The sequence below is a fragment of the Hydra vulgaris genome, chromosome 14 (assembly GCF_038396675.1).
Source record: "Hydra vulgaris chromosome 14, alternate assembly HydraT2T_AEP".
Classification (NCBI taxonomy): domain Eukaryota; kingdom Metazoa; phylum Cnidaria; class Hydrozoa; order Anthoathecata; family Hydridae; genus Hydra; species Hydra vulgaris.
Genome location: NC_088933.1, coordinates 9,325,206 through 9,397,294, shown reverse-complemented (window position 1 = coordinate 9,397,294; position 72,089 = coordinate 9,325,206). Strand labels below are relative to the sequence as shown.

At 30.3% G+C, this 72,089-nt stretch overlaps 4 protein-coding genes across 4 annotated transcripts; all 4 read left to right on the top strand.

Moving 5' to 3' along the window:
- Positions 1-569: 569 nt before the first annotated feature.
- Positions 570-2,054, top strand: LOC136090899 (zinc finger MYM-type protein 1-like). The gene has a single exon (XM_065817875.1). It carries the CDS (start codon positions 570-572, stop codon positions 2,052-2,054), a length of 1,485 nt encoding a protein of 494 aa, XP_065673947.1.
- An 11,476-nt stretch (positions 2,055-13,530) lies between these two features.
- LOC136090898 (uncharacterized) lies at positions 13,531-19,297 on the top strand. Its single transcript, XM_065817874.1, has 5 exons — positions 13,531-14,215; positions 14,300-14,629; positions 14,756-14,911; positions 15,053-15,245; positions 19,053-19,297. Exons 2-5 carry the CDS (start codon positions 14,402-14,404, stop codon positions 19,295-19,297), a joined length of 822 nt encoding a protein of 273 aa, XP_065673946.1. The 5' UTR covers positions 13,531-14,215; positions 14,300-14,401.
- Positions 19,298-35,778: 16,481 nt separating this feature from the next.
- On the top strand, positions 35,779-36,390 carry LOC136090897 (piggyBac transposable element-derived protein 2-like). Its single transcript, XM_065817872.1, has one exon. The coding sequence runs from the start codon at positions 35,779-35,781 to the stop codon at positions 36,388-36,390; it is 612 nt and encodes a 203-aa protein (XP_065673944.1).
- A 16,179-nt stretch (positions 36,391-52,569) lies between these two features.
- On the top strand, positions 52,570-53,943 carry LOC136090895 (piggyBac transposable element-derived protein 4-like). The gene is made up of 3 exons (XM_065817871.1): positions 52,570-52,739; positions 52,815-53,585; positions 53,691-53,943. Exons 1-3 carry the CDS (start codon positions 52,570-52,572, stop codon positions 53,941-53,943), a joined length of 1,194 nt encoding a protein of 397 aa, XP_065673943.1.
- The last annotated feature ends 18,146 nt before the right edge of the window (positions 53,944-72,089 follow it).

Here is a 72,089-nt window from a genome sequence, read left to right as displayed (position 1 = left end):
TCAAGGGGGGTGGGGGGGGGCTAGGAGGCTATAGCCTCGGGCCCCACAATTTTAGGGGTCCCAATTCAAAGTAAATAATTTTTTATTAACTCTGAAAATTAAATCTTTTATTAACTTAAAAGAGCCAAAGTTAAATTTACTAAATTGTCGGAAAACAAAAGCACAAAAATAAAATAACTGTCAACAAAAACGCTGCATTATATATTTTTTCCGGTCTTTGACAACGAAGGAGCGCAACTACTTCTACAAAAAAAAAATTACTAAATTGGTAGCAGCGCCTTATAGCAATAATTGAATGTAACATTTGTACAAATTGCTACAAAAACAATTCCCTTTGGAAAATTATTAATGACTTGAATAATTATATTGTTATTGAAAATGCATTAACGATTGCAATTCTACAACTCTTTTGTACTTCCGCACAAAAGAGTTTTTGTGTGAATGCATTTAATAGGTGAAGCGCTAAATTCGTGAAAGAGAAAGGTTTTCAAGTTATACAGTTATAATTAAAATGCTAAGAAAATATGAAAGTGGAGCTTCTAAAAAAAGGTTGAAGGAAGAGAGAGAAAATGGTAGCTAAACTTCCGAAAACGACAACTTTTTTTTCATCAAACCAAAATATGCAATCTCCACAAACTGTAGATAATAATAAAAACAATGAAAGAAAAGATGAAAACAATAACACGGAAAATGAGGTAGCCTGCAAAGGTCCTTTAAATGAAATTCAAGAAGTTGAAAGTCTTGAATCTGCAATGCATAATAATGAGCTTGACTCTAATTTCGAATCTTCGAAGCGGATGTTCCAAAACCAGTACAGATATTATTCGGTTAAATATTTTCAAAAAGTGATGAATAATGGCGAAAAGTGTGACCGAAAATGGTTAATGTTTTCCACTGGATGTGTATTTTGTTACGTTTGCAAGTTGTTTTCAACCGATTACGACAACGTATTTGTCAAAAGTGGCTTTTACAAATGGAAAAAAGCTAAACAAACTATTTTCGGCCACGAAAACAGTAAGGAACATATTCAATGTATGATTAAGGGGATAGAATTTATAAAACAAAATACTCATGTCGATGAATATATGGTAAGCCAGATAAAAAGAGAATTTAATTATTGGTCTGCAATCTTAAATAGAATAGTAGCGGTTATTCATTTTTTAGCCGAAAGAGGTTTAGCATTTCGAGGCCATAATGAAGTTATAGGATCGTCAAATAACGGAAATTACTTAGGCATGTTAGAACTGTTGACTCAATTTGATCCAGTTTTAAAGCAACACATTGACACTTTTGCAAATAAAGGCAAAGGTAATGTAAATTGTTTGTCTAAAACTATTTGTGAAGAGCTAATTGAAATTATGTCTCAAAAGGTTTTAACGCACATTATTACGGAAATAAAAAAAGCAAAATACTGGGGAATTATCGTAGATTCGACTCCTTATATTTCTCACATGGCTCAACTTTCTGTATTATTTCGTTATTATCTAAATGGCCACGTGTATGAACGATTTTTTTGTTTTCTACAAATTAAAAGCCACGACAGTAAATCTTTGATTACTGACATTTTAGATCTACTGGAAAGATATAATATTGATATAACCAATTGTCGGGGACAGGCATACGATAATGTAAGCAATATGTCTGGTAAATACTCTGGATTACAAGCACGTTTAAAAGAGCGGAGTCAATTAGCTTTTTATATCCCCTGCGCTGGACATTCTTTAAGTTTAGTAGGGCAGTGCAGTGTCACTAAGTGCATCAATTCTATCAACTATTTTGGCGTTCTCCAGAGTTTGTATTCATTTTTTATAGCTTCAACAAATAGATGGGATTTATTGAAAGGAAATCATGCTACACTCAAGCGCCTATCAGATACACGATGGTCATCTAGGTCAGATGCTTTCATAAGTTTAGTAGAAAATTTTGATGGGGTTCATGCAGCGCTATGTCATATAGCTAAAGATACAGAAGAGAAATCTGATATTCGTCATGAAGTTTTGTGTTTATTAAATAAGATCACTAAGCTAGAGTTTGCATTCATGGCTCTACTTTGACATCACATACTTAAGAGGTTTAATGCAGTTAGCAAATTTCTTCAAAAAGTTGAATTAGATTTGCATACAGCAAGCAGTATGTTACTTTCACTAACTGACTTAAAAAACTTACGAAACGACTTAACGAGATTTGAGAATCTCGTAAAGTCGTTTTTCAAAAAAGACTATTCGGTTAAGAACAAAAGAAAGGTAATTAAAAAATTGAGCAACGAAGAAAACCAAGTTGATTCTTTAAGCGTATCCGACAAGTTTCGAGTGAATACATTTTTTGTCATTATTGACAAACTTGTGACACAATTAACTATAAGAAGTGATGGTTACAACCACCTAAATAAGTTATTTGGATTTCTATCGAAGCTTTTAACTATTAGTAACATGGAATTGCAAGTTAGCGCGAAAAAAATTGTAGAAGTGTACTCAAATGATTTAGAAGCTAGTCTCATATTTGAAATAGAACAATTTGTAACATTATTAAAGTTGCAGCCTCCGGGTTTTTTTTCGCATAAAAAAGATAAACCTAAGACTGAAAACACATTGATTCCACTGCATGTTTTAAATTGGATTGTTGAAACCGATATTATTGATGTATTTCCAAATGTTTATATAGCATATCGCTTGTTTCTAACTATTCCCATAACAAATTGCGAGGCTGAGAGATCATTCCCTACTTTTAAAAAAGTTAAGAACATGCACCGATCAACAATGGTCCATAGGGGCCATCCATAAAGGACGTCATGCAAATAGGAGAGGGAGGGGGTCCAGATTAAAAGGACAAAAAAGGACAAAGGGGAGGGGGGTTATCAGAAAAGGACGTCACTTTATATAATTTTTTTTATATAAACATGTGTTTTGATGGAGTTAACGTAAGGGAATGTTATACTTTTATCTATCGTAATATAGGAAAGAAATTAGTGTTGATATTTATTTAAATTTTATTTTTGTATTAAAAATATATTGAATATATTACAATTATTTATATATTGCTCAACCCTTGGTAGTTTCTCGTATCATACGTATCATTAGTTGATCGCTACGGGTTTTCGTGTTAATTCTTTTTGCGTAATTCGTACTCAAGGACTTAGTGTTAATATCATATATGATTTTAAATAGAGTTTTACAAATATTTGTCCAAGGGGTATTGCTTGCGTAGCAATTAATAATGATTGTCTAAAGCGAATGTTACAAATGATTGTCCAAAAGGAATTTGACGGGAAAAAACACATCTTTACTTTTTACAGTATTTGTGTTAATAAGACAGAATTTAAAAGATTCAGAAATTCATTCAAAGTCAGTGCAGAGACTTCCGGAATGGCGGATGCTTTTTTGTAACGAATTTTATAAATAAATTTAAAATAAAGGAAGATAATAAAAAGATAATAAAATAAAATAAAACTTAAGAGAATGGAGAAAAGAAAAAGAAAGAAATAAAGAAGCAAAAACTAAAAAAAATTAAAAACCAATAAAAACAAATTAACAAAAGAAAAAATTGAGATAAGAAAAAGGAAAGACAAAAAACCAAAGTTAAAGGAAAATAAACATTCGAGAATGGAAAGTAATTAAAAAGAATTAAAATAAAATATAAAAATTGCTCCGTTTTTGAAGAAAGAAAAAAGAATATTTTTTAAATTTTATTATTTTTGAAGGATTATATGTGTTTGCTTGACATGATTTACTTTCTTATTTTAATATTGTAATTTATTATGAAAACTCTATACTTTTTGTGACTAAATGTTTGTGTGTGTGTGTGTGGGTGACACGTTTTTATTTGTGAATATTATTGAAAATTTTTTGTTTGTTTTTTGTTATTTTTTAATTTTGTAAAAGATCATTGTTGTCTGTATATTAAAAGATGGATAAAAATATTCTTCTAAATTCGCTTATAAAATTTTACAATAATGCTCATCCATTCGAGAAAAAAGCCGATAGTCAAAAAAAAAACCATAAAATATGGAATGAGATCAAGGAAAAGCAAGACTTGGAGGTTTAAGTAAAGACTTTGATCGAAAATATACCTCAATGGTCTTGAAACAAAAAGGTTCTTTAATGTCATTTTGGGCCCATCAAACAACCAAGCAATCTGTTCCTTCCCATGCCAGTTCTTCCTCCTTAGAGTTTTTCAGACCAATTTAATGAGCCAATAGATGTCGTTGATACCACGTCAGATGCCTCTCGACACGACATCCTGAGCACTGTACAAATTTAGACGAAGAAGGCCAAGACTCATGTTCAAGACAAAATCAAAGCAGAGATTATTGTTTTGAATCAAGAAATAGTTGCTATGAAGAGCAGAAAAAGAAGTGGTTTATGGACCGATGCTGAAGAAGAAACCATTATAAAGAAGAAGGCCACTGTCCAGGAAGCTTACGAGTAATCTAAACAGGTTGATTGGCAATATGAAGTCGAAACAAAGATCAAGGGTTGAAAAGAAAACTGTCACGAATCAGGCAATTTTTATCGCATCATACAATAATAAGTTACAATAATAATATTGTAGAAAACTAACTTATTTGTATAGTTCTTTCAGTACTGTAGGTGTTCGCTAACCACCCGGAAGTGAAAAAAGCTCTTAAAGTACGTGACGGAATCGGTCGCCCTACTATTGAGGTAGAACAATCTGAGATGTTGCGTGTCATCATTCAACTTGCTGAACATGGATCTGCTGCCCACGAGAAAAGACAACCTGAAGTGTATAGGGTGAGAGTACAACTTTAGATAATAAATAATTCTAATGTACTATATTAGGTCTCAATATAACTTTTCAACCTTTGAACTTATTCACTGATTATTCTTTAATTACTTTTAAAGAGCCTCAAATCTTTGGATGAGCTTGGTGCCGAGCTCGAAAAGTGAGGCTACAATCTTAGCAGAAGTGCTTTAGAAATATAAGAAGAAATATACTTGTTTGCGGCCAAAACGGAGCGATTCGCTTGAAGGAAAGAGACACGTCCACACGGTCCCAGTTAAGTTGATGCGGGCTCAAACTGACCTCCATTCAAGTCACGTGGATGGTCCATTTTGTACAGCAACTATAAAGAATGTGGAAGAAGTTTACTCTTTTTTTGGCCCCAAGGATGTGTGCTTTTTAAGTCAAGACGATAAAGCTCGGATCCCTATTGGAATCACCGCTGCCAACAAACAAGCTCCTATATTGATGCATATGGAATATCGAGTTTCTCTTCCTGATCATGATTGGGTTATCGCTGCAAAGCACAAACTCATTCCGTCTACGCAGGTATTGCAATCAAACCAGACGGGCTTGGAAAGTTTCCTATTTCGGTCCTACTTATGTTGCTATTCGATCTGGAAAGCATTCATCATCGATAGCGTATGCTCACGGATTGGACTTTGAACGAATTTTAACTCTGCCAGAGTTTGATTCTATCACAAAAGATCCTTTGACCAAATTGGTCAAGGCAGTGGTTGTTTTCAGTGTTGATGGTGGACCAGATGAAAATCCACGATACGCTAAAGTCATCGAAACTGGTATAGCTTTCTTTTCAAATTTTTTATTGCAATCCATCAATACAGTTATGATCCTTACCTCACGATCATTATGGACCTCATCTAGACTCTAAAGGTATTCAAATTCATTTTTAATATTAACTGTTTATCAAAATACAATATAGATACAAGGCTTAAGGAGTTAATTATATGCATTGCGACTTATATTTAAGGTAGGACAGTGGATCTTCTTTTGGAGAAAAAAAACTTTGAATTTGCTGGAAAGAACTGTGCCTCGGTCTTTTCAGGTCTGATGATTGACCAGTTTCCAACGGTGGCCGAGTATATCGATCCAGACAAAAAGACGGAGCTCGACGTCCATCATCTCTTATTAAAGGATCAAGACTGGTTTGCCTCTCATGTGCGCACCAGTCAATATTTCACGCAAATTGTGAAATGTGAAGATCCCAGATGTTGCGCTTTGAAAAGAAGCTCTTACTTACATGTTATTCCTGGTCGATTTCTGCCTCCACCTATTCCAATCAGCCAGTCAGAAGATGGTTTGAAAGCTGTATCCATTTCAGACATCGCCAGCAAGAATCGTTTTCTGTCAGTATTTTTTCTTATCACTTCCAATATTCAGGGCACCATTCCTCGATCATTGAAATCATTCAAACCTCCTCCTTACGACCTGTTTTGTCCCTCTGTGCAATTAAGTTTGTCTCAGAAAATCTGCAAGCACTGTAACTTGTATTTTGCCTCCCAAGTCATGCTCAAAAAGCATGTTAACTTTACTCTTCCAATGTTATTAGCCGAATTAATATTACTGTTTTGCAAGTCAGGCCTGTTCGCATTGCCGCCAAGCGCAAAAGAGAGTTAATGGCCGTAGTTGCAGTAGAAAAGAACGTGACCTTTTCAGAATGGTTCGATGAGGACAAAATCGAAACGGAGGGTCTTCATATTCCGAGTGATTCAACTGTTTCAGACGAACCGGACTGCTCTTTTCCAATCATATCAATTGACGATCACTTAAAAAATCCTTGGATAGATGATGAGTGAGGCAAGTTGATACACTGATACACTTTGATTAAATTTAATATGTCGGATAAGACTAAAGTAATATTAAATAATTTTTTTTTTCAGAAAGGCAAAAGAACAAAAACATGCGTGGAAATACCTAATCAGATTCTGAATGATATTTATAGGGGTTGTGGGGTGGGGGTGCTCAATTTTATGACGTCCTTTTTAAGGGGGTGGGTATAGGAAAAAAGGACAATCAGTGACAAAGGAGGGGGGGGAGGGGGTCAACAAATGCCTTATAAATGGTGACGTCCTTTATGGACGGCCCCATAGTCGTTTAAGTAATAGAGCAAGATTAACTATTGAGTCAAAATTATTAGAAACTTTGGATTTCAGCGATGTGATTGCAGAGTTTGCGGGGAAGAAAAGCAGAAAAAAATCACTCAACTTAATTAAATAAAATAAATATAAAATTTGTATATAAATAAATATCAGTGATAGGGTTTTCAAGAAAGTCTTTGTTTTACTCATTTTTGTCGTTGTTAGTGGAACGGGGCCTCCTAATTTTAAATAGCCCCGGGCCCCGAAAAGTCTTAATCCGCCACTGCCTAAAAGGATATCACTTGGTAAATTAAAAAGCAAATGTAACATATAGCTGCTTTACGTAACACAACTGCTGATTCTGTTTATAGATTCTATTTATTTAGAAAGTTTTTATAGATTCTATTTATTTATAAAGTGGTATTTAGGAAATGTTTTATTTATATCTTGTGCAAAATTGTTTTTAATGGCAAAGAAAAAAGTTAATCACAGACAAAAAAAAATCTTGTTCTCAAAATCAACATACAAAAGCTGGTTTTAAAAAAAAAGGAATATTGTCCAGTGATGTGCCATTACCAAATACAATTAAATTTGATACAAATGTAGCATATAAAAGTTGTGAAAGACATTATGATTTGTTAGATTTCGATGTTTTGGAAAGCATAATTGATTTAGCTTTAATAAAGTGAATATCAAGAACATTATTTCTGAAAAAAAAAGGATGGGCAAATAAAAATTCTATGAGTTGTCAGACCTGTGAATGGTGTCAATTTATTTTCACATCCAAAGAAGTAGATGCTTCTGGAGAATCTGGATAAAAAGGATATGATGAGAGAACTAGAGATCTAAAAAGGTATTTTGAGAAACCAGTCTGGGTCATGAAGCAATGAAAAAGTTTTCAATGATGAACTTGACTGAATCGATTAATGATTATGCATATAATAAAATAAACAAAAAACTAATGGAAGCTTATTCGAAAGTAACTGCTGACAGTATGCTAAAACCAGCAGATTTATATGATGACAAAAATAAATTACCAACTTACTGTACAGTAACTGTTGATGGTACTTGGCGAAAACGCGGTCATGATTTACTTAACGGTGTCGTTACTGCCATTGCAAGAGGACTTGAAAACGATAAATGTACTGATTTTAATATTATAGCTAAAAAGTGTAAAGCATGTGAATTTTGGAAGAAGTATCGAGGTAAAAAAGAATATGATACTTGGTTTTCTGATCATGATTATGATATAAATCATACAAAATCTGCTGGTGTGATGGAATCTGAAGGTGCATTTTATTTGTTCAACCGTTCTATATCAAAATTTAACTTAAGGTAGAACAATTACATTGATGATGGTGATTCTAGTTCATTTAAATGTGTAGTTAAATCAAAACCATATGGAGGTGCATTCAAAATTAATAAATTAGAATGTGTTGGACATTCTCAAAAAAGGCTTGGTTCACGATTACGCAAACTGAAGCAAAAATACAAAGTGCCATTATTGTCAGATAGAAAAAAAATGTTTGGGAAAGAACGCTTAACAGAAAAAGCCGTCAATTTATTACAAAACTATTTTGGAATGACTTTGCGTCAAAATACTGCAGTTTATCCAATGAAAAAAGCAATTGGTGCTGTTTTATTTCATTGTTTTGAAAAGATGCACTGGAAGAGCAGTGGCACATGTTTTGTCCAAAAGTAGTTGACGGATGGTGTAAATGGCAATCGACAAGCCTACTGGGAATAAAGCATACAAGTCAAAATTTTCTTTACCTATGGTTATAAGAGATGAAGTTAAGCCTATTTTTCAGGAATTATGTCAAGACTCATTGCTAGAAAAATTCCTCCATGGCCAAACACAAAATGTTAATTAGTGCTTAAAGGGAATGATTTAGGCACGCTGTCCCAAATCGACTTATTGCAGCAGAAAAGCACTTACCATTGGTGTATGCTCTGCCATCATAAGTTTCAATAATGGTATAAATGGTCTTGGGAATGTCTTTGATTGTTTGAATATTCCTCGTGTAAGTTTTTTTTGAAAAAATGCATTAAAGATTGACAATCATTGAGCTTTAATTCACTAGATACAATGATCTGACACGGCAGTTTCAAATTGATAATTTTTGGAACTTTATTCTGAGCATGCGCAGTCAACAACTGCTAAACATGAAAAAATATCTTGTTTTTTCTATTATTTTTTTCTGAAGCTCGACTATTCTAATTTGGATTTTTATAAATTTGATATTTAAAATTTCTTCTAAACCGTAGCGATTTGTTTCAGAGTTGACAGATACAACCTTGTATTTTAAGTTTTATTGTTACAATTAAAATTTTCAACAAAAGCTTTCGAATCAAACGGTAATGTATTTTTCTTGAGATAATCAGTTTTTTCATCAGCTATATTATAATGAAACAAATTTTTTGTTGCTGAAAGTAAGATTTTTTTTTTCTTCGTTTTATTCTCCTTTTTTTAAAGTTAATTCTAAAGACCGGTTGTTTTTTTTTTGCACTTTTTTTATTCATCTTACATAACTGCTATATTTAGATATTTTGTAAACATGGACCATTCAATCAAGTTAAATCTTATTTGTCGAATATGTGGAGAAGATATAATGAAAGAATCAGTTGATGTGGATAAATATTTTGAAAGAATTGAGAATTCATTTCATGTAAACACCAGCATTGACAATAAAAAAGTTCACCCACAAAAAATGTGTAGAAGATGCAATAGCATTATGAGGAACATTGAAAAAGGTTCAAGCATCAGCAATCTGTTGGCCATTACCATGCACATGCAAATGTTTTGGTTTCCCCAAAATTTCTGGGAGAAAAGTTGAAAAATTAAAACCTGGTCGACCATGTATCATGGAACAAAATCGAAAGAGATGGACAAAGCCAATCATAAATAGCTTAATTGATAACATACCAAAACCAACGTTGCGTTTAAATGTAATGGATATTGATCCTGTATCAAATCCACATTTAAAGTGATGCATATGCAAGTTATGCAACAACATTATGTTCAAGTCACTAATACTAAAAGAGTGTCAACATTCGTTTTGCTCAGTGTGTTTGTTTAAAGAGATTGAAGGAAAGTTGGAAACAGAAGCAAAATGCTTTTTTTGTGAACAACATATTCCCTTAAATATAACTTTAAATTCTGTTAATGTAATACAAATGATAGAGCACATTCTTTTAGGTTGCAATAAGGGATGCAAATGAAGATATACAGTTAAAGAAAATGAGCTTAAAAAATTACACGAAAAAAGTTGTACTGGTGATATGTTATTGCAGAGTCAGATTTGCAAAAAAACTACCAATGGACTTGATACAACTCTTGCTGATGTATTTTTATTAAAAGAAAATGATGATATACCACGGATTGTAGAAGATGCTGCATTGCATGTTATAAAGCAAAAGCTAGCTAACTCTGAATCAAACGCTTTTGTCTTTCCATCCGGAGGACCAAGGGTAGGTGCAATTTAAGGATGATGGCAGAAAAAAAAAGTATGTTGTTTTGTTGTAATTGTTAAAATAGAATTTGATTTCAATTCTTACTTTCTAGCTTTTGCACTTTACTTCCAACTCGAAGGCATATAAATACAGCTCTGATGTTAGTAAGAGGACAATTAAGAAAAGACATTCAGCTGTTATAAATTCTTTAAATGTGACATCTAGTTTGCCCAGCACATCACAACCTCAAGTAACTTCTGCTATTTTGAATTCGTTTGGAGAAAAAGATCAAATTAAAATGTTGAAAATATCAGACATTGCCTTATCAGTTATAAGTGCAGAAGAAATGATTAGTATGAAAACTCATATGAGAATCACATATTCTAAGATGAAGATACTTGCAAGGTAAAATAATTTAAATTCAAACTTTAAATTGAACCAAATGAAATTGTGAATGTATAAAGGTTTTTAAAAGCAAAATGTTTTAAACAATGTTTTAGATGGCTCAAATCAAAAGATATAATAAGTGCATCAAACAAAAAGCAGAGAAAAGTAGCTAAATCCTGGTCTGGAGATGATTGGGTGGTTTGTAATGCACCATTTAACTTTCTTTTAAAAGATTCCATTCATTCATTTGAAATAAAAAATGCTCCTTGGGGATACATTGAAGATCTTCCATCAAATATTATAAACAATTTAAACCTACTAAAAAAGTAAACCTAATATTATATATATATATATACATATATATATATATATATATATATATATATATATATATATATATATATATATATATATATATATATATATATATATATATAAATATATATACATGTTTATATATATATATATATACAGTATTGGACAAAACATTTGCAACCAACATCGAACAATCCTAAAAAAAGTTCCTAATTTTACATGTCTTAAAAACGAAACGAACTATTCTACCACACCAAACAGTTCAGGAGTCTGAAGTCATAGCATGCCATGACATGAGCAATCAGCTGACAGCACACAGGCAGAATTTCGTTGACAAGTGCCATTTTGCAGCGGAAAAAACACACACAAGTTTTTTGGTTGTTTCATTTTCTCAAGTCTGGTCCGTGTCAACGCCACGGAAGTTTTTTAATAATTAAAGGAAGTATCCAGAAGTTTCAAGAAGTTTCCAGATGCATGCAGAAGCTTCCAGAAGTTTCCAGAAGAAGCATCTGGAAGCATCCAGAAATATTCAGAAACATTCAGAAGCATCCAGACGCATTCAGAAGCATCGAAAAGAAGCATCTAGAATCTTCCAGAACAGGTTCACACAGGTTCATTTTACTATATAAGAGACATGTAGATCGACATGTAATTCAGTCAGTATATGGAGGTCAATCAGTCAGTATTATCAAGACATGTTATCAAAGTGAGTTTTATCAAAGTGTTTTATCGAAGAACATCAATACAGGAAGTGAAATACAACAAGTGTTTCATTACATCAATACAGTCCACATCCAACCAAGACGTCGTGTTCCACAGAGCATTAATGTATCATCACAAGGTAAATGTAACACGGTAAGTCTTGAGAAGCATGATTATTTATTTTTATTATTTTTATGACTCCAAGTGCAAAAATGGCTCCCGACAGTCTTGAATTGGAACTAAGAAAGAATATAATTAGCGATTACGTAAGTGGAATGTCATAAAAAAGTTTTTGTGATAAATATCGCGTGAAAAAATGGACCGTATCAAGGCTATGTTCCAAATATCGTTCTTCGGGGAAGTTGGCAGCAGATAACAAAGGTGGAAGACCGCGTTCCACCACTTCTAGAGATGTTTCTATGATCGTCAGATCCGTCAAGAAGGATCCGTGGATATCATCAGTCGAGATACAAAAGCAATTAGAGCTGCCTGTATCGGACAGAACAATCAGACGACGTGCTGTTGAAGCCGGATTGTTTTCTCGACGCCCTGCAAAGAAACCGCTGATTTTATTAAAAAACCAGAAGAAAAGACTCCAGTTTGCTACATCTCATATTGACTGGAATATGCAGAAATGGCAAACTGTCCTGTTCAGTGATGAATCGAAGTTCAACATCATTGGGAGCGATGGCATTTGACGTGTATGTCGACCGGCCGGAAAACGCCTCGATTTAAGTTACTGCCATAAGACCGTGAAGCATGGTGGAGGCAATGTAATGGTCTGGGGGTGTTTTTCTGCTAACGGTCTAGGTCCAATACATCGAAATGATGTAATAAAAACCGTTTTATGTATAAAAATATCCTGAAAGATGTTATGTTACCTCATGCTAAATGGAGTATGCCAATAAAATGGGTTTTTCAGCAAGACAACGATCCGAAACACACTGCAAAAGTAGTCAAGCAGTGGTTTCGAGACAAGCACCTATCGGTGATAGATTGGCCTCCTTAATCTCCGGATGTCAACCCTATCGAGAACCTGTGGGAGGTTGTTAACCGTAGAATTAATCATGAAGTTGTTCGTAATAAGGATTGATTGTTTGAACAAATCCAAAGGCCTGGGCAGCGATTTCACAAAGTTTCATTGATCACCTGATCGAATCTATGCCTCGAAGATGCAAAGCCGTGATCGACAACAAAGGATTCGCCACGAAATATTGATAGCGAAATACAGCTTGGTCAACATTTTGTCGAGTTGCACTTGTTTTGTCAAGAAGGAAATAAATTTTTTTTAATACTTTTGATTAATTTATTAATTTTCGTCTATAAATAATGAACTTTGTGATGAATAAAACTTGAAGAACTTTGTCGCTAAACAGTTACATAGTTATTTCTCTAAGTTGAAAAAATGCAGCACTTTTATATAAAGAAACTAAATTAGCATTATTTGGCTGCACTCGTTTTGTCCAATACTGTATATATATATATATATATATGTATATATATATATATATATATATATATATATATATATATATATATACATATATATATATATATGTATATATATATATATATGTATATATATATATATATATATATATATATATATATATATATATATATATATATATATATATATATATATGTATATATATATATATATATATATATGTATATATATATATATATGAATGTTATCATAATTAATGTTGTTACTTAACTAGATTTATTTACTTTCTAAAATTCATTTGAAATTAAATAGAGAAAGTTTGCTACAGCATTCCAATATAAAAAATAATGAAGTACACATTAAAATTGGTGGTGATTATAGTGGTGAATCATTTAAAACGTGCTATCAAGTTGTGAATGTTGATCAGCCGAACGCCAAGACAGACACAAATGTTTTTAGTATTTTCGGAGCAAAAGTCTACAAACCAAACTTTATTGCGGGTCTCTCTAGGTTCACACAACAAGTTAATTTATTGCAGTCACTCTGTTGCAGGTAGGTTGATTTTAATCATAAAGTTTCTGTGATACCAAATGACAGAAAACTCTGTTTTGAAATGTATTATTTTTAGTGAAAAAAAATACTAGTTTTTCTCTCTGGTGACTACGAATTTTTTTGTTCAGCATATGGAATCACCGGTGCAATTTGTATGAAATCAATTAAATTATAAAGTTGTGCAACAAAAAATACGGAATTTTTAAATTAGTGTAGTTTTATTGTAATTATATAGTTTTATTTATGACTTTTTTATACTAATTATTTTATACTAGTTATTTTTATACTAATTATAAAATTATATTGTCATTCTAGGTCGACATTCTTGCTTATTTTGTCATATCACTCACGCAGAAATGAAAATGCCCATATTTTAACAAAAACACAATTGTTCTAATCGTACACTGGAAACACTTGATGCAGATTTTTAAAAATTTGTTCAAAAAGGTCAAATCCAAAATTGGCAAAGTATTGTAACAATGTCATTGACTCACCACTTTTCAATATTCTTTTGACTTAAGTATTACATTTTTCTCCTATATTGCATTTTTATTTATTTAAATCATTTGTTTATATATTTTTTATAATTTTTTATTGAATTTAGGTGTGCATTCCATCCTTGCATATTTCATTGGGAATTTATCTTAACTCTTTTAATATACTGGAAGGTGGCTGTCATCTCATAGATGTAATAATTGCAGGAAAAATGTCTGAAAAAAATCAAACTGCAAACAACAGAAATTTTAATGAATATATTGCACATCAGTTAAAAATTTATGAAGGAGAAAAGGTTATTGCTGAATATTGTGATAAAACAACACTAATTTATGAAGCAATGGCAATACAAGTTCTGCGTTCTCCTGAAAATAAAGAAAAGTTCTATGAAATTTTTCAGCTCAGAGTAATTCATTTTATGGAGAAGAAAAATGCTAAGGTATAATGAATTAATATTGTCAATAATCTAATAAAATATTTCATGCTTCTATGTGTATGTAGCATTATTCAATATAAGAGCATATTTGTTGTGTGTGTATATGTATGTATATATTTTTTTTTACAGCTGATTGTATTAAAAGAACTAAGATCCAAAACATTTGAAAAATCTCATGGGCTACTTGTGAATAAACTTGACCAGGTTCTATGTGGTCTTAATGTTCAAAGACAAGCTTATCATGGAAAATGTTTTATTGGGAACCATGTTCATAAAATGTTGCAAGTTTTTTCATCCATATTTCTTCTGCATACTTTTAAACATGAATTGTATAAATATTTTCTCAAATGCATAAGTTCATAAATACCTAATGGTTTTTAAACATTAAATTTGTAAGTGTGCCCTTAAATTATCTTTATTCATTAGATAAACAGCGTCCTAGATCTTTGCAATTCAATACCTAAGATAGTAAGCGATCTTGGATTTATTGATACAGATGATTATAATGAGGCAATGGTCTTGAGTGAAAAATTTGTCGTTTTTTCCTGCAAATATGCAAAATGCTACAACTTAATGAATTCAAGTGAAATCATTAATGAGAATCCATTATCAGAATTAGGTGAAATTACCTTTTTTAAAATTATATTATCTTGCATTACAGTACTCTTATTTAAATTACTCTTGTAAGGGTTAGCGTAGTTATGGTTTTCTTTGTTTTCTAGTTCTTTTATTTATTTACTTTTTTTGAATTAGAAAGAGCCATTGAAGAATTAATGAGTTACTTTTGTAAAACATGGCCAAACGAGTCCATTACGCCAAAAATGCATTTATGGGAGAGTCATTGTGTTGATTTTATAAGAAATTGGGTTTGGGTCTCAATAATTATGGAGAGCAAGGTATAGAAAGCATGCATGCTGAGTTTAATAGTATGAACAGCACCTTTTGCCATATAAAAGGAGTGCAGCGACTAAAAAGTATTCTGTCTGAACATTACATCAAAAACTCCCCAGAAGCATTGAAAATCAAACCAACCATTAAAAAAAGAAAAGCTTAGTAAAGTTTTTCAGATGAATTGTGTAAACAAATTATAACATAACAACTTAATTTCAATTTTTTTTTTGTAAGAATTTTTTATAATATATATTTTATAATTATATATTGTATATTTCCAAATAAAATAAACAAAAATAGTTTCTATTTTAAATTTCAATGGTTGGTATTTGAACAGCAACGAATACTTTATTTTACTTATTCATTATATTTCAGTTTTTATTCTTTACGTTTTACTTAACACCTTGTTCAGTACCTATAACAAAATGGAAATTTTAGGGAAAAAGCGTTTTTTTTTTTTTACGAAAAAAATTCTAAAAATATACAAAAAAAATAACCGGTTCTTCAAAATTTGATAAACTCTTTAAATACCTTAACTCTTTATCTTAAACACTTCAGATTTTCTCAAAAAATTTATTAAAGTGCTTCTTTATTAAGAATTACTGACTTCCTTGAACTTCATACCAAAAAAATAGGCAAAGTTCTAGATTTTGTAAAAGTTTGACAAATTCCTTTGTTTAATATTTTTCTCTCTTGAAAGCTAGTAATAATAAACACTTAGTAAAAAAAAAACAATTTTAATATGTCATTGTTATAAAAAAAAAAATTAAATTAAGTTATTAGAGGCTTTACAAAGTTTTTTGGCGTTTTGCACGCTTTATTAAAAATCAAACCGAAAAAATATTTGTTAACGCGCATGCCCACAATAAAGTTCCATTACGAAACTGCCGTGCTGATGCCTTAAAAAGAATTTGAAAAGTAAAAAGGGGCCTAAGGTAAAGATATATAGACAAAAACAAAGACATTGAAGGAGCTCAATCTTATGATTCTGGATCCCATTCAATTATTCCTACTTTATTTTATGTTGATAAATATTATATGAATTTTCAAAACTGTTTATTTACAGTACAGAATTTGGATGTTTTGGTTATACAGTTTACGTAATATCTTCAATAATACTTTATAAAACTCCTTGAAATTTTTATGAAAAATTATGAAAATTTATGAAAATGGCTATAACTTCAAAAGTTGTGATGTTTTGAATATGAAAGTGGCACAGATTGCAGTTTACATTGTTATGAAACAACTGTGCAAGTTTCAGTTTTTAATGGTTACTCTGTGTTAAATAAATGTTTAAACGGTTTTAACCCATTTTGTGACCCAAGCCAGATTATTTATTTGCATTAAAAAAAAAAAATTCTTAATTCTGTCTTTCTTTAACCAAATTTTTATTAAACTCATTAAAAAACCTAACATATCCATTTAAAAAAAAAAATGGTCTAATTGTATTGAAGTACCTTAAAGAAATCAAAATTGTTTATTTTGGTATTATGTTTTTATTTTATTTTTTATTTTGATGCAGTCTGATTAAAATAATAAACACCAAAACATGAAATAAACACAAACTTATATATTGGGATAGGATATATTATATATACAATGAATATATTCTCTATCGTTTAGTATGTATACTAATGGAAAATTGAATTGATTTTAATCGATTATATAAAAATTCCCATATACATAATTTTTATGCAAAACATAAAATTAAAAAGAAACTAGTTCTCTTTTTTTATTCAATGCATATAAATACCAATAAATATCAATAACTATCAATAAATATCAATAACTATCAGTAAATATCAATAAATATCAATAAATATCAATAAATATCAATAAATATCAAAAAATATCAATAAATATCAATAACTATCAATAAATATCAATAAATAATCAAAAATATCAATAAATATCAATAAAAATCAATGTATTTTTATTTAAAAATAACTAAGTTATTTTAGCTATAATATTTCAATTTGTGGCTATAAAATTAACTGTTTTGTATCTTTCTAAGCAGATCGGCCATGAACTGAAGACCAAATTTATGGATCAACTACATTGCTTAACTTTGCTTTTTAATCTCTATTCTTATAGAAGATTTGCGTGCTTGTCGCTTGTTGATTTGATGTTTCTCACGAATATCATGAGCAAAGGAAAAGCTTCTTAGCCTCGTGAACAAACAAGAAAAGGAATTCGCCTTTTCGCTTTTAATTTTCCTAATTTCACGCGTAAAGGATTTTGAATAACTGGGGCGTAAACAAACCAAAACACAATTTTTAACTAAGAAAAATAAAAGGAAATAAATGAAAACAAAGTAAATAAAAAGTATAAATTAAACATGGGTGGTGGTGATCATTGCGTCATTTAAAACTGCAACAACGATAGAAGATATCCAAATAAATACGTTATTAAAGATCATAGTAACAGTTTTCATGGTAGTTTGCAACTAAAATTTTCGAAATGCAACGACGCTAAGATATTGCCTAAATATAACTCAAAAATTTGACTTTTTTAAAGTCTTTTTAATATTTCTTTTCAGTCGTGAGTTTGTTCAAGCCATTTTAAAATGGAAGACCTACTGATATTTATCCCGACCCCACATTATATTTAAATGGGTATGATAATGAGTTAAAAAAACGTAAATCTCCATTAAAAAGGACCTCTTCGCCCAAGAAGTTTGTTGCTAAGCCTAGTGATAATCATTATCAAAATTATTATAATCACGATCAAAATGAAGTTAATCATAATAAAAATAAAGATTATTATTATCAAAATAAAAACACTCAGCCTACGGATATTTATCATGATCAAGATTATGCATTTCCTGTTGCTATATTTCTATTTTTTTAGAAAAAGACTTAAAAATACTTCAAAACACTCCCAAAAGAATACACAAAAAACATTTGTTATTAAAACATCGTAAACGATTGCTGAGTAAGTTTTCTTTGATACCACAAGCAGAGTTTATTTGAAATAGGTTATGTCATTCGGATAAACTGATTAAGATCTATACTGGGTGTACAAAAAAAGTATTTATGTACTTAGTTAGTAAAGGAAAGAAAAAAATGAAAACATATATTATTATAAGGGAAAACTTTCACAGTCTTTTAAACTTAGAAGCGAAAATAAAAAAAAAGCCGGGGAAAAAAAGCACTACAACAATTGAGGATGAAATTCTGCTAATGTGTATGAAGCTTCCACTAGACTTGGTTATTCAATATCTAGCATTTAGATTTTCAATTTCTAATTCTCAATGCTCAATGTATATTAACTACCTGGATTACTTATTTTGGAAACAAGTTAAAACCTCTTCTTTTTTGGCCAACAAAGGAAGCAAATTTGTTATATAAAGCAAGGCATTTTTACCGAAAGTTACATAACGTCGCAGGTATAATAGACTGCACTTAACAAACAATTCAGAAACCATCAAATGCGAACGCACAATATTAAACATACAGTACTTATAAAAGTTGTAACACATTAAAAAAACTAGTTATTACAACAAAAACTGGTTCTTTCAGTTTTATCTCTAAAGGCTATGGCGACCAAGCTTCAGATAAACACATAACTGAAGACTGCAATGTTATCAGTATGCTTTCTGAAGGATCTAATTGCTTGGCTGATAAAGGCTTCAATATCCAAGATTTGCTTTTGGAAAAAAAGTGGTATTGGTTTGTCCACCTGTTAAAAAAAGGAAAAAATTTTACACGAGCTAAAGTTGTTTCAACCAAAGAAATTGCTAGATCACGGGTCCATGTGGAGCAATCATTCGACGACTAAAAGAACCTAAGATTTGTAAAAATTATTGTTGGAGTTATTTCCAACAATGTTATATTTCATTGATTACATATATGTTATTTGTGGAGCTTTAAGCAATTTACAACTGTTAGTTATAAAAGAAATTTATCTGATGTAAATTGAATATGTTAATACTAATAAGAAAGATATCTCTATTTTTCTAATTTTTTTTTTAAACATCACAAAATTCTTTTAATTAAAATGTTTTCAATAAATTTTTAGCATGCTGTCATATTTTTTGCTGCTCAAAATTTATAATGTAATTTTTTATTAACTTGTTTACTGTCTGAATCACTAATACATTTCTTTATGAGATCATTTAAAACCGTAGTAAAAATTACTTTTTTCTCAAGTTTCTTAGCGATTAATAAAAAAATGTATAAAGGCAATTTTACTTTATTAAAAATGCCTTTATACATTTTTTATAAGAATTGTTATTCCTGAGATATTGCAATGCTTGCGAAACATATTGCGAGAAGATATTGCAAGAATATATTGCGAGAAAATATATAGCGAAAATATATTAAGTATAATGCGATTTTATATAAAATATATTGCTAGAAAAAACATAGCGATTCTTGTGAAATTACGAAATTAATATTCATATAAAATAATGTAAATATTACGAAACTATTATACATATAAATAATATATACATAATATTTGCATATATTATTTATAGTCAAATGCATATTATGTATTATATATTCTTACTATTGTGATATATTATATATTAGTATTTTCTTCGCTTTCTTCTTCTTTGTAGTCATCTTCGTTTTCAAGCTGAATATTGAAAAAGATACATCAATTGTCTCCTCATTGATATCACCAAAATTATCATTTATTGAATTTGATTCAACATTGGAGCAAGACTGGCCTCGGCAATTAGTACACACCGATGAACATAATAACCCGAATTATTTACAGCTACATTTTGCACTACAACCCTTTTTGCAATTGCAAAGATGTTTTAATATCAGCAAGATCTTCCAATCCTTCACATACAGTGTTCATTGCATGTATGCCATAAACCCATTTACTTGTAGCACTCTCTTATGTACTTCTTCCTTGAGAAATACCTCCATATGTCTTCATTGATTTCATCATTGATTGCTCAATCATCATATTCGTTAAAGTACCACAATTGAATTTATCAGAACGTCTAAAAGTGAAAAATCCTTCAATAAATCGTTGATAAACACTTTGGTTCATTAACTTTTCTAATTGTAGCATATCCTGTAGTAATAAGTGCGCAGACTTAGCATAAGGAAAATGTCCCGATGCGTGGAAATAAGGAAGCATTTCTTTAATGCCGTTCAAATAACCTTATCAATCTCTCATGCGTTCAGCTCTGATAAACTCTTTTGCAATCGACACCATATTAAGATATTGTATCCATAGTTTTGATGTAGGCAAGATCTTTTGAAGTTATTATAGCTAAAGTGAGCTGAAGTAATGTATGGGCTCTAACAGCTCTAGCGTAAGCATGACCATTGAGCATTTTTCCAACGACTTAGGTGCATAAATTAACTAGCCTCTTGTATGCCACTTCCTTGCATAATATAACTAATTGATCCAAAAAATGACATTAGTAAATGAAATCCTCCAAGTCTTATTATGATCTTGGATAATTCAGATCTATCAGGTGTTGCAGATACAATTTCTCGAGCTTTTGCATACAGAGGTTGATCGAAAGTAGTAATGCATACTTTGTGGCCGTAATGTTTCGCGTTTTCTAAAGCACAAAGTAAAGTCGTGTATATAGTACTGTAGTTACTTGCTGGTTGGTTAATAAACGGTAAGAATAAAATTTTAGACTTATTAGAAAAATTCTGAATACTACTTGTTAAACGTGCGATATAACCATTCCAACCGGGTAACGATAAATTCTTGCATTTACCATAGAACCATATTGCTTCAACTTTTTGGATTAAAGATATGGGTGCTTCACTTTCAAAAGCTAAATTTTGCACGCACATTTTACTATAACCGACAACACCATCATTTTGATAGATTTGAATTGGCAGATCAGCTTTTGCTGCAATATCTTTTGCAGAAGGGATTTCCTTTATTCGTGGTATACAATCCTTTTGTGAAACTGAACCTTTTGGAGTAGCAATTTGAATTATACTCATTATGAGAAGCGAGTTATTACCATCTAAACTATTTACGTTTATATCAGCATTGTCGGCAAGGTATTGAATAAATGTGCCAGTTTGTGGTGGTAAGATAAAAGGCGGATAGTGAAGAACTGCTGGTGCCTCATACATGAAAGTGTTATTGTAGGATGCGCATAGACCAAAAGATTTGTATAAAAAGTTTGGAACCAAACCGTTGATGAAATACTGAGAGACCCAATTGCAATTTTGATTTAAAAGACCTAGGCCTAACAACAGACAAAATGCTGTGGCTGAGACTTGTAAAACTAATTTTAAATGTTCTAATTTAGATCGTTTATTTTTCAAATTAACTTGCTCTAAAAAATAAGTCAATGACTCTGAAATATTGCTGATAATATCTTCAAACATTTGACTAGGCAAGGGATAATTGGTATTATCAAATACCAATGATTGAATTTCCTCTCAAATGATTGCTGCCGCAGTTTTTAAGATTCGAAATCGTTCTTTTTCTTTATTTTAGCTTTTCTTTTCATACCAAGCTTGGTTAAGAATATCGCTAGGATTGTAAAAAAAAACAGATAAACGTTAATTTTTCCCGGTTATTCAGTGATAATAATTTAATTACCGAACTTTAACTTTAATCGTGTCTTAATTGTTCTGTTATCTAAATGTGGATTTTTGAAAATTTTTTTAGTTCTTCTGATGAAAACTGTCAGTCATCGCTATTTTCAATGTATTTAAATATTTCTTCCATCGCAACATTTGTACAGTTATGGCCATTGAAATCCGACCACCAGTATCATTTTACTTAAAACTAGTTTAATGTAGTAATAAACAGTTGTATTATAGCAATAAAAGAATAACAGTAACAATTAATGATTATAATGTAACATATCGTACATATTCAATGTTTTTAATATTGAGTGGCACCACCATGTGCTTTTAAGACTGCATTAATGCGATCTGGCATTGAATCCACGAGAGCCTGACAATATTCTGGCGTTATTTCAGTAATCCAAGCTTGACGAATTTTGTGCGCTAGATCGTCCAGTGATGCATGATTAGTTCTGGATACTGCTAACTTTAACTTGACCCAGCAATTTTTGATTGGGTTCAAGTCTGGGGATGATCCCGGCCAAGGACCCAGAACCTGAACGTTGTGATCCTCTAACCAAGATTTTACAAGATGAGATTGGTGACACGGTGCACCATCATGCTGGAATATTTTGCAACGACGAATTTCCATCAAATTTGGAACCTTTTCTTGAAGGATATTTAGATATTGTTGGGAGTTAACAGTCTGTCCCTTCTGCATTAAATAAATACCACATCGACCAGATGAAGCTATTGCGCCCCACACCATAATTGAAAGACATTGCTTGACAGCTGGTACGGTATACCTTGCATTAAAACGCTGATTAGGTGGGCGACAAACTAATGACTTATGCGGAGCGAATTGCTTTATTTGTGTCTCGTCGCTAAACATTACCTGGCGCTATTTGGTTATTGACCAGTGTCTGTGAGCTCTACAAAATGCGATCCTATCACGGATGTTCTTTAAAGACAGTCGCGGTTTGAGGGCTGGACGACGAGAACGTAGACCAGCATGTTTCAATAAACGTCTTCTCATTGTTCGAGTGCTGACTGTAACGTCATTAGGTAGATCTGCCCTGATTTGTGTGCTGGATATTGTTGGATCTCTCACAGCAGCCCTGCGTATCATATTGTCTGTTTGTTTGCTAGTAATTCTAGCTTTACCAAAACGTTTTCTGGGCGCAGTGGATCCCGTGTCTTTGATTAGTTGTATAATATCATGAACAGTAGATTTTGGCATTCGCAATTTTGCTGATATCTGACGCTCACTTGCACCATCCTCCCATAAAAGTTTAATATTAGCACGAAGACCTTCCTTCGTAGTCATAATTAAATTGTGACAGTTAACTGATAATCCATACCCTACAATGAGATATATAGCCTAATAAATTTTACAGTGCAATAAATTAAACGCTAATGTGGCTAAAAGCTAAATAACTAATCATTGATGTCAGGGAAGAAAATAAATTGATTATTCGCATGCATAGACTGTTTTTCTTTATATTCAGCAGTGGTCGGATTTCAATGGCCATAACTGTAGATTCATCTTGAGGACGACCAATTTTACACCCATTGGTTGGTCTCAATAAAGAATTATAACAGGTAGTATGATATTTAGCCTCAGCAGCAACTAAATCAAATTCATATTCAATGCGTGCAGTAACCTTTTTTGCTTCCTCGTCAGAGCGACTCCATGCTACTTTCAGAATTGATTCTTTAAATTCAAGAGTCGCAACTTTCTGAATTTTACGCCGAACTTTCTTCGCTTTCTTCTTCTCGGCCTCATCGTTTGCTTCATCGCCGCAAAATAAGCAACATTTTTTTAAACAAAAAAGTGATTCAATTAGGCGCGCTTTTGGTACGAGGTGGACTAGTTTCAGATGTGCTAACTTGATCTATATCTTGCTGTCTTTTAAATGCAGCAATAGTACTCTTCCGAGTATACTTTTTACGGCACACCACATGAATCGTCACAGACTTAAGATCTTTCAGGTATTCATAAAACCCGTCACTTCTTTTAACACTTGTATCAATCAAAGTCTTCATTCCACAATCAACAACAACATTTTCACTTGCTATTAAAAGTTTACTACATACAATACTTTGTTGTGACATTTTAATAAAAGTATTAAACGGTTCTAGTCGTAATAAAAAATACTGCTCGATACTCTTAACTGCAATGAAACGTTCAACGCTAAAAGTATTTCATCGTTTGTAATTTTGATACAAGAATTTCGGTAAGTCAGACGAGAAAAATCAGTTGAAAAAATTATTTGAAAAAACCATTTTTCATTGTTCTTATTCAAGTTCAAAGAAAAGCCGATGAAACAGTTTATTTAAAAATGCGTTTAAATGCATTTATGATAAAACATTTCCCTTTTTTTTTAAAAAAAAACACCTTTTTTTTATACCCTTAAACCTTGAATAACTTTTTTTGCAGATATGGGATCGACGGGGACATTTAATACTTTATTTGTAATAATGTGCTCAAGGTATGTACAAATTTTCAGCTCTATGCGAATTATTGCAAATCTACCACTATTTTTTTGTCTATTTTGACCGGATTATTTTGTACAGGTGTATTAATCACAGTGAAAATATTGTACAGTCGACTATGTTTCTTGAAAATTGGATCAAGAAATACCGAGAGAACTTGGAAAAAATGGCAAAATTAAATAAAGGCAATAAGCAACAAAAGAATTATTTCGATTCCACGGAGCGTGTATTTGGAAAAATTATTGAAGTGGAGCTTTATTTACTTTCGGATCCGAATAAATTAGCCGTGTGTGCATGTATATACACTGTTATAAGTTACCAAAATTCAATAACTAGCAACTTACTTGTGGCAAAAGCACGACCAATTACGATTTGTTGAAACGCCGTATGCATCATATGAATGTATTTGTATAAAGGAAAACATCTCACACATGCCTCCAATCACTTTTTAGTTTTGCGAATTGACCCCGGCCATTGTCATACCTCGTTGGATTCGTTACAATGAGTAGATATAGGTTTGATATGTCACCGAAGTCATAAAACTCCTTTTAGCAAAATATTTACGTTTTAGGGGCCAAAAGAGCCAAATTTAGAAATTTTTCCACAAATGCAAGATATAAATTTAAAAAATACATGAAAATATGAGATATATATATCTTATCGCGCTTGCTCACACGCCTGCAAAAACTTTAGCAAGCGCATAAAGAAGCGCATATATATATATACATATATTTGTGTTTTTTTTTGATAAATAAAAATACTTATTATGTCGCATCCAACAAAAAAACGTGATCATGACAGAAACCGAAAAAAATTTTTGTTACTTTTGTGCCAACAAAACATTAAGACTATTAAATATGCAAGCGATAAAAGAGAAAGTGCCCACTTTTGATTTCGATAGCAATGATTCAAAAAATCTACTTGGCATATGTGATAAATGTAGAAATAATATACGCAGAAAAACTACTTGCCAGATTTAGTGATAGACTGGACTAAAAACGTTGTTACACCTATAACCAGAAACTGCTATTTTTTGTTGTAAAATATTCAAACTAACTAGTTTACGTGGAAGAACCCGAACAATAAGAAGTTTTCCAAGTCGCGTGCAGCCCTTAAAAAAATATGTAAATCTGGTCTTTTAAACATCAGAGAGAGAAAGAAGTGCAAATGTGAAAATAAAAAGTTAGCTGTAAAAATATTACAGAAACTTCAAACCTCAGCTAAAGATACGGATCAGACTGCTTCTTAAGTTATCTTAGAAAAATTAAATGAACAATTTATTACTATTATTATTACACACCGCAAGGAGAGAAATTCTTGGAACAGAAGATTAGTACATGTTCTGCTATAAACAGATCAGGGGCGGTCATTCTTAATTGTTATATCTTATTGTTATATCGGTCATTCTTAATTGTTATATCTTAGCTTGATTTTCCTTTCCGTCAAACCTGTTCTTAAAACTTTCTACACTCTTCTGGAACACAGTCGAATCATACAAACTATTTCAGTGATTGACAACTCTGTTAGTGAAAAAATTGTCGGAGTGCACAATTTTTTACCACTTCGCGATGTAATTGTTTCAATGTCCTCGTTGCGGAGCAATAGTTTCTGGTTTGGTATACCAGTTAACATGATCTAATTTATTCTCAACTTTGTACTGTTGAATGCAGTCTGCGCGCGCTCTTGTATCTAATAAAGTATTAAGATTAAAAACTTCCAACCTTTTTTCATAATCAAAATTTTAAGGCAAGTGAGAGACTTTGGTGGCCATATGTTGAACAAGCTCAATGCATTTAATATTTTTTTTAAGTAAGCATTACATGCAGGCACAGCAAACACTAAATGAGGTCTAACATAGGTTATGTATATATTTTTCCAGAGGTTTATATCCCTGAAGCGCTTTTTATTCATCCTAAGATACTGTTGGCTTTTCAAGCACATTTTGTTGCAAGCGTTTTCCAATTGAGATAAGAAGTGATTGTCACACCAAGGTCGCATTCAGAGTCTTTTGAGATTAAGGCATGACAAGTTTTTCTAAAGGATATATTGTAACTAAATTTAGGGATACCATATCCAAAATGCTTAAGTTTACATTTATTAACATTCAGTTTCATAACCAAAATTTCTGTCCAAGTTACAATTGCATTTATTTATCTTTGTAATTTTTGGGAATCTTCTTCATTTGAGATCCTCGCTATATATATATATATATATATATATATATATATATATATATATATATATATATATATATATATATATATATATATATATATATATATATATATATATATATATATATATATAGAACCCTTAGATGTTGTCCGAAAGTTTTTTCGATATTTTGTTGACAAAAAGTAAAAATTAAAATGCAAGACCGGAATTTTTTTTTTTTAATAATGATAGACTGCCTGCCCCAACCAAACCCTCAGTCGATGTAGCAGCACTCCCTTGCGGGTCAGGCTATTTGTCAGTCGATGTAGCAGCACTCCCTTGCGAGTCAGGCTATTTGTCAGTCGATGTAGCAGCACTCCCTTGCGAGTCAGGCTATTTGTCAGTCGATGTAGCAGCACTCCCTTGCGAGTCAGGCTATAAGATAGTCGCTGTAGCAACACTCCGCGCATGATTTACAGTAAAAAAAATAAAAATAAAAACATTTTATTAAAAAAAATAAAAATAAAAACATTTTATTAAAAAAAATAAAAATAAAAACATTGTTTATATTGTTAAAAACATTCAAAATGTTATAAAAACATTCAGAATGTTTTTAAAAACATTCTGGTCAATTAAATTTGCGTTTTTGTGGTTTTTTTAAAAAACGATTAATTTGTAATTAAATTAATGGTTTTTACTTTCGTCCAACACGGAAATGTTGGACAAAAGTCAAAAGTAATTAAAAGTGACGTATGTGTTGGCGTAAGAATCACTTTTTTCTTTCCGCTCTTCCTAAAGCCAACAAACTATAGAACTATATATATATATATATATATATATATATATATATATATATATATATATATATATATATATATATATAAATATATATATATATATATATATATATATATATATATATATATATATATATATATATATATATACAGGGGGTGCAAAAAAAAGCCACTCTAATTTAATTTGTAAAAAAAGCAACAAAAAATGAGTAAGACTCATATAATAAAAGTAATATAGGACAATTTTGATAAAAATGTTTATAACATCATTGTATATTTCATATAATAAAAAGAAATTAAGATTAGTAAAGTATTTTTTAGGTTTCAGCTGTTTTAGTACTTAATTGGCCATTATTTGTTTTTTGACTGCGCATCTAGAAGGCATACTATCTACAAGTCTTTTTAATAAATCGTCTGGCAAAGCATTCCAACCATCAAGAAGAATTTGAAACTAATTAGTAATTTGGAACTTTATTAGTACGGTTCAAATCTAGTTTTATCTAAGAACATGTGATTTTACGATTTTTTTGACAGCGTTAAGAATGTAGCGATCTTCTTTTTTTGAAGTTTTTTTCCCAGATCCAGCAGACCTTTCAGTTTTACCAGTGTGTTTATATTTCTTTACCAATCTACTAATAGTTGAGTTTTCTCGTTTAAAACGCTTTCCAATGCTTGACAATGTGAAACTCTCCTTGGTCAGCAGCTTCAATAATTCGTCCAATTTCTACATCCGTTAGATGTTTTCTAAAATATCAAATGCGTCCATATTAATCTTTTTTTTAAAGATTTTATCTATGTAAATATTAGTTTTTATATAAACATACCTTTTCTGTCCTAATATTTCCACTGCCACATCCACTTTTTTTTGTTTTGCTTGATTATACATTTTATACTTAAAATGAAGAAAAAATATTAGTGTGGCTTTTTTTTGCACCCCACTGTATATATATATATATATATATATATATATATATATATATATATATATATATATATATATATATATATATATATATATATATATATATATATGTATATATATATATATATATATATATATATATATATATATATATATATATATATATATATATATATATATATATATATATATATATATATATATGTATATATATAGATCTATAGTTTGTTGTCTTTGGGAAGAGCGGAAGGAAAAAAGTGGTTCTTACGCAAACACATACGTCGCTTTTAATTACTTTTGACTTTCGTCCAACATTTGCGTGTTGGACGAAAGTAAAAACCATTAATTTAATTACAAACAAATCGTTTTTTAAAAAAACCACAAAAACGCATATTTAATTGACCAGAATGTTTTAAAAACATTCTGAATGTTTTTAACAATGTAAACAATGTTTTTGTTTTTATTTTTTTTAATAAAATGTTTTAATTTTTAATTTTTTTAATGAAATGTTTTTATTTTAATTTTTTTTTACTGTAAATCATGCGCGGAGTGCATGATTTACAGTAATAACTGCTAATCCTGTTATATTGGCAAAACTACTCGCCATTTAGAAATAAGAATAATCGAGCACTATAAAAGCAATAAAAACTCGCACATGTATATTCAAATGAAAGCTGTTTTGATATTTTTAAATCACGGTGGTTTTTTAATTTTGGAAATAGTCTCAAACAAACTTATATTAAAGATCAAAGAAAGCATGATTATAGAGTGAGAAAGATTCACTATTTATAAACAAGTGAACCACTATATTATATCCGTCCTCAGTTAAAATAATATATTTTAACTGAGGATGGATAAAATATAGTGGCAACATATATTTATAAACTAAATGATATCACCACAAAAAAACACGGCTGTCTAATTTATTAGAGAATATGCGCATTTTGTGCTGAATAAAAACTTTTTGTTTATACATACATACATACATACATATATATATATATATATATATATATATATATATATATATATATATATATATATATATATATATATATATATATATATATATGCAACGCGTAGATGTTGTCCGAAAGTTTTGTCCATATTTTGCTGACAAAAAGTAAAAATTAAAATGCAAGACCGGAATTATTTTTTTTTATTAATTGATAGACTGCCTGCCCCAACCAAACCCTCAGTCGATGTAGCAACACTCCCTTGCGGGTTAGGCTCTTTGTCAGTCAATGTAGCAGCACTCCTTTGCGAGTCAGGCTATAAGATAGTCAATGTAGCAAATATATATATATATATATATATATATATATATATATATATATATATATATATATATATATATAGTCTCGCACTTCCACACAGTGATATGCAAAAAAAAGTGTTAGCCTAAAATATTTTCTTATGTTGATTACTGGTACTTAGTTGCATCTACCTTACGTATAACTTGATTGTTGAAAAGTAGCAACTGTGAAAAAAAACTTTTGCAAGATTATTTATATGTTAATAATGAATGTTTATATGTTAATAATGACTGTTTTTATGTTAATAAGACGTAAGCCTTACATAATACCCTTGCTTCAGATATACAGTATTAGAAAAAACTAAAGCAACTCAGGTTATAAAGTCATTCTTTTATTAAGAAACTCATTATTTCTTTATAATATTGAAATTAAGTTTAACTTTTATTATAACAAAGCATAGAAAATTTTTAGAACGTATTAAATAAAAAAGCATTTTTTTCTATATAATAGCAGTTATTAACTGGAAAAAACTAAAGCAACTTTTTATAATAGATAAAATTAAATAAATCATTATATATAAAAAAATAAAATTAATATTTTGTAAAGTAACCCTTGCTTTTAATTACATCTTCACAACGTTTTAGCATTGATTTTATCAAGTTCTCAATCGTCTTTTGGGAATCCACATCCACTCTCTTTCAATGGCCTCGAACAATTGATTTTGGTTCGAAAATCTGCGCCTTCTTAACCTTTTTTTTGCAAATTTCCATAAATCCTCTACCGGATTTAAATCCGGGGATTGAGCGGGCCATTTTATTAATTCAATTTTATTATCTTCGATCCATTTTGTTACGAATACTGATGCATGCTTAGGATCCCGGTCATGTTGAAATCTCCAACGAATAGTCATTTCCTCCTCAGCTGATGGTAACATTTTTGTTTCCAAAATTTCTTTATATTGGAAACAATATATTTTATTATTTACTTTCACAATAGATCCTGCTCCACCCCATGAAAAACGTTCCCAAGCCGTCACAGACCCACCTCCGTATTTTACAGTTAAGTTGCAGTATTTAGGCAATAATCTTGTCCCACTTGGTTGTCTAACATGTGTCATCCCATCAGATTAAATGAAATTAAATTTAGATTCGTCGGAAAAAAGTACAGTTTTCCATTGTTGCAGAGTCCATTTTCCAAAAATTTTTGCAAAATTTATCCTTGCTAGTCGATTTTTTTAGATATGACTGGCTTACAATCTGGCCGCCGACTCAGTAATTTGCCTCTAGAGCTCTATTTCAGATGGTTCCGTCTGTTATATTTAACTCTAAGTTCCTTAAAACTTCAGTGGATTAAATTACAGGATATTTTTTTATTTGTCTAACAATTAATTTATCTTCACGGGTTGTTGTTTTTCGTGGACGGCCTCCCTTATGATTTACTTCTACATTACCAGTTGTAATAAATTTTTTCATTATTTTTAATATTACAGATTTGCTAATATTATACTTTTCACTTAATTCTTTTTGAGTTAATCCTTTACTATAATCACTAACTATGCAATTTCTTAAAAAATTAATGTCGAGAAAAAAATGTTGCATTTATTTCTTGCCATATTAATTTTTTTATAACTTCTATTAACTAAAGTACACAACTATTTTCACAGACTGCGAAATTGACTGTGGATTATTTTTTTAAAAATATTTTGTTTTAACCTTATCATAAGAAACTTGTTTAAACTTGTTTGTTATTGTTGTGTTTATTTTTAGGTAATAAATCAAAAAAATATTAAAACTTAACTCATATCATTTTGTAGTTGCTTTAGTTTTTTCCACAGGAAACATTGCCATTTTTGCTTCATATTATTTTTTTAATTAGTAAATTTTGAAAAAATTAAAAATACTTTTTAATAACTTTATAAAATAAGGTAGGGGTAACAAAATAAAAAAATTTCATTTGAATATTTTGAATAATCATTACTTAAATTTTAAAAAGTAGAATATTATACAAAGAGTTGCTTTAGTTCTTTCCAACACTGTATATGTCTTTCTTTTTTAAAGACTTTGTAAAACCGGCTCTAAGGTTGCAACCGTTTTGTATAAATTAGACGCAGCAGATTATTTGGATTTGACGTCGCAATATTGCACAGATGTTCCTTGTAAATGGAATCAAAGTATTACAAAAGATATTATTCCTAAAGAATTATTTTACAAGGCTGATGTAAAACAAAAATACGATCAAGTATAACAAATTTATAACTAGCTTTAAGAGCAAACAGTTTCTTTTTTCAGCCACTATTATATTTATCTATTTAATGAGAATAAAATTTAGCTTGTAAAATCAATAGTTACTTTAATTTTATTTTGTTGACATCAGCTTTTGATATTTGTCTTTGTATCAGCTAAAGTTAAAATTATAACTAAACATAATTCTTGACATAGTTAAACTTAACATAATTGAGAGTGGTTTAGTAAAATCAGCTTTTATTATGTTAATAAAACTTTAAAAATTAAAAGTATTTTTCCTCTACAGTGTAATGAAAAACATCACTTCTCTTGAGTTAATAAAGAAGAAGTTGTAGCGTTATTGTTGTTTAAAGGATTCCAAAAGCCTTTTTGTATCTTTTAAATAATATGAACCATCCAGATTGCCAAAAACCCTAACGAGTCTGTATCTCCCATCATATGCTAACCTTAGTGAGGAAAATTTATCATCTGAGGCAGAGAAACTTTTTCCCTCTCTATCAATAACCACGCAGCAATTTAAATATAAATCAGTTGTCTATCATTTCTTTGTATAAGCACAAGTGTGGTCGTATAACTGGGTTTGTAGTGATGATATTATGATGTTTTGAACGCATTTATTGAAAATCCACTACAGTCTTTTGTTAGAAAAGTAAAAAAACTAAACTTTTGTAAAAGCAATGCATCTACAGCCGAAAAAGGCAGAAGTATTTTGCATTTGGAAAAAATCCAACAGCGGTTAGAATATAATCGTTAAGATCAATGGTTTCATCTAATCTGCCTGAAACTGAACAAATTGTCTAAAACAAAGGTTTGATTTTGTCCGACTTGTTTGGACAAAGGTTTGATTTTGTCGACATAAATGATTTTTAATTTTTTTCGAACGCAAACCTACGCAAAAGAGCCGAAGCTTATCTTTTGCAAGTGATTTAAAAAGAAAAAACTTTATATAAACGTAACAAAACAACATTTTTTTATTTTTGTTTTAAATTCTTATTATTCGAATAAATATTATTAAAATATCCAAAAGTCAATGAAAAAAATATTTGATGATAAAAAAGTCTGTATTTACTGAACTATTTACTGAAACAGAATTGTACTGAAAGTATTTATTTACTACTAAAAGTACCTATTTACTGAAAATATCTATTTACTGATCTATTTACTAAGACTGAACAACGTCTTTGGAAACAAGAAAATAGTTTTGCAAAAATGGCATATCCAACATGATATAATTAGCAGAAACAATCGATAAAACTAAAAATGGTATGCAGAAAAACGCATTAAATAAAAAGAAAATAAAAACAGTGATCGATGAATTAAAGGAAGGTATAGACTTCCGAGAAGATATGGTTGTGACTAATAGATTTAGAAAATCATTCAAGAAGAAACAATCTTAGAAATGATTGTGTCAATTAAAATCAAGGCGAAACATGAAATCACTGTAAAAAAATGGGGATATTTTACCAATAATCTTAAAGTCAGCAAGGGTATCACATCGAAAGGGCGCATAGGTCAGGTCAATTAAAATAGGTAAATAATGATTATCATCAAACTTTTAAATTTTAACGACAAAAAGTTAAGTTCTACGAAACTTAAAAACCTTGCGGAACAGGTGTGTTCATTTATGAGACTTTCTCAAGTAAACAGTAGAAAAGCGTAAAGAACTCTGGGATGAAGTGGTTAAATTGAGAAAACAAGGTAAATACGCTATTTTCAAGTTTGATTCTTTTTTTTTCTAGAGATCATAAACTTTATTTTTTTCCTAACATAAAGTGTTAAAAAAGTTCTTCTAAGTAATAACACAATCAAAATGTCTGATATAAATGATTTTAAATAATTTACTATAAATTTGTCGGATATGAAGCATTTCTTATTTAATAAAAACTTAGGTCCAGATATTTATTTTAATGACATTATTACGGTTTGTTTATTACAACTATTCTAACAAAATAGAAGAACTTTTTCATAAAAATACGAGAAACAATAACTGTCAATTAAGAATTCTCCATATAAATGTCAGAACCCTAAACCTAATTTTAAAAGTCTTCTTAATTTGTTACAAGAAGAAAATTTTTTTGTTAATTCAGTTTGTTTACCTGAAAGCTGAATAACTAAAAAAGATTTGAATAATAAATAGAAGAATTTTTAAAATTACCTAAAATTTTAATCTTCCTTACTTTGAGTTAATTTCATTCTTTGTATTGAAAACAGTTAAGAATACTTTTAAATTATCTTGTGATGAAAAAATGTTTTATTGTTATCTATATTTAAACTTACTTTATACATTAGTACAATTTTTATTCATTTATATAAGTACAATTTATTGTTTTTAAGCTATTTTTACGTAAACTTTGTTGTAAAAAGGCTTTTTTATATCATTTTATGAATTCTCATTTTTAAAAGGCTTCCGACAATTAGATCATAAATTTTTCATTATTATAAAAAAAATGTCAACTTTGTAGTATGTGCATATATAACCTACTATTTAAGTTAAACTTTTATATAATTTATGATTAAGAGTTTGTTATTATTGTATTTTTATTGTATTATTGTATTTTTATTGTAATTTTGTTTTTTTATTGAATTATCGTATTTTATTATATTTATTATTGTATTATTATTGTATACTTAACTGTTACTTATAAAGTATACAATAATAATATACAATAATAATATACAATAATAATACAATAATAAATATAATAAAATACGATAATTCAATAAAAATACAAAATTACAATAAAAATACAATAATACAATAAAAATTATTGTATGTTTTTAAAGTTAATTTTGTACTTAAATGTCTCAGCATCTCAACACCCACAGTTTTTTGGGGACTTTCAATTTATGCATTGACTTATTTGTCAATTTTGCTCAGAACTGTTAGTCAATTTTGTTATACATTTAAGTGTTGCAATTATTTATTACTATAAAAATTTATTGAAAACAATATAAAATTAAATTAATTCCAAATTTATTATGGATTTAACCCATATGTGGCTAGCGTCAGTTTAAACTGACAGTAACATTATCCGATTTAATTTGCAAAATAACAAACATTCTTTGCATTTTTCGTAATAATTACGTCATGTGTGAATGTGTGATGCTGATAATAAAGTAAACTGCATTAACTTATTTTAATTTTTGCTCAGTTGACACACTTTAGTAGCGTTGAATAATTTTTTTCGAACATGAGTGTTTCGTCAAGAAAAAGGTATGCATATATTTTTTGTTTTTAGTTGAAATATAGATTAAATATATTGTTAAATGTCGTTTTAACATTTGAATATTCGGTATAGTCAACAAAGCTAGTCTTCTTAAATTTTTATGCGATTTCTGTGCGTTAGTTTAAAATGACACTAGCCGCAGGAGGGTACAGGTTTTCAAACAGTTTATTCACCTCGGAATAAAGGCATTTTCATCAGTTTGTAGACACTGTATGACTCCTTGTAAATATATGAGCCTTATCTAATACAAAATAATTAAACTACAGAAGTCTGGTATTTATGTAAGTTACTGTGACTCGCCTTATTTCCCTTCTGAGTTCTTGTATTTGAAGGTTGAGAGTTGTTTCTTGTTAATTTTTATAATTACTTTACTGCTATTTTATAATGACGTAATTTGTGGGAACGCTTTGACGTCATTTCAACATCAGAGCAAATAAATAAGTAATAACTAATTTCATATATTTTGCAGGTACCGGCTTCATGAGGTGCTACAATTGCTAGAAGATACAGACGATGAATGTCTTCAGAGCGCCGAAACATCAATTGTTCCTCCAATAACCTCTGGTGCAGATTGACAAAGATTCTGGTGATGAGAATGAGGTGTGTGGAGATCCAAACAGTCTCAATCGTAATCAACTTCTGGCGGAAGCGACGATGAAACTACGAAGACTCAATGGAACTGATGTTATTGGAATGGAAGAGTCGGACGGTGCAGAAGACACTGCAGAGGAGGACAATGCGGAAAATAATACACAGGACACTGCAGATGATATAGTGGAACAGGGTCCGCAGCACAAGAGAACAAAGAAACAACTTCCGTATAAACCGTCATGGGTCAAAAGCGACTTCAAGGAGGCCGTCAGAAAGGAAAAGTTTCCATGGACCATACCCTCACCTAAAGTAGAAAACCATCTGTCACCAGTGTCATTATTTGAGTTGTTCATAACACCAGAAATAATGCACAGAATATGCAACGAAAGCAAAGAATACGCTGCTCAAAAAGGCCATGACAATTTTGATCTGGACATTACATCACTCAAGCTTTTCCTATCGATTCTTCTAATAAGGGGCTATGCTCCTCTGCCTCGTCGCCCTATGTATTGGGAAACTGCGGGGGATGTACACAATTCCATGGTGTCGGCCGCTATGTCACGCAATAAATTCAGTTCCATAATGAGTAATATACATTTTGCCAATAACAACGAACTTGATATGACTGACCAAACTTTCAGCCTGAACAAATCATCAGCATCGACGAAAGTATGATCCCTTATTACGGAAAACACGGTGCAAAGCAATACATCCATGGCAAAACCATCAAGTTCGGGTATAAGATGTGGGTGGCAGAAACTCGTTTGGGATATGTAATCAATTTCTACCCATATCAAGGTGCCGGCACGACAGATAAAGATCTGGGCCTCGGTGGATCGGTGGTGGTCAATCTCACAAAAGATTTACCAAAACGTGACGGTAATTTCTTTCACATTGTGTTTGACAACCTCTTTACCAGCCCACAACTGTTGCGTTTACTAGCGGATAGAGGATTGGCCTCTCCGTTCTAACCGAACTGAAGGTGCGCCATTGAAAAACATCAAAGCAACGGACAAGCTGCCTCGTGGCTCGCATGACGTTGCTCTGGATCAAAAAGCTAATGTATGCTTGGTACGCTGGCATAACAGTAAGGTTGTGACAGTCGCATCAACTTACGCTGGTGTCGCACCACTTCGCAAAGCTAAGAGATATTCATAAGCACAGAAGAAGCGCATAGACGTTGATCAGCCTTCAGTAATACAACTGTACAATTATGGGATGGGCGGTGTGGACCGCCTAGACCAAAATCTAGCTTGCTATATGATTCAGCACCGATCAAAGAAATCGTATTGGCCAATATTTAGATTTTGTGTTGATTTGGCCGTTCAGAACGCCTTTCAGCTGTATCGTATGCAGGAAAAAATACCTGGCGCCCCGGAGCATGATCTGCTGTCATTTCGACGTCAGATTGCACAAACCTATGTGCAGACACTGTCAATGAAGAAGAATTCAGTGCCGTATCCGCCACCTCGTGTAGCAGTCGATCGACGAGTACTTACTGAAGTACGCACAGATGCTACAGATCACTGGATTGCTCAGGGTACACAGCGTCGATGTGTGGCACTCGGCTGCAAAGGCACATCAGTCTTCTACTGTGAAAAGTGCAATGTGGGACTGCATCCTGGTTGCTTTAAGGAATTCCACTGCAAATAACTGATGCCTGTTTTTGTCAATGAAATATAGTCTTTGCAACTTAACATTAATGTGAAATTACAGTTATTATGTGCTATTTAAAAGTTCATGATATTTTTTGCATCCATTTCGTTGTTTCTGAACACTTTTGCGTCAAACGGGCAGTTTTCACTCGCAAGGTGGCCTTGTGAAATAATTAATAACAGTTATAAAACGTCACTGTGTGTCATGCTGCATCAGTTAACATTGCCATGTGATTCCTGGTTTCGGAGTTTGACTATTCTTCTTGTCATAGCCAAATATGACACGTGAGAAAACCTGTACCCTCCTGCAGCTAACGTCAGTTTAAACTGACACCTATATTTTCACCTATATTCACTTAAGTATATAAAAAATTATGAAACAGTTGATGAATATTGTTCATTTGGACCTAAAACACACCAAATAAAGACAAGAAACACATTTTAAAAACCATGGGTTTATATGGGTTAAACCTAATTTTCAGAAAGTGACCCTAGATACAGTTCAAAAAAAGCTTATTGTACTTAGGGCCACTAATTTTTAAATCATTCTATTTAATGGAATTTTATTATACACAATAATTAATATAGAGATGTGATCGTATCAGTTTCGCCATTTTTAGACAAGTTTGGGGCCTTATATTTGGGCATTGAAAAATCTGGCTATTGGTACACAAACTTTCCCTACACTTTATTGGACTTCTTGCCTTGACAAAACTTGGAAAAAACTATATTATTACAATTACTGATCATTGAAGTAAATATATTAAAAAATTAACAATTTATATAACTACTTTTAAAAATTTTTGGTACTCTTCAAAAATCAGCTGTTTTTGTTTTTGTTTTTATGACATATTTGGATAGCTAAATTAAATGAATATACATAAATACGTTTTTTTGTTTGTTATCGTTGATTTTTTTATGTACCTTATGTTTTAGTGAATATTTAAAAAGTTCGTTACTTATTTTATTTTAGTAAGTGTCTTATAGATGTCTAAAGTTATACAATTGGCTTATTTAGGTCAACTATGGCTTGGTCTTTATTTTGTTATTATCATGATTCGTTTTGTTCACTTTGTAGTTGTTTTTTACTTACTGTCATCAGTTATTTATATTGTCATCTAGGGTTATGATATAAGACATAGTTAATAAGGTTCAGCTAATAAAGTCAGTTCTTTATTTACATACATTTGCTGCAGTTGCAGTAAACTATAGCTTCTATTACAAGTACACCGAAAGTAGTATTTAAAAATATGATTAGGTATTTTTTAATTATAATGAGATATTTTATCAATTTTTTATAAAGTATTGTGAAAGTATAGACTATTCTGGTATGTTGATAGCATAGCTGTTTTAACATTTTTAACATTAATACAATTTAAAAATTCAAATCCTTCAGGCGCACAATTAGAGTTCGTTTTATAAATCAATTTATTGACATATATTGATCAATGCATTTATTAAGTACTCTTCTGGCACAAAAGCAGGTATTTTTACCTCATAATCGAGAAGTTCCGAGTTCGATCACTACCACGTCCTTGGTAGTACCGCGCTCAACTTGGTTTCTCCGCGTAGCGGTCTTGTTCGTCATGGTTTGTGTTTCGGAGTTATAGAGTTGAGAGAGGGTTGTAACAACAACTAAAGCAGCCTCCTCGACTGTAGTGACTTTTTCGGTCATGAGGAGGTAAATTAACACACAAAAAAAGTCTAGACACGAATTAATAAATTCTCTTCTTTTCTTTTTTTGCGATAACATCAGAATACTTATTTTACAGTTTATCTCCGTAGAATCAAGTAACAATTACAAATTTTACAATTGTTAGGTTTAAGAGATAAATAATTTAATGTTAAACATTTTGCTAAAATGCACAGTTAAATTATTTAGGAATACAATAACCTTCCTTGTGTTATGTCTATTTTATTTGATATCATTAATGCGGGTGAATGACCTAAAAAAAACTTTCTCTTAAAAATATGTTTCTTGTTAGACAATACTATAAAGATATAAATTACGACTAAAATATACGTATCCGTAAACTAACGCATGCGCAGAATATCATTTTGTCTAAGCTAATGATCTACTTATTTAACGTGACACCGGTAAAACGCATTTATTTTTAGCCAAAATCTCCTCCCTGTCAAATCGGAATCGTGACGGGTCCGATTTTAGAAATAAAATTTTTAAAATTTTAATTTTTTATACAAAAGATGCAAAAATATGTTTAAAATCACGAAACTTTTTTGATAAGCAACTACTACTTTAAAAGCACATTATTTGTACTCAAAGTCAATTGGTTAAGTGTTTTTATTTGTCAGCTACTGTTATCTATATCTCACAAATAGCAAAAATGTTTTCCGTTAAACCAAAATAAGATCGTTGTTTTAAAAAAAAAGTTTCTTTTAAAAAAGCCTTTTGTTTGTTTATATAATGAACTAATTTAATCACATAAATATTTTTTGATTTGCTCGGAACGTACTTTATAGTTTTGTATTATGTTAACCTAAAACAATCAAACTCGGAAGTATTAAGAGAGATTTTCTGGAACTTAAATGGAGACCTCTATGGAAAAACTAGCGATGTTTTCTTACATTGATTTGAGGTCTTTAAATAATTTTTAATTTTTAATTCTGTTCCACTTTCCAGCTCAGAGGGTTCAAATGACATTAATTTTAGTTTTCAAGTCATGATAAACACATAAAAGTTTTACCTAAAATAAGACGTATATTGTATTACATTCTTAAGTTGTTCTAGAAAAGTAAAAAATTGATATCATTTGATCGATAAGAACATTGATCAAGTCATATAGTACTATTATAAAAAGTGTAACAATTTTACATGCTTGCAATACACAAAACTTTCTCCCAAGTTCGTTAAAGCAGAATACACTAGAACAATTTTATATCTGCTTGCATGCAATGAATGATTTGGGTAATCCTTAAGACTTTAAACTGATCATATAGTAAAGATTCCTTTAAGAATTTTAAAAGGATTTTTCACTAATTCTATAATACATTCTATGTGTATCCTTACAAATACAATTTTTTCTGGTATATTCAACTTCATAGATTTTTTTTTTGACAATGCAGGAACCAACGGTTTTGAACCGGAATATTATTAAAAACTAGGCAATATTACTTCAAAAAATTTTTTCATTGCATGGACTTTGCAAAATAAAAAGCGGGAGGCTGCTTTACAAAACATATTAAGAGCAGCAACAAATATCAATTTACTGCCAATTTAACTCCATTCAGTTTACAACATCGACAGTGTAAAGAATTAAGAGACAATGGTAAATTAGTAGAAAACAGGGTACAACAACAACAGGGTAAACAGGGTAGGTCGTTTAAAAATGCTAAGAGCTGCAAAACGTAACATTCTAATTACCAAAAATTCCTCTACCCGGTTTTGACAAAAGATACAACTGTTTGACACACTGACCTGATCTCCTTGGAAAAATAAATAAAGGTCACGGTTGCAAAATTCGAATTACAGTAGAGTGTATTGTTTTAAATATGGGCTCTTTCTATGTTTAAATAATATTAAAAAAAAACCAACTGCTTACGTGAATTTTATAACATGAAAATCTAATAACGTAGCTAATATTCATACATCTAACTTTGAGTGTGTCACAAATAGCTTGTCGTTTTAATTTGTTTTTCTCAAAACAGTAAGTTGAATGAAAATTCAGACAGCTTTCAAACATTATGTAAACACTCTAGTTGATACATTAGTTGATATGGGCAATCCATTTTAAGATGACAGTGAAGATCTTGTAGTATTACATGGAAGGCATTTTGTGAGCTGCACTGCAGCCAATATTAAATCAATTCGTGATGTAAACCAATTTCAGTACAAAGAATTTGTTCAAGATTGTTTTGTTAACAGAGCTGCAAGTGTATATGCACCCCTTAAAACGCAACAATCTGTCCCCATTAACAACTCGGCATTCAGTATGTAATATTGCCAAACGCTTAAATTCAATACAAAGCGATAGTGATTTTTTTCCAGATTATAAATTGGTTGTTAAACTAGAGACGGGAGTTTAAAAATATATTTTTTGAGCATGACAAACAGTAATATCCCCTTTATATCCTTGAATTTAGGACTCTCTGATTTGGAACAAAGTCTAATTTAATTAAATGCTTAGAAAAAATCACCCGAAGCAACACTAAACCGAACAATGATCCTTCTGGATCTGTTTTCCGATGGAGCTGCAATTTTTCCGTTATTAAAGCCTGATACAGTTAAGACACTTGCAATTTATGCATCAAGTGTATTCCTGCCTTTTCTCCGTTTAAAAAAATGCTACAACGCAACGACTAGATCTTGATTGGGACACCTATAAAGCTCAAAGCTTGAAACCTGCTGCGCGTGCAAAACGAGGAACTGGAGCCAGAATACGTCTTGGACCTCACATGCTTGTCCCACATTAAAGTAGGAATTTCTGAGGGATGATAACAACAAAACAGAGCTTTTCAATTTTATCTGAAAAAGCAGTTTCAATGCAATTACCCGAGTCAAAAGTTATAATAGCCACCGTCAGATACCATGTTCTATTTTTAGACACTTGTAGCTATAAAAAACCTTTAATCAAGTCCTCATCAAGAGGACATGATTAAAGGTTATACAATCAGCTATGGGTTGCATTTGGCACTGGAAAGCATTTTTATGCTAATCTGCTCCACTAATAGGCAATACGAAGAAATTTGTCAACAAAAAGTCCCACAGACAGAGAAATTCAAATTGCAACATGGTACAGTAAACGCTTTATAAAAGGAAACAAGTAGATAGTTTTTTTAAATGCAAACAGTGTATGCAATCACAAAACGAGGATTTGTTTGTTTTTTGTTATTAGGATAGTAAATATATTTTTTATGAAAAGTAAACTTCATGAATCTATAAAAAACGTTATTTTTTTTAATTTTCTCTGGAATTATATTTATTTACTCAAAAATTTCCTTTTTATATATTTTTGATTTTGGTAATTTATAACTATTTCCAAGGCTTTACAAACATAATAATCTTTATAATGTTGGTAAAAGGTTGAGCAAAAGAACTAAAAATAGCTAGTTTTAAAGTAAAGCTAGTTACTTTCAGTTGTTTTTACTGTTATTTTTCTTATATTTACGCAAAATAAGTAAACCTATAAAAATCCATATGAAATTAAGTAACAAAAATAACTTGTAGAAGTTAATACTAAATTATGATGTATCGGAAGAGTTTCATACTTGCAAATAGTGCAACAGACTATGAGTTACCAAGAACAACAAATAATGAGAGTGTGATATATCTTTCATATGAATCGGCACATGCTAAAAGGGAAAAGTATGACTCAACATTTCTTTTTGTAAAAAATGTTAAAATTTAGTACTAAAATAGTTTGATTTGTAACAAAGGAGCCAGGTTTTTGAAAACTGTTTTTACTATGAAAAAATAATGGTAAGAGAGCTTGACTGAGACCCTTTTAGCATATAGTAATTTCAGTGCAAAACAGATTGTTTTAACTGGTAACATATGCTTAATTATGCATATTATTTAAAAGACTTAAAAATATTTTGTCAATAAAAGTAAGTAAGCACGTTGAAGACTAACTTATTGAGCATAAAAATGTTAAAAAAAGTTCTCAATCATCTTTTTCTCTGCTGTTGTGTTAAGCGTGTCCTTCAAGGTCTCTGTTCCACTCCAAGATTTTGTTGTAAAACAGGAGGTGTTGCTCGGGAATGTATCGCAGCGACTTTTGGAAATCTTTTTTTATCTTTGATTGGCACTTTATCAAGTGGATAAGCAGTCGCAGTGAGTAAATTTGTTTCACTAATTCCCGGATGTTTTAAGCTGAATGTGTGTGCCACGATTGAGTCTATGAAATGCCTAGCAACAACTTCAGAAGAGAACTTTGAACTATATGTGAAGTTCATGAACGTACTTATTAAAAAGTTAACTTTTTTGTCTTTCAGTGCAGTTCTGGTCTTTCCTCAGATATTACCATTTTCTTATAAAACTTTGGCCACCAAGTTTTGAACTCGAGTACTTCGTTGGTGTCTCATTCTTTGTCAATGAACTTGTGCTTTTGCTTGACTGGGTAACAATGCTGGTTAGAATAGAGGCTGTAAATCTTGTCGTGATTTTTAAGAACTCTTTTTATTAAACCGAAATCAAGGTCACAAGGCAGAAAAGAGTGACCTCTGACAGGGAAAAATTGCTCAAGTTGTTCAAATATTTCATGTCTGTCAAAGCCATATGAAATCTGGTCAATGCATGGTTTTTATTTTGTCCTCCACAGTAATCTGAGAACTAACAAAGCTCTTTATAGTGAGATGAAACACTGTTTAAGTAGTCATAAACCATTAAACACACATCATTTGGACCTTTTTTGGCAGTCCTTTCATGGCACAGGTAAATTACTGAATTATTTTTCTTGATATCATGTATGCAAAAACTGTAGTAGTCAACTGCTTAAGGCAAAAAGTTTCTTGCACAGGGATTAAAGGCAGTTGAACGTTTTGAATATAATCAAAATAAATTGATGAAACATATGGTTGTTCTTTTTCATTCACTTCCTGATCAAGACGTTTGTAAAATTTTGATGCCTTTCTTTTGTGTATCACCAGTTCGGCAGCTGCAGCTCGTTTAGCTGTTTCATTTAAATGTGTACTTTTAAAGTTGCTTTTAAGTTCTTCGCAAATGCAGCAACAATTACTCGGTCTCCCAAAGTGTAAATCCCAAAGTATTTCTCAAAGAAAGTAGAAAAATATGTCTAACTTACTTTATTGCCTGGGTGTTTTTTATTGTACATTAAACAGAACAGTTTTTTGTTTAATCGAGCAACTAAATACCTGTAGGGTTTTAATGCATACTTTGTTTGTAAGGAAAACTATTTATGTGCTGTCTAGACTTAGCAGAATGGGATCAGAATGACATTGTGACGGAGAAAAAACATGGAGAGATCTCAAGATCTCTTCTTGTTCTTTTTCTGTCACGATGTCAAAGCAGCTCTTTCTCTTCTAACTGAAACAATACGATAAAATAAGGTTTCATTCTTAGCTACATTTATTTAGGGCTCAAATTAAAACAATACAAACAAAGATCTTTATTAAACTTGGCAGGTCTAACTATTGCTTATTTTTGTCACTTCTGCCAATGGCTACATAAGTTAGAATCAATAAATGAATACATTATAGGCCTTAATATAAAAGTAAATAAATTTATCCAGTATTGGCCATTTTTAGGACTAATCATTTGCTGAATAGGCAAATTATGTACTGTCATCTTACCTGCATGCAGTCCTTGTTACCTTTTTAGGAATAATGTCTCCTCTCGTATCAACAAACTCATCAACAATTACTCTTGCTTTTTTCAAGACATTCTTTTTCCAAAAATCTTTGTTTCCTTATCGTTTTTACCGACGCTGTTCTCGTTCTCCTCCATCACTTCCTTTTATAAAACAATCAATAATATTAAAGTAACATTGCGAAATGTGCAACAGTACAAAACACATTTCTGAAGCCAAATTATAGGTTATGGCAAGACATTGACTGAATAAGCAATAAACTTATGTAGCAGACAGCGGAAAGTGTACGCTGTGCAATAGTTGACAGACGACAGTGTTGCTAACTCATATACTAGAAGGGCTTCAGTCACAGACTGAGGCCCTTCTAGCACATTCTTATTAATTTGTTGGCCAGTATCTAGGCCACCAGTGCATGTGACTGAGATCCTTTTAGCACACAGCAATGGAGCTATCTTTTAAGATGCGGTTTTTATCATTAACTTAATTTATGTTTTTTGACTAAGGCCCTTTTAGCATGTGCCAATTCATACGTCAAGAGCAATCATCAATAGCGACTCTATTAATTCATCTTAATCAAAAAAAAAAAAGAAGCAAAGACACTGGATATAAGAAAGTATTTAGTAACCTAGAGAAGTTTAATGAAATAGGCTTGATTATATAACAATATATTTGTTTTTAATACACCTTTTTTGTCATTTATTTTTGACAGGGTGTTAAATTTATATAACACAAATAAGAAGGGTGAGGAACAACGCAAATTCTTGAGCAGCAATTCATTTAAAGACAATCATATATACACAAAAAACAAAAAATACTTCTGTTTTGGTGGCAATCTTTCATAAATTCATAAACTTAACATTTATGGTAGGCAAACTCTTAGTGTAATTTAAGAAGTTTTAGCGAAATTGAACCCAAATCAAGTCTCTATTATAACTGCTGACCAAATAGTGTACAATTTAGGAAAATAAGTTCATTGACACTACCCAGAACTGTATGGTAAAATATTGAAATGGCCCTCTTTTCGTTGGCTGGAGATTAATTAGAAGGCAGTTGTTGGTGTAATTCCATAACTAAAGCTAGTAAAACAAATTCTGAATGAGCTTAATCTATGTTGATTGGCCGAAAAGTAAAACGTTTTAAGCATGCAACACAAGTTTCATTAGCTGGTTTATATTCACTATTGACTGAAGCATAAGAAAAACTACGACTACCTTTGACTTGTAGATGTATCAACAAAAGAACAGCATACTATGGCTAAAGATCAAGCCTATGAACAAAATATTAAAGTCATAAAAAGAGAAAGCCGCTCAATTGACGTTTTAGACAGCCCAAGTGCATTGATGTGTATGTTGAGTGAGCCACTACTTGTTGAGATTCTAGAGGGATTCGGAGAATAAAAAAAAAGAATATGATAAAGAACCATTACGATAAGATACACCTGCCTTTGAAAAGGTATATAACAAAAATGTATCAGAATTTATTGAAGTTAAAAAAGGTTAAGGAACTCTATTTTGAGTAGAAGATATTCTCATACATTTGTCAACAAAAATATTACTTGATGCATAAGCTAGAGCATCCGTCAAAAAAGCTATGCAAACGGGTATTGAATCATCCGGATTTTATATTCAGAACAGTTTAACAACTGGAGCGAATTTAATTAAAAAAGCATTCACCAAAGTTTAAATATTTCGACATAAAAAATCATGTTTATTCACCAACATTATCTGAATTCGGTAAACTCCGAAAAACTAATAAATCGGAGTACTTTAAATGCCTTAAAGTGTTTTCGGAACCTTCTTTGACTTCTTCTGAAGGTATTACTGCAGAGGTATGTGATGAAAGAGTTGTCCCTATAACACATCTAGTATATTCAAATAGATTCAGAGTGTATTCTGAAGTTGAGTTTCGAAAAAAAATAATTAGTATCACATCTACAAAACATAAAGAAATAGAAAGGACTGACATTGCGTTTAAACGTTATTTTCAATGTAGTTTAAAAAATTAGACTAAAGAGAGTCGTGGGACACTCTTTATTCTTGGTTTTTAAAACGCTTAAAAAGCTTGCAACAATCTTCGTGTAGGTAACAATATTTGACTTTTAAATTGTATTGCCCAACTTCTCAAGTTGTAACCAAAAGGAAGCTGGGACTAGAACTTCGCTGCGTGTTAAAAACGCATTTGACAATGGGCACCAAGGTGTCTGTATTTAAACTGATTACGCAGATATTGTTGCGATCTCAATTTCCGTTTTTTAAACAATAAACTGGATAGAATTTGGAGTTGGAAAACTCAAGTGATGGCTTCCATTTCAATATTACTCACAATAGATAAACAAAATGTATGAAATTTCTAGAACAATGAAGATGAAGATTTTTTTAGAGCCTTTTGTAGGTAACCTATGCTTATATAGTATAAAAAATAACTTAAGATATGTTAACTACTAACTTTTAAAATATTTTCTTATAGGATGCGTATTCATTCAAATTTAGTCGAATAATAATAGATGGTAACACGTAACCGATGTTTGCATAGCATAAAAAGCAATAATTTTAGATTTATTAGCTTCTAACTTCCCAAATTATTTTCCAAAATTATTTTTATTTGGCGTCCTTATTCAAATTTAGTCGAATATGTTGTTTTATTTTATTATTTAGCGTATCAACTCCAAATACTCACCTGTATTGAGTATTTGAAGATGATACGCAGTAATATTTAGTTTGTAGAACTTACAGTGTCTATCTGAACAGTTCTACGTATGTATAAATGTTACATCAGGTCGAAAGAGTGGAAGTGGAAAAAAAGTACTTGAATTTTATGATCAGCTAGTTCAAATATGGGGTGGATCTCCATCTATAGAACGTTTAATTTTTGGGAAATCAACGCATGATGCAAATAAAGATATTAATGATAATAACAAAAGTGTAGAAAATTCAACATGTAGCACTGAAGACACCACAGTTAAAAATACAAATAATGTAAACCTATGTTCAAGTTTATGCAGTATTGAGGACAATAATGTAGTTGGCTTTTCTTTATTATTACAGAGTCCAGAAACTGCATCTGTTGATAGCGATATCTTAACTAAAAAAAATGAAACGTAAAAATGACAATAATGAAAATGTTCCAAAATTTATTGACAATAAGCGACGACACATGCAGAGACAATCGAGTGCATCACAAAGAGATCAAATTATGCTGAATGATGCGAGAGAAGATGCTCAATTTAAAAAAGATATCGCTGAAGCCATAAGACATTCTAATTAAACATTCTCAGCACCAATCGAGCAAATGTCAGAATCTTTTTTACAGGTTGCCCAGGGACTTCCTGGATCAATCGAATTATTAATGCAGGAAATGAAAACTAATCAGCAACAATTAAGGTGTATAATAAAATTAGTACATTTTATAGTAATTTTAATGATTGCAATATAATGGACTTGTTTTAATTACGTATTGCTTATGAATAATTTTTTTCTTGTAAAACTTCATTTGTTTTGTTGTTAAATTTAAATTATTTTCTTACTAACAATTATAACAAGTTTGTAATAAAAGGCAACAGTTACAACAATTTAGCAAAATAAAATAAATCAACCACAAAAAAGGATTTCATATTTTTCTTAGTCTTTTTATAGATAAGCTTTTTCTATTTTTAGTCCCTGAATAAATTTTTTGATATATATTTTGTTATAGTTTTGCGTATATATTCACCTTGAGGATTATTAGCAGAGTAAATACTGTTAGAGAGGTTTGAGCTTTCCAATGCATCACTTTGATGTCTTTCAATATGCTGATTAATCTCCTCTTCATTTAGATCATAGGTTTTATTTTTTTCACAAAAGTTATGAAGAACAAAACAAGTATATATAACAATAGGAACTGTTTCTATTTTTATATCAACTACTTTTCTTACAATCCCCACCTTGCTTTAAATCTGCCAAAAGCACATTCAATCTGGTTCCTAGCGTAACATGCTGTTAAATATGACTTCCTTGTTATTTGAACAACTTTAAAACTCTTTTATGCAAAAGTTTGTTAATGAATAGGCTGGGCCTCTAATCAAATAGTTAGGAATTGAATGATAATTAGGTAAACTGTACAATGTTTGAGGTAGTGTGCCTTCTAATAATTTTTTATTGATAGTGGAACTTGTAAACATCTTTGCATCATGTACAGATCGAGGCCATTTGCATTTAACATCAATAAAATATCGTTTACAATCGCATACCGCTTGTACATTTAATGAAAAATATTGCTTAGAACAAAAGTAGTCTTGACCGTTTTTAATAAGACGTTTTAGTTGGACATGAGTGCCATCAATGCATCCAAAGGCTTGCATCATGCCGAACTTTACTTCAAACTGTGAAACTAACTTCATCATATCCTCTTTGTGTTTAGGTAGATGTAAATATATAGGACCAAAGATATTATTTATGGCATCACATACAACTTTTGCAGTTTTTAAAACAGTACATTAATGAATGCCGAAAACATGGGCTATCATCCAAAGGGAGCCAGTATCTTTTAAATAATAAATGGTTATTGCTAGTTTTTTGTGTTTAGTTAAAAAACGATAATTTGGACAGTTAGGTTGAGGACTTATAACAGTATCAATAATAGCAGCAAGCTCCAAGAAACACTCCTTTGTCATTCGGAAATTTCTTTTCCAGCAAGTTTCAGGGACGCCAGGTCTAATCATATTTTGCCACCATAAACCAGTTCTCCCCTTTTCTACCCATAAACTTCTAGATTTCTGTTCATAAGTCTTTGCCTAGCAAGTTTCTGCTTACGTTGCAAGTTATTTTTTCGTGTGCATTAATAAGCACCAAGGGCAATATTTCGTTTGTTTTCTAATAGTTTGTTAGTAATTATTAAACCATTAGGCTGCAATATAAGTGCTGTAAGTAGACTGCACTATCGAATTATAAACAACATGAATTGTAAAATATTATTTTCACGAATAGACATTTTACATAAATTTTTGTTATCCCGGCCAAGTTGAAATTTGAAAACTGAAAGTTGCAGCGGGATGAAAACAGCTATGTAATAGGAAACAACTTTCAACCTGGCACCGAGCTGAATTTTCATCCCGGGTTAAATTTAGCTCATGTAATGAGCCCCTAAAGGTGGTAGTACAACAATAAAAATAAATTTTTTTTTTACTTTTATTATTTAACCAATATTAGTCATCGCAATTTTTAGTTGATTTAATTAAATAAAAAAAGCTTCACATGTTAAAACTTGTTTATAATGTATCGGTATAAAATGTTTTTTATGTTTACCTTGAAACGTTTTGTTTAATCCGATGTTACGCGCTTCAGAAACAAGTTAAACTATAAAAAAGTCGAAAAAACTTATTTAGTCAACTCTTTTAAGTGCAAAGTGGTAGACTGCAACGATTTCTTGTTAATTAGTTTAGCATGATGCCTTTATAGACGAAATTCGCTTTTTATTTCGAGCTACATTCCAACATAATTTTTATGCTATAATATCTCTTTTTAAAATAAAAATAATATGGGTGGATCAAAGAGAAAACAATTATTATACAGAATAAAAAAGCAATATTTCGTAGAGACAGATATACAAAGATTCCATCTTCCGAAACAAAAACTTTGTCTATTCTTGAATCTGTTACACATTCCGCTTCGTAAATAAAAATTAAATATTGCTGACAGAGATTTTCAAGATTTTTAAAGTACAGATTTTAACTTTGTTATGAACTTTAGTCTGTTGGAAAACGTTATATCACTACTGAAATGCCCAAATTTGTGTGAAGATAATGTCTCTTTAATTTTTGATTCCTCTAAAAAGTATGGTTTAAGCATTGGTTTAAAAATATGTAACAGTTGCAATTGGAAAACTTAGTTTTTTTCATCTGCTACATTTTGTAAAAAAATTCAATAGAACAACAAGAGCCTAGTAAAAGCAAATGGATTGGACAAAAACCATTTGATATTAAAACACTTGTCATTGCAGCTTTTGGTGAAATGGGTAAATAGTTATCGTCGTTAGAAAAACTTTGTGGAATAATGAATATGAAGCCACCTATGAACAAAACAAGCTTCAATAAAACTTTAAATAACCTGTTAGATGTTTAACAAAATTTAGTTGACCAGAACATGAAAAATGCTGTTGATGAATTAATCCCTGCAGGTGAAACATCAAAAGACATTTTGAGTGGCTTTGATGGTTCATGGCAAAAGTGTGGTTTTACTTCGAATAACGTAGTTGTTTCTGCAATTTCAGTATAAAGTGGTAAATATATTGACTTTTAAATAGAAACAAAAACATGTAAATTATGTTCAATATGGAAGTTACAAAAATACATGTATCCAGTTGAATATAAAAAGTTCCAGTCATCACATTACTAAAAGTGTAAAATTAGTCATACTGGATCGTCATCGGCTATGGAAACAAGTAGTGTTTTAAAACTTTTTCATCGTTTTGACAAGAAAAATAATTTAAGGTATACCACATATCTTGGTGACAGAGACAGTAGTTCTTATGCCAGTGTTGTTGTTGCTAAACCTTATTGACATAATGTAGAAATTAAAAAAGCAGAGTGCATTGGTCATATTAAAAAACGAGTTGGCACGCGTTTAAGAAACTTAAAAAAAGCAGCAAAGAAATTTTAAGTAATTGCAAAGTACTAGGAGGAGCAGGTCGTTTGACAGAAAATGTTATTAACACATTGAAAAATTACTATGGCAAAGCAATCAGACGGAACACTGGTAGTTTGTATGCAATGAAAAAAAGTTTAGCAGCTGTTCTTTTTCACTGTTCTGAAAGTTATGACAATCAAACACGCCATCAAATTTTTTGCGCATTAAGGATTCTTGGTGCAAATTCCAGGCTCATAAAGTAACTGGAAAAAAAATCTACGAAGAAAATACTTTTTTCCTGCTGCTGTTCAAGATTTTATAAAACCAATATTTATAGACTTCAGAAGTGATACTGTTTTAAAAAAAAGTTTGCACGGTAAAACACAAAAACCTAATGAATCCTTGAACCAATTGATATGGAAGCGGTGTCTCAAAGATATACTTATTTAAGAACTGCTTTATGTGTCGAAGTAGCATCAACTGTGCTATACTTTAATAATGAAGTGCAATTTTAAGAGATGTCATTTGATAAGCTTGAAACAACATTAGGCTGCAATCTACTTTTGTCTTACAAATGACTCTAAGTGCATTTTTAAAGCAGAAAACAATGCACAAGTATGGTGAAATTAAGACGCAAGAAACTAAGAGTTATTTAAAAAGATTTTTGTGATCAAAACGAAACATTGGAAGGTGCAGCTTATGGAAGTGTGGAGGTTTGAAAACTTTTTTTGTTTCTACTTTTAAAATGAGTTCAACAACTTCTAAGCAAAAACCTTCTTTAATGAGATTTTCATTAAGTTTCTTTGATACTCATTGAATACATGGCTCTTAAAAATCAAAGAATTGTTTACTAATGACATCTTTAGATAAGCTTGCATACATCTTGATAAAGAACATTTGCAGTTTAGAATGCGTGGCTTTACCTTTAGTTTTTACAAAAAAATAGTAAAATGACTTGAGTTCCAAAAGCTGCTACTAAAACTAAAGTAACTATAATGTAATTAAAATTCATAGAATCTCGGACTAAACAAGCAAGTTTATTTGTGATATATTCATGTTGGTCTAAAAACTCCTTAACCCTTTAACCGTTAATGACGAATATATACGTCATGACAAAACTTTCGAAAAACGGCGTTGACGTATATATACGCAAAATTTATTTGAAGCAGTGTGACACTTACAATACTAAAATAGAAGCCGTCAGACCAGTCATATATTCTAGAACATTCTTCTACGGAAATTTTAAGCTCATAATGGATATTTTTCATTGAGTATAACTGATTTAATTTAAATTTTAGTAAACACTGTTAAAAAATGGCAAGTTTAAAAAAAAAAGCTAGTGATGTGAAACTGAACTCAACAGAAGATATTGTTAGATTTATGCTTGAAAGTGACGAAGAAATTTCAGACTGTAGTAGTAGTGACTTTGATGATGTTATAGATGGCACAGACATCTCCACTGAAGAGGACAGCGATGATGATATGTAAAAGTCAATTGCTGAAAATAATCAAAGTATTGTTACCCAGCCTGTTTCTTTTGTTGTTCCAATTAAAAAAAGACAGCGAATGACTACAAGAAAAATAAAAGTTATGGATAATTTATGTTGGACAAAATGTAAACCTGTATCAGGTATGTGTAGGCAAATATTTCATAGTGAGCCAGGTGTCCACGAGTCTGTAACATCAGATGACCCTCTGGAGACTTTTGAACTCTTATTCACTAATGAACTTATAGATATGATAGTCAAAATGACAAACAAATATGCAGATCAAAGTAATATAGGTAAACTTCACTCTAAGACATTACGTCTTTCCAAATGGGTAGACACAACACCTAGTAACATTCGAATGTACTTAGCTGTACTAATATACCGTGGCTTGTTACACAAACCTAGAAATGACTGGTATTATTCTAAAAACTTACTAATCACAACACCTGGATTTAGACGCCTAATGTCTCAAAATAAACTTTTACTAATTGAAAAGTATCTCCACTTTGTTGACAATCAAGAGTTAGAGGAGAGTTATAATCGCTCTGCAAAAATTCAACCAGTACTAGTTAGTCTAATTGAACGCTTCAAGCTTCTCCTAAATCATAGCCGTGATATTTCGATTGATGAATCTCTGCTCTTGTGGAAAGGTCGTCTAAGCTGGAAACAGTATAGTCGAACAAAAAGAGCACGTTTTGGACAAAAATCATTTGTTTTGTGTGATGCAGCTACTGGATATATCTGGAATGTAATTATTTATACAGGAGCAGACACGTTAGGAATAGACAATCGTGACGAAGATTATCATGCATCTAAAATCATACTTTCGCTTCTGGATGGGTTGTTAGATTAAGGCCATTGTATTTATATAGATAATTGGTACACTTCAATAGAAATCTGCAAAATTCTCAAACAGCGCTCTACTGATCTAATTGGTACTATTAGGAGAGATCGTAAAGGTTTGCCTCTATCAGTAACGAAAGTTGAATTAAAGCGAGGAGAAAGAGTTGTAGAGTATGAAAATACATTAGGAATTTCTCTCCTACATTGGAAAGACAAAAGAGATGTATTTATGATGAGTGCATGTATACCAGACACAGAGAAGATTGTAGTTAGACGTGGCATTCAAGCAAAAATACCAACTGTTATACACGAGTACAATCAGCTAATGGGTGGTGAAGATCGTTCTGATCAATGATGACATCGTACCCAACAGAGAGAAAGCGTGTTAAAAAATGGTATAAAAAGGCTTTTAGTCATTTAGTCAACATGGCTTCTTTTAATGCACATATCATTCACAGCAAAAAAAATGGGAAACTAGATGCTCTTTATTTTAGGCTAAAGCTAATAGAGCAAATTGCTTTAAAATATGGAAATGAAGTTGAGTCTGCTTTTGATCGACGTGGTGGACGTCCAACACTTGAAGGAAATCCATTCCGACTTACCGAGTCTAACCATTACCCGAGTATGATACCTGCTACTGCTCTAAAAGTTAATGCTACAAGAAGATGCGTAGTTTGTTATAATAAACAAAACAAAACAAGAAAAGAATCACGTTACTTTTGTGCAAAATGTGATGTTGCACTATGTGTTGCACCTTGCTTTGAAAAATATCACATTGTATTAAAACATTAATTTTATATTAAAGTAATGTCTATTTAGTATTTAATATGGATCTAGTTTTATGTAATTTTATAATTTTTTAACTATTTTGTTTACTTTATCTTATAAATGCAATTTTTTAAGAATTTTTTTTTTTTTCAAATTAACCTGACGCTGAGGCTATTGTGCGCTAAAATTAGGTGACGGTTAAAGGGTTAAAGTCATCCCAGTGAAAGCAAACTATAGAAGAACATTTCGACATTTAAATCCAACATCTTTAATTCAAAAAGAAAAATGTCTTTGTTTTTACGCTGGGAAAGCGTTTTAAATTCTTTATGATAAGTCCATGGTTTTTGAATAAAACTCCGACCAAACAAGTTTAGTACCCATGATAGAAAGGTTAATGATAACGTTTTCTTACTAGTGTTATTAGATATATCTAAAAGAAAGCCTTTGGAAAGGTCACATTTATTTCATTTTCAATTTGACTTTGTTAATAGCTGTCAAAAGCTAATGCTGTATGTGAAGTGCAAAACAATTGACCGGCAGGAATTTCTCTATCGAGTATATCAGCTGTGATTTTAGGTATCCTATATTATGAACAGTACTGTCAGCCATATAAACATCTACCTTCTGGTAGAGTTTCTCTGAGGAGTATTTTGAGGCTTCCTGTAACATTTTGAATGTTGTTTTTATGCCACCTGCAATATTTTCTGTAGTTTCTGAAGCAATTGCTAATGTAGGCAAAAAATATTATAATCCTAGGTTAATATGTAAACCAGAAGGTGCAACGGTTCTAACATGCTTTCGAGTCGCAGAGTCAGTTGCGTGAGTTATTTGATCACCAATATATTCAGCTTGAACAATTCTGTCTGCAATCAAGCAAAGAGAATACGTGTGCAACTGTTTTACTTTTTTACTTATGGCACTGTGTTGGGAGTGTGTTAGAATCAATAAATTTGTTCTCAATAGCTTAACAATTGTATTTATCGTACTTAGATATACGGTCAGTTTTATCTGGAACGTTCCCTTATGATTGCCGATTACTTTCAGTGCAATTTGCATTTCCCTCATCGAGAATCCTTCTCCATCTAACTCTGCACATGCATAGTACATATCATTTAAGACTAAGTTTTTTGATTGCCGCAAAAGTAGAATGCGAACCAAAAAAATTGGAAAAAACTGAATTGTTTTTCAACTATTCTAAAAAAATTAATTAAAAATAATTGGTTAACAATAAATATAAAATTTTAGATTAAATATATATATATATTTTAGATTAAATATATATATATATATATATTTTAGATTAAATATATATATATATATATATATACTTTAGATTAAATATATATATATATATATATATTTTAGATTAAATATATATATATATATATATATTTATATATATATATGTATGTATATATATATATATATATATATATATATATATATATATATATATATATATATATATATATATATGTATATATAATTTAAAGGCTAGGCGAATCACCTTTTTTAGTTTAGTCGAATCAAATCACGATTCGAAGCAGGTATTAAATCGCAAATCAAATTGAATCACGAGTCTAATCAGCGCATCGGGGAAATCAAAGTTTAACTAAAACATAGATATCCTCAAAATGCTGATTTGATATATGATTTGATTCGATTTGCGAATCAATGTCTGCTTTAAATCGCGATGCAATTCGATACCATAAAAGATGATACGCAAGGCCCTAAAATATATATACATATTTATATATATATATATATATATATATATAAATATATATATATATATATATATATATATATATATATATATATATATATATATATATATATACACACACACACATGATGATTTGATATATGATTTGATTCGATTTGCGAATCAATGTCTGCTTTGAATCGCGATGCAATTCGATACCAAAAAAGATGATACGCAAGGCCCTAAAATATATATACATATATATATATATATATATATATATATATATATATATATATATATATATATATATATATATATATATATATATATATATATATATATATATATATATATATATATATATATATATACACACACACACACACACACATACTTATATTTGTATGTATATCATGGCGTACTTTATAACACACCTAGTCACCGTGCGGATGACGTCAAAAACTAGAGGCGAACATTTTAAATTGCCAATATTTATTCTGTAATATAATTTCAAAGTGCTTGCTAAATTATTTAGTCAATTTTTAAATTTTTAGTTTACTTTCTTATAAACATGGGTCGTAAATGCTGTGTCACGAATTGCAAAGGCAATTATGATAAAAGCTCTAAAGAAAAAACTTTTAGTCTTCCTCGAACACCAGAAGAAAGAAAATAGTAATTCGCTGTTTCACCAAGAGACAAAATACCAGATAAGAAAGACACCGTTGTTTGTGAAAGCCAGTGGTCTGTTGGAAACATTTTAATAAAAGATTGTGGCAAAGAAAGACCATGTGATCCTCCATCTGTTAATAAGTGTGTAAAACGAAGCTTAATATATAAACCATCTGGTTGTCCTAAAACAACTTCAAGACCACATGCAGAAACTAGAAATGTTCATCCTGACGAGTTGCCTGCTTATAATTTAAAAGATGTTATAAAGTCTTTTAATGATCTGAAAACAAACATAGAAAACTATAAATTTAATGGAATTGATATATTTAATACTAAAACAGAAAATAAAGTTTTGATGCAATCGTTAGAGTTTGTTTATGATACAGGTGTTCCATTGTTTGTTCTAAAAAAATAAATAATAATTTTCAGTATGAATCTTTTCACTTTGGAGTCAAATGTTTAATAAAAACATTCTCATAGAACAGAATTACCATATTGAATAGATGGTCGCATAATGAAGCTGCAGTTCGATTTTTAAATTCATATGAGATAAGCAGTAAAAAAAATTATTCAAAAGCAACTTTTATCAATGAGCGATGAACCTGATACAGATAAAAAGTACACTGTTAAAACAATGATTAGAGCTTTGAGTACTGTTAATGTTGTAATGCTAAGAAGTTCAAAGTCTTCGGGAAGACTTTGAACTTCCTAGAATTTTAACATTAACAAGACTAACATCAAAAGTAAAATCTATTGATGAGGATATTTATCTACAAAAGACTTTTTCAAACTTAACAGACATTAGACATTAAAACTGCATTCTTTTATTTAAAGTTTATGTAAAGACTATGTTACAGTATCATGGGAGAACTGCTTTTGGAAAAGCAGTCAATAATCCAAATGTTCTTGTAAATAATATTTTCAGTTTTATCGTTATTATTATGTAAAAATTTGGCAAACAAAAGATAATATAAATTTTCTGCATAATTTTGGACACCTTTTAAAAAATAATCCCAATAATTGGATCACTGAAAAGCCACAGGAACTTGAATGTTTTATTAATAAAGAAAAAAATGGTCTCATTTGTAGCATTGCATAAATTAGAATCAAATCAAATGATTAGAAATGTCAAACCGAATGATTAGAAATGTCAAAACAAATGATTAGAAGATGTTGATGATACCATTTCTTTTCTTTGAATAACAACTAAATATCGAAGAAATAATGTTTATAGCCTTTATGCAGATGTACATATGCGTGATCCGAATCGGGCTGCTATTTTCTTTTGTGATGATTTTAATCTTCAAAAGCTGTTAGAAGTCGGAAACATGGCTAAGCAAATGTGCTCTTCTTACATAATTCGCTTTAAAAGCGAGTGATACTTATAATGATACTTCTAAAAGTCTCTATTATACTTGTAATGGTCCTGTGGAGTTATCAAAGTTCCTCTTGTCTGCAAGTCATAAGTATGTTTTGTTTGGAACATTTACAACTGATCCTTTAGAAAATTAGTTTGGAAAACTGAGACAGGGACCGAGAGGTACATATTTTATCACTCTTCAACAAATACTAGAGAAAGTGGGTATCATAAAAACAAAACTACTTTTTGCAATTTGACGAACATAGTGTTGATTTTGATTTGACTACATCAGGTCATTCTTGTAAAAGACGTGGTTTTTACTTAAATGAAGAATAATATATTATATATTTTTTTCTTCATTTAAGTATAAAATATAAAATATATATATTGTCTGAAATGACAAAGATTCAGATGACTTAAATTTTCATTATGAGAAATTTAGTGATTTTAATGAGGAAATCAATTGTGGAGGATTAACTATACCTGGTGATTTAGTTTGTCAATGGGTAATATAATGCTATATAATGATTCGTAAAGTATGCATATCTTCCTTGTGCAATTTAATGATACTTTATCATAATCCTATAAATTAAATATGAACAGAAATCATGGTGTTACACTTTAAAATATTTTCTATAAGAACTATTGTAACTTACATTCTTCAAGGTCTGAAAGAAAACCAAAATAAAAACTTTTGAAACTTAGCCATCAATAACAAAAGTTGTTTGTTAGTAGTAGGTAGTGTCCCTTCGGACACTGGTCCTCAAAAAATTCAAGATCGATAAAAATGTCAACGAAAACTGTTTCTAGATCCTTTAAGAACTCTTTTTGTGCATTACAAATCTGTTGAAATTAAAATCCTAGCTGCTTGTCCAAGACTTTTAAATGACTTTAAAATTGACCATTTTTTCCTAAAAACGTCATTGTCAGGTATAAATCAAGTTACTAAATAGCTAAAACTCTATTAAACTAAACTAATAAAGTTTTGAGGTTTGATCAAGTAATTATAAACGGAAATAACAACAAATGTGAGAAGTAGTAGCTATGATATTATTTATGCATCTAACTATAAAGTCTTTTATCTTTGACAACTTCTTTATTTTTTTGAAGCTCTAAGCAGAAAAGGAACCAGAAAAATCTAAATCTTTGAAAAATTTAAGTCAGATTACACAAGATATGTTTGATGTAGAGGGTGAATCTAAAGAAAAAGGAAAGAGAACAATTTGTTGGGCAGATTCACAAGATATTGTGGATGCCGTGATGATAGCTAGAGAGAATAATGAAAAAGCATACATTAAGGTATAATTGTATTTTATATTTACATTAAAAAATTTTTAATTTAATTTTTTAATTTAACTTTTAATTTGTAGTTTAATTTTCAGAAGTAAATTTGTTTAATTTAGGTAATGGCTGACGGATGCCAGGGTTTTCTAAAAGTTAGTGCAACAATTTTACCAGAAAGTTATCACCCAGAGCTAAATCGTGATTTAATCAAGGATGAAACTGAAAAGTTAAAAAACTTAGAGGAACTGAGCTTTCCTAAAAAAAAAGATCCATGTGTTTTGAAGGGGGTGCAGCGAGCAGAAAATGAGAGTTAACAGGTGTTCACAGATTAATAATGCTTTGTGTAGTACCTCAAATCAAAGAATCTTATGAAAACATCAAACTGCTGTTTAATCTAATTAAGTTAGATAGGATTCCTTTTGTTTTGTAGTTGATTTTAAATCAACTTTAGTTGGTAATGATCTACAGACAGCCACTTCAACAAATCCTTGTCCATAATGCTATGTTAAATTACGGTCACTCCGGGATTAATTACAAAGGAGGAAGTAAATATATGCGATGTAAACTGCAATTTAGATATTTCTTTGAAATTTTTGAACAATGGATGTGCAGGCTTGCGAACATATCGTGATCTGAGAAAATGCTACGACAGGTGAAATTTTACAACATTATGTTTTAAATAATATTCTGTTATCAGTATATTTTCACCTGTCTAATAATAAACAGTTAATGTATGTTTAATATACATTTTATAAGGTTTTAGCTATTAGGAGGAATAAAAAAAAGAGATGGTCCAAACACTATGAGCACAGTGAACCTTCCACTTTTTGACGAACCAGATTCTTTATAGCTTATTGCCCTCTTCCTGAAATACATTTAATACAAGGATATTTTAGAACGGAAATTTGCCACTTTTAGGCAAAGAAAAAGCCATGCTATGGCCCTTAAAGTTAAAACAGATTTCAAAAAATTACCAGGTAAAAATTTGATAAAAAATTTAGAGCCAGTTTTTGCTAATTAAAATCAAAATGAGTTAATCATATATTGTGCTAAGAGTGAGGTCTTTGAAGGCAATGTATGTCGTAAGCTACTTCAACATGCAGAAAAACTTCTTGAAGCTGACGTCCTTGGTAAAGTTAGCCCGTTATTGTTGCTACATTTAGTTTCATTGCTTAAAGCAATGGACAATGTTGTCAATTGTTGTTTTGGAACTGGAAAGGTTTCGCACAATTTATCTCATTACCTGCAAGTTTTGAAAGCAATGTTTCAGGCAATAGATTTATCTGAAACTCAAAATGCACGTAATTTATTAACACATTGAACGATGCCTGTGTGAACTGAAATCAGATTATAGACTAGGACTTGTATCTGACCAAGACGGAGAGTCAATCCATAAGGAATTTTTAAAGTATTGGTCACGATATCAAATTAATTAATCACTGATTTGTCGTATGGGGAGCGATTGATGAAAGCTGTTGTGGAATTTAGTTCGAGACATTTATAACACTTTCATTTTTTATTAATTTTGAAAATATCAATAAAAACAATTTTTTACTTCTTTTTATTCTAATTTATTTAGCAATTGCTCCAATTGGATTTATAGTATGATAAAGTGTGGTTTTATTGCGTATTGTTGATTTATGATAACTTTCAAAAGTATTGCAGCTGAAGTAATTAATAAATAATAACAACACTAGAATGATGAAAAATTATTTTTTGAATAAAGACTAATTAAAAGTTAGTTATAAATCATGGACAAGCAGCTACGACTTTAATTCAACAGATTTGTGATCTACAAAAAAAGTATAAAAAAAAATCTGCAAACGGTTTTCGTTGACATTTTTATCGATCTTGAATTTGTTAAGGGTCGGTGTGTTCGAGCGTGTTTGACACAAAACCCTTGGCAGCTACTGCAACCGAGGTTGTGGCGAGAAAGAGTCGCAGTACTTTTATTAAAAAAAAACTTGAACAAAAGTGTATGCAAACAATTTACTCATGTAAGCTTGAAATTATGCAATGTTAAAACATATTAAAACATGTATCAAGTTTTACAGTTTGACTTTCACTTGAAAACTAAATTCCCGCACGATCTGCCTAATTTTGACATGTAGTATTTATTTCCGTTAAAAAAATTATCATACACTTTTAGAATATTTTTATAAATATGCCAGCGTCGCACAGTGGATAGCGCGCAGAACTTCTGAACAAAAAAGCCGTGGTTAAAGTCCTTCACCATTGCTGAGTTTTACTTCCCGAATTTTTTTCGATTATTTTAAAATACAAAATACATTTGAAGTTCTATAGAGATTATTTACAAGCATAGGTAACGATATTATACACTTTTACTAACGAAAAAGTTTTTAAAAAAGGTAAAAATTCTAAAAACATCAAAACACCTGGAGAAAAAATTTGTTGCGTATGTGTCACGATCTAGGCACTTAAGTTATTAAAGTGCTCAGATAATTAGTCCTAATAAGCTGTGGATGGTCTGAAACCTAATAAGGAATAAATTTAATAATACAATCCTGCTCCTTCAGAAGGTGCTGCCTTGGAGGCAAAAAAATAAAAAGCCCATAGTTACATAAAAACTTTAAAATTTTCTTTTGATAATTAAAAGTTTTTTTTTGCTACATTTATTTTTTTACTATAATTATATGGATGATACAACGAATATATTGAAAAGAAATAAACGCAAAACTTAAAAGCTCTTATCAAAAGCCACTAATCCAAAAAAATTAAAAGTAATTGCAGTTCACTAAAAATTAAAACTCATTTGTTAATTTTAATTCAGTGAAACTTTAAAATTTTAAGCATAGTATTTTGGTGTTTGCAAAGGAACGTATAGTGTATAAATCATTTTTTAATATAAACTAAATATATTTTTTCAAGTTTATTGTATAGGCAGGTTTGGCGCTTAACCAAACCTATATAAACAGATATGTTATTTGTTTATATATATGTATATATATATATATATATATATATATTGTTTGAAAATGCAAAAAATCGACATATATAGCGTTTTATTCAGGATCGTACGTAATATAAGTAAACTTTTCTAATAATTAAAAGTCTGTTTTGCTCAAGCTGTTTTCTTTTGATTTTTTGTATGTATGTTATTATATTTAAAAAAATGACAAGATAGAAAAAAACGCAAAACATATTGCCTCATCGAAGTGGAAAATTTGGAACTTCAATTTTAAATTTGGCCCTCTCTTGATAATTTGTGATTGCTAAAATTACGTATTGTGCTTCTTATAACATTAAAAATAATAGACGCGGCTTTCTCGTAAATCGTTTAAGCCACAATTTTTTTGCGTATGTGACGTCACTTTGTGCAAATAAAATTAAAAAAATAAACTAGAAAAAAATTTTATTCAAATTTTTTGAGAAAACTCTTTCTATTAAAGACATATGGAGTATATTTTTATGGGATATATTCTAATAAAGACAAAAGCTATTTATTTTTTTATTGTAAAAAATACCAACTCTTGTATGCAACATAATTGAAATAAATCAAAAAATGTAAGATAAATGCAAAAGAAAAACTTGACGCATAAAAGTTTATTTTGCCACAAACTGACGTCAAAGCGCAAAAATATTTTGGGTTAGCGTTTAATTTCTGAGGCTATTATTCCTTAGTTTTTATTCATAATCATAAGAATGTGCTTTTTTATGACTTTGTTTTACTGGTCTATGATCTTCTTAGTTCCATTTGTATAGCACTACGCACAAACGTCTGTAAGTGTAAACGACTTTGACATATGTCAGTGACGGATCTACAGTACGGCGGATTAGGCCGCCTTCGGAGAAGAATTGTTTTATAATTAAAGTGTATCTTATTTTACATTTTTGAAACTTCAGAACTTATTAATTCATACGGATGCACATTTTTGGCAAACAACAAGATAAAACTGAATAAAAAGTTGCACGTTCATCCTTGAATTGTCAAACAAGCAGTTCTTTAAATGTCGAAGTAATGGATTGTTAAACGCAACCAAATGGAAATGATTGTGATCTTTTTGCAATAGCAAATGCGACAACTTTGTGTAATGGTATCGATGCAAGTTGAGTTATATGGAAACATAATGATATCAGGCAACATTACCTGAAATGTATTAAGAATGGTGTATTAGAAATGTTTCCCTTCGTTACTGTGTAGGACGGTCGTAAAAGGTCTGCCTATTCTATTGATTGCAATCATTTTTGTAAGTGCAATCAAAATAATAATAATTGATTGTCATTAAAATTTTTCTGGATATGGATTTATAAGTCCTGTTACATCATTAGCAGGGGCGGATCTAGAGGAGTTCAAAGGGTGCTCCAGCACCCGTCAACTTTCAACAAGCAAAGTTTACTATTTTGTTGCACTTTTTTTGTATAAAAATTAAATTGTAAAAATATTTTATTCAACTCAAAATTTGCGATTTAATTTTTAGTGAAGGATGTCATAAATAATTATCTTTGTTGTTGTGTTAGCGCTAGCGTATTTTATATATATTTATGTTTCAACTAGGAAACTCCAGTATAGTAACATTCTGATTCGCCTGCACCCCTCAGAATTATTTTTGATTGGCCTGCACCCCTCAGAAGCTATTTTTGATTGGCATGGTTTCTTAAGCTAATCAAAACTAGTTCTGAGGAGTAATGAACCAAACAGAAAGATCTCTGAAGGGTGCAAGCCAATCACGCATAAATCAGAAAAAAAAGGTTTTCACTAAGCTTTTGGTTAACTCGTAGGTTAAGTGTTATAAACATGGCGGATTCAATACTTCAAATCATTTTAAAATGTATTTTAGATAAAAATAGGGTTTAATCAAGCGCATAATACTATTAGAGAAAAATTTTTGTTTAAATGAAAAATCTAAACTAAGTGTATTGCATAAAATATGCAAAGTTTCAAATATACAGTTTCCCTTATCTCAATCATTTCGAGCAGAAAGCGATTTTCAACCAGTTAGGGAATAGTTTGTTTCTTAAATAATTATATTTAAAAATAAAAAAACAAACGAAATATTTATATGTGTGTGTGTGTATGTGTGTGTGTGTGTGTGTGTGTGTGTGTGTGTGTGTATGTGTGTGTGTGTGTGTGTGTGTGTGTGTGTGTGTGTGTGTGTGTGTGTGTGTGTGTTGATTAATGGTTAAAATAATAGCAAATAAAGAAATATAAAAAATTTTTTGCTTAAACATTTTACAACAAACTTATTTTTATTTTAAGCTGAAAGATGTGTAAAATTATGTCCTAGGTGCTTGAAATTTAAAAATATATTTTTCTAGTAAAATTGTGTTCATGCTTAAGTATAATATATTTATATCATATTTCAAGGAGAAAATAATCAATTATGTTTTAATTTATTTTATGTTTGAATAATACCAAAATTATATTTAGTAAATGATTTACCAGTAAGTTATTTTATGACTTAAAATTATGTAATAATTATTTTGTGGCATAACATTATTAAATTATGTTACCTCGCTCATGATAATTTTTTGTTTTTTTTATTAGAACTTCTCTAAACGGAAACTGTTTATTTAATGTTTGTTCTATATCATTAATTGGAATCTTTGTCAAAATACTTTAGATGTTTGACCTGTATCGAATTATATACAAATGCAGATTTTTATTTAAACCATCCAATTATTTTTTCTCAAACTGATTTTACCAAATCTCGAAGATTTGATGAAAACACAGCTTTTTCTATTATCATTTCCCAAAAAGCATATAATTCTTTTTGTAAAAATAATAGAACACTAAGTGTCATATCAGAGTCTATCAATGTTGCAACAAATTATTCTTATTCCTCGTTTCTTACTTTGTGTGCTCTCTCTAGTGTTGTTGGAATACCAATCGAATCATATTATCCTATAGAAAAGGATAGAAAAGAAATAGAAAAAACTATTTATGAAATATTTTTCATTTGCACTGTTAGACCACGTGTTGAACATTCTTTAAGCACATCTGTAAAAAAAAAAACACATACTTCGTTGCTCTTCAGTTATTGCAGGTTTCAAACACACCTCTAATATATTTGTAAACAAAGATCACTTTGTTCCGTTAATATCTTTAAAATGTATACCTAAAAAATACCAAGTTCCTAATATTTTTGCACCTAAAGTAGTAAAATTACCTTAAATTAATCAACTTATTTCTTCAAAATCTAATATCCTGTTTCCTGATTCTATTCAGGAAACAGATATTCTAGATTCAGTTAAAATCCTTTCCACTTTAAAAAAAGAAAACAAATCACAATTGATCAATTTACTATTAAATCACGTCTTCGAACAGACAAAAAAATTTGTGTTGTATCTTCGCCAATCAAATTAAAAAGTTCTTCCACACTATCGATTGCAGAATGTTCTTCAAAATTTATCCATTCGCCGATTAAGGCAAATTTAAACTCTAAAAGTAGTTCTTCTGCTTTTGGAAATCAATGTGAACTATCCTTTGTAAACAAATACGATATCGGGCTCTATGAAACTTATGGAATTAATAAACTAGGCAATGAAGATAAGTATGATTTATTAAAAAATGTTTATAAACCAAACTCTAGATTTCATTTTAAGTCCAATAAATCAGGTCGTTTCTTTTAATTCTCTTGGCTATCGTTATACTCCTTACTTGCATATTCAGAAATTAAAAAAAGTGCTTATTGTGTTAATTGTGTTATTTTTGGATCTGAAGAATCAAGTCACAATGCAAGTAAACTTGTTCAGCTTTATAAATCTCTATTTGTGGCATATTCAAAGGCCATTAATAAGTTTAATAAACATGCTGGAAATTCACCAATTCACCAAACTGCAACTCTTAAGGCAACTCATTTTCGCCAATGTATGGAGCAAAAGATAAATTTTATTGACTTAAATCTCAACAAAGTAGTTGATGAACAAGTCAAGAAAAATAGAGAAATATTAAAACCAATAGTTCTGGCAATTATTATGCGTGGAAAACAAAACATACCTTTCCGAGGTATGTTTTGTCACAGAGATGATTCATTTTACTATGAGAATGAAAATAGTAACTCATGCAATCTTCAATCAATTTTGAAATTAATATCTGATTGTGCAGAAAACCATTTGGTGAATGGGCGAATTGCTACTCCAAAAAATGCAACATATCGCTCTAAAACTACTCAAAATTATTATTTGTAATGACATTATAGTTTCTAAATTGAAATGTGAGTTAAAAAAGCTAAATTTTTTTCAACATTAGCAGATGAAGCATCTGATGTTAGCAATATAGAATAAATGGCACTTGTATTACGCTTTGGAAATGATGATTGTGAAATTTGTGAACTATTTTTTGGCTTTATTCCTTGCGACTCAGGCTTGTCTGGAGAAGCTATAGCCAGCCAAATTTTGAAGAGTATTAAAGATATGGGATTAGAAATGAAATTTTGTGTTGGTCAAGGTAATGACGGTGCTGGAAACATGGCTGGGAACTGTTCTGGTGCTGCAATAAGAATAAAAACTATTTATCCCAAAGCATTGTATGTTCATTATGGATCTCATGTCCTCAACCTTTGTGTTGCAGATGCCTGTAACATACAAATAGTTAGCAATATGATGTCAAATGTTCGAGTTATATCTCAGTTCTTTAATTTTAGTCCAAAGCGTTTTGATGTTCTGAAAAAAAAATTGAAAAAATGTTTCCAAAAGCTCATCACTCTCGTCAAATAGATGTATGTCTTACAAGATAGATTGCCAGAATTGATAGTTTAGATGTGTTTATAGAGGTACTTCCGGCTATAATTAAATGCTTTGAGCTAATGATTAATAACGATGAAAAGTCTTGGAATCATGACTCAGTGCATGATGCAAATAGTTATTTCTTTGCTACTAGATCTATCCAGTTTCTTGTTACTTTAATAGTGATGTCTCGCTGTTTAGAAGTAACAATACCAATTACAAAACAATTTCAATCTCCAAACTTTGATGTTTTTGCATCACGTGAAAAAGTAAATTTGTTATATCTTGCTTTACAGCGACTAAGATCAGAAATTGAACACAGTCACGGTGCCTGGTATAGTGAGGCAGTTGTATTGGCAGCTAGTGTTGGTGTTTATGAGCACAAGCCTCGTACAATAGGAAAACAGCTCAATTGAAATAATTGTCCTAGTGAATCTATTAATGAGTATTACAAGAAAGTTATTACAATTCCTTTTCTTGACCATTTATCATCGCAGATTCAATTACGTTTTTCTAATAGAAACATTGCTGTTTTTAATGGATTCTTTGCAATGCCAACTAACGTTTTAAATGTTGCTGAATGGAGAAGCAACTTTCTTCTTTTTTTAAATGAGTATGAGGATGAACTTCCGGAACGACGCTATATCATGACCGAACTGAACATGTGGGAAGATTATTAGCGTAGTTTTAAAAAATCTCTTCCAACTACTCTAACCAAACTCCTTCCTCTTATTGATAGAATAACTTTTCCTAATATATTTACCTTAATTCAGAATCTTGCACTATTCCAGTAACAACATGCACTTGCGAAAGATCAATCTTTGTTATTCGTCGTTGAAAAACTTATCTACGAAACACAATGTCACAGAATAGATTTAATAGTCTTGCTTCAATGCTCGTTCACCAAGATATCAGCATTGATGCAAAGAAGTGATTGATTGTTTTGCTAGGAAAAATCCTCGTAGAATGAAACTTGTAGATATTTTAAATTCTGATTCAATTTAAACTGTTTTATTTAATAATATAATATAAATATATTGTTTACTGTTTTATATATTTGATAGAGTGTTATGGCGTATTAAATGACGTACTAATATAATGCATGACTTAAGTTAAAAAGTGAACTTTTTTTTAATGCTGTAATTTAAATAGTGGTCCTAGAAAGTTCTGCAGTTTTTTTTTGTATTTTTTAATTATAAAATTATACTTCAAAAAATATATGCAGTAGAATCTTGTTAAGTCTGACTCTCAAGGGGAATAGATAAATAGTCAGACTTTGCGAATGTCAGAGTATGTATAGAAAGTTTGACTTATCAGACTTAATTATAAAGTTTTCATTATACTAATTTATTGATAGTCATAATTATAGTTTAATTATAATTAAAGTTTAATTATAACTGGATTTACAAATAAGTCTGTTATTATATTTTTATTTATATTTTCAGGGAATGTTCTTGGAAAATAAATGGTCCCATAACATCATGAAACTTATATTTTATTACAGCTACTTAATTTTGTTTATAAACAGTGTTATATAATGTTATTAAATCTATTCACTAATATTAATGTATTTAGTGTAAAAGTTTACTATTATTGTTATTACAATTTATAAATAATTATTGTGCATAATTATAAATTTAAAAAATATTATGTGCATACATTTATTATATCATAGTATTAATAATTATTTTTAATAGTGAGTTGTAATAAAATTGTGTTATAATTGCAATATAATGTGCGTGACGCAGGTGTTTTTAGAAGTTAAACTAGATGGTTGCTTTATATATTACTAAATTTCTGTTTAAAAATCATATTAGAAGCAAAATTTGGATAGTTCCATTGAAACTAGATTTTTATTAACAATTTCTTTTATCAGTTCTACATTTTGTAACTATTCTACTAGTTTATTATAGTTTTCCTACTGTTGAAATATGGTTTTAACTTAGTAAAGTTTCATGATTTGAAATTTACTATATTAGTTATAAGCTAACAGTTTAGAAAAAGAAATTTAGCACAGTTATGGTAAGAAATATGTTTACTTTTAAAATTTCAAAACTGGGTTTCATTGTTCGATTCTTATGCCATTCCTAGTTTATGTTATATGTCATAAAAATAATTGTGTATTCAATGTTTGGGTTTATGAAATTAAAACCCGTTTATTCGGCAGGCGAGAGTAATTATTTGTATTATTATTTTTATTAGCGGTAACTTTGTTTTTGAATTGTTAATGATATAAAATTCAATTACTGCTAATAAAATTAAGTTGCTGCATTATTTTGCATACAAAATACCATTATGGAAATAAAATAGATATGTTTATAAGAATTGTAACCTTTCTTATCTGATATTTAATCAAAATACGGGCAGTTTAAAGGGTATAAAAAGATGGGCAGACAGGTAAAAGACCCAGATGGATATAGCCTTTTCTTTTCTTAAAAAAGAGGTTGAAAATTTAAAAAGTTGATGAAAAATATAGTCAAACTACGTACGTATTCGTTGCCTTGAACACCTCCTAAACAAACTTGTACGCTTTTGGGTGACCCTCTCCCCCGTACTTTATAAAAACCTTTTTTTATGACCCCTCCTCCTTCGCAATACGCGGGGGGGGGGGGGGAAGGTAATGAACATATCTTCGCAGTACATATTTGCGCAGCACCACTTAAAAAAAGCTAGATCCGCCCCTGATTAGTGTTTATGTATCCTGTTGTTTCTGCAGTTTTTTTAGTTTTTATGACATAATACACATAAAATAGTTTTTTTATTTTCTATCGTCGGTTTGTTTATGTATCTTATGTTTTAGTTAATAATTTAGTTTAAATTACTATTTAATATATTAAATATTTAGGCTAATAAGTTAGTTATTTATTTTATGTTTATATATATGTCTTATAGCCGTATATAATTGGTTAATAATAGTATATAAGTCGTATATAATTGGTTAATTTAGGTCAACTATTGCTTCTTCTTTATTTCGTTATTGGCATGATGATTTGTTTTGCTTAATTTGTAGTTTATTTTTTATTCTGTTCAGTTATTTATTATATCAATTAGAATTATCGATATATAGTTAATGGCTACTGTTATTAAAATCTTTACTTACAAGCGTTTGTTTTTGTAGCAATTAACTATAAGTACTTCTACTACGACAAGAGTATTATTTATAAATATGGCTATGTTACTTTAACTTTAATGAGATATTTGATCAATTTATTATAGAATATTGTAATGATTTAGACTATTCTGGCTTGTAAATGGCGTGACTGTTTTAGCATTTTTAACATGGATGCATTTCAAAGATTCAAATTTTGATGACACAAATTTAGAGTTCATTTTGTAAATAAATTTATTAACATATATTGATCAATGCAGTTGTTAAGTACTTTTCTGGCACAAAAGCACGTATTTATTATTTAATTTTTTTTCACTGCATTTTTATTATACTAATTATGTTATACTATATTTCTATATTATATAGGCTTGTAATTCCATGTGGAAAAATCGAATATCTTCTGAAAATGTCCAAGTTTCAACCAAGTTGAATTTTTTCAAAAGGACTTAGAAACCATGTTATTTTATTTTGTTGCTTATATTGTGTAAGGATTTTTTGATCTCATTTTCAAAATAAAATTTTAGTTTAGCATGAAGTGTGTCGTTTCTTTAATGTCTTTTTAATTTCAAACATCATATAGTAAGAAAAAGTAAACTATTGTGCTATATACTTAAACCGCTAAAATCGTCGAATAACAACCGTCTAGGTTGTTATTCAACAGTAGTGCAATAGTGGTGTAGTAGTAGAACGCTTGCCTCATAATCGAGAAGTTCCGAGTTTGATTCTCTTTTTTTCTTCTTGCTGTGAAAATATCAGAATATTTTCCTTACTATTAATGTGCGTGCAATCAAATAACAATTACTTTTAATCAAAAAGCTTAACTGTTAGTGAGAAATCTTCTTTAATTAAATGTTAAATTTAAAATAAATAGTTGTTAGATAAATAATTTAACGTAAAACATTTTGCTTAAATGCGCGATTCAATTATTTAGTAATTACAGTAAATTTGCTCGTGAGATGACTATTATATAACTATTTTATTTAAAATCATTAAAGTATGGCTTTTATTTTAGTATACTTATCCAGTAAGTGACCTAAGAAAAGAAAAAAGCTTATCTTAAAAATACGTTTCTTGCCATACTATACTAAAAAGACATAAATTTCGACTAGAAAAAACTTCGTGAGTTAAATATTATTTAAAGGAGTAAATTATTACTATATAAATGCCGTGAAATAACAATTCGCTTAAATTCATTTAACTTTTTTTTTTAAATTAGTTTGTCTGGGATAACAAAAATGCCTCCTCTGTTCAATTTGTCTACTTGTTTCACGGTCTACTTATTTAACGTGACTTGATACGTTAAACAAGTACCCGTGAACTAACGCATGCGCAAAACATCATTTTGTCTAATTTAACGATCTACTTTTTAACGTGACACCGGTTAGTTTTTAGTTTAGGCTTAAAAGTCTAAAATTAAAGGAAATATGGTTGCTTAGATTAAAATTAGGTCGATCGGGTTATAATTTAAGCATAAAAAGTCTGGAAATTATATATAAATTTACCTGATTAGGTTAGGGATTTTGCTCTTTTTGAATTTCTAAATTAAGATGTCTAATATTTTTGATAATGTACGAATTGCTTTAGAGATAAGCGATATAGTTACCCTCGAGAAGATTACCACAAAGTTGTCCCTTGAATTTGATTGTCTGTGTTTTTTAACTGAAGAAAACTTGCATTTATTAATTAATCAAGTTCATCTAAAGCGAAATATCTACGCAGAAGCATACTTAGTCAAAAATGCAAAATGGAATAAACTTGTACCTATTCTGTAAGCTATTTTTTGCTTATACTACAGATTAAATAATTTAATGTAAAAAAAGCAATTATGCTTTATTTAAATTAACTTATTTAATCAGAGGTTTTAATATGCATAGCATGTTGTTCATATTCTGCTATCAAAGCATAAGTTAATTTTAC

Excerpts from the sequence above, each read along its gene's own strand:
- LOC136090899 (XM_065817875.1), top strand. The coding sequence starts at position 570 with ATGGTAGCTAAACTTCCGAAAACGACAACTTTTTTTTCATCAAACCAA.
- LOC136090898 (XM_065817874.1), top strand. The coding sequence starts at position 14,402 with ATGTCTGAAAAAAATCAAACTGCAAACAACAGAAATTTTAATGAATAT. Across the intron at positions 14,912-15,052 it reads ATGTTCATAAAATGTTGCAA|ATAAACAGCGTCCTAGATCT; the intron begins GTTTTTTCATCC and ends TTTATTCATTAG. Across the intron at positions 15,246-19,052 it reads GAATCCATTATCAGAATTAG|GCTATGGCGACCAAGCTTCA; the intron begins GTGAAATTACCT and ends TTATCTCTAAAG.
- LOC136090897 (XM_065817872.1), top strand. The coding sequence starts at position 35,779 with ATGAAACTACGAAGACTCAATGGAACTGATGTTATTGGAATGGAAGAG.
- LOC136090895 (XM_065817871.1), top strand. The coding sequence starts at position 52,570 with ATGGCAAGTTTAAAAAAAAAAGCTAGTGATGTGAAACTGAACTCAACA. Across the intron at positions 52,740-52,814 it reads GAGGACAGCGATGATGATAT|ACAGCGAATGACTACAAGAA; the intron begins GTAAAAGTCAAT and ends AATTAAAAAAAG. Across the intron at positions 53,586-53,690 it reads ATACTTTCGCTTCTGGATGG|GAGAGATCGTAAAGGTTTGC; the intron begins GTTGTTAGATTA and ends TGGTACTATTAG.